Source organism: Gallinula chloropus, assembly GCF_964237585.1.
Source record: "Gallinula chloropus genome assembly, chromosome: 1".
Taxonomy (NCBI): Eukaryota; Metazoa; Chordata; class Aves; order Gruiformes; family Rallidae; genus Gallinula; species Gallinula chloropus.
Window position 1 is genome coordinate 62,357,467 of NC_140085.1, and position 72,089 is coordinate 62,429,555.

Genomic DNA, 72,089 nt, shown 5'->3' on the forward strand with positions numbered 1-72,089 from the left:
GCAAAAAAAAGAGCCAGAAGCCACCCTCATCCTCTCCGCCTCCGCGAGGGACCGCGGCGCGGGGAGCCGCTGCCTCCCCCGGGCGCAGGGCTGCGCGCTGCCCTCCCCAACCCGCCGGCCGCGGGCTGCTCTCCGCCGCCGCCGCCGCGCACCGGCAGCCGGCCCCGGCCCCAGCCCCGCGCCGCGCCGCCAGCGGTGCTGCCCCCCGCCGCACAGCTGGAATTTAAAGGGGCCGTGCTCGCCGGGCGCCGCTGCCCCCACCGCCGAGGGCCGGCTGGGTGTGCCTTTTTAACCAAAAGTTTCCCGCGGGGAGCAGGCGGGGATGCGCTGAAACAGGGACATCCGCAGGGGCCAGGGAGGGAAAGGGAGCAAAGCGCTCGCCGTGTGTAGCCCTGGGCGGTATGAATTATTATTATACACGCGTAACAGCAGGATCCAAAGGCCTCAACAGGGCTCAGTCGCAGTGAGCGCTGTACGCAGGCATGGGTAAGAAGAAGGGGCAGCCCCGGCCTCTGAGAGAAGTGAGGACAGACAAAAGGGAAGAAAGGGTATAAAATGCATGGGAGGAGATGAAAACTTCCCAATCTCTCCCCCTAACCTTCCCTCCCCCCCTAAAAAAATCCCAACAAACTAACCAACCACCCAAAGAAACCCAGCTTGGCATCTGTAATTTTTATCTGAAATTAAAAGGCTTGAAAAAGACAACAGTTCTGGACAGGTCACCCTCCCTGTGATCCTTCACTCCTGGTCTGAAGCACTTGTGAAGCCCACAGGTCCTGACAAGCGCAGTTGGCCTGTAGGACTCGCCAGCAGCCTGGAGCCTGGAAGCTGGACCGAGGACTGAGCTGTGCCCACAGCTGCAGCTCACAGGAACAAGTGGGCATTGAATGGGTGGAGGGAGCGTGGCGGCCGCATCCACCACTTCGCCCAGCCCTGCTTTGTCCCCACCTTCCCCCCTCACTGTAGGTCCCACTCATGTGCAAGCCACCTCCCACCACAAGTCACCTCCAGCAGTGTGAGGTCCATGGCTCATTCAGGGAACTTTTCACCCACAGAGAATATATTCTTCAAGTTTCTGCTGATGGGGGACTGGGCTTCAAAGTTATTCCAGCTCTGAAAAATGTCTGCCTGTAGAGCACGGGGAACCCCATCTTTGCTCTGTTGTTGCACATTAAACCTCTATGTGCTCCATCTCCCAGGGAGAGGAAATACAGTGGAAAAAGTCTTTCCATGATTTCCTTAAACAGCTGTGAAGAAAAGGACCCCTATGCTTTTGCAGGAGAAAGGAAGACGAGTGGGAGGGAGAGAAGAAAAAGACCAGTGAGCAACACCCAAGTCCAAAAGCTCCTGGATACTGACCCTGGAGTAAAAATGTGAATTTCTTCTCTCCCTTCTTCCTCTAAGAGCTAAAGAAGAAGCAACACTTTTGCAAGTGTTTGGTTTGGAGAAGATGGTTTGCAGTTTGTAGCCCCCCATGACACCTTTGGGTCACTGAAAAACCTTCCTCTTCCAGCCTATCAGCTGGTTAGGCCTCACACCTCTTTCTTTGCACAGATATTCAGCGCTTCTGGTCAGTGTCACTGCAGCTGAAACTGAACTTTCCAGCAGATCCTAAATTGTTTGTGGGGTTGGAGGTGAGGGCATTAGCTATCTGAGCCATGTTTGGATGCAGGAGGAAAAGAACAAACAAAGGAAACAAAACACCCTCCCCTGCTGAGCTGTGTGGTGCTTCTCCATTCCAAATAATTCCTGGCATTTCAGTTAGCCATTTCTATTTAAGAAAGCAAGAGGTGTAAAAGAATATGGCAGGTAGCAGCCTAGTGAGAGCTTGGCGTTAAGAAATAAGAAAGGCTGTTTAAAAGGGCTGAACAAAAGGCAGGAATTACAGCCATGTTGTCCAGGAGTCCGGTTTTCCAAATACCACCATAAGTCGCAATATTCCTGCTGGAATAAAACAGGATGGATTTTGACCATAGTTTACAAAGGACAATAAAGCACCTGAGGCTGCTTTTTCTTAAAGGTGTAGCACAAGAGGGAGCCTGAGTATCTTCACATTAGAAGAATGAAGTGATAGATCTGTGAGGGAAGGTCCCAGGTGACAGACGTCGTTCAGATGTGTTACCCAGAGTGAGTAACCTGGAAGAGGGTGTTTTTTTCAGTGCATGACAGGCACAGGGCGGTGAGTTATCAGGGAAGTCTCTGTGCTGCAAGACTTCTCACCCCAGAGGTTAATGGGGTTAGAAGTGTGATTTTTATCCAGCTGAGATGTGCCAGTAGAGGCCTCTAACCTCTGGGGTTCGTATTGGCAGAACCATTGGGTTTGTGAGCACAATGCTTTCCGTGTCCTTACGCCAGCACAAGGATCTGACCCAGCCATCCAGGTGCACCTGCTGAGCCACTCTGTCCCAGCAACGCCCTGAGCCCCCATTCCAAAACCAACGGCAGCAGGCACAAGGCTCCCGGCTCCTCTGTGCCAGGGGACTAATCTGTGCTTGCTGTTCTTCACGAAGAAAGGTTTGCAAATGGATAAGGTATTTTACTGTTTCTTTGTTGCCACTGCTCAGTCTTAATGCCCCAAGGAGTTCTAGCAGCCTGTGGCTGACAGTAACCGGCCCTGTAGTCCTCTAGGAAGCGATATTTCAGATCAGAGAAAGTACCTTGGAACAGTTTACTTATTAGCAAGCATTTTCTGCAATGACTTTCACGGTTTTGCAGTGCAAATATCTAATAAATTGCCAATTTTTTCCTGTTATTGCAAAACACGTGACTAACAAAGCATGGTGAATTATAAAAGGGTGATTTTTCAGACAGCTTTGGAATAAACCACGTAGTTTTACCTTTATTATGTAGAACTTCATGGTTTCTTATTTTAAAAAGTACACATGAAGCTTTATTTTAAGTATTCTCAAGGTGTCTGTGAATTAATTTGAAAAATATGGGGAAAAAAACCCACAACACATTAGTCAGATTGTAGTTCTTTTCCACCCAAGATATAAAGAAGTGTGTTGATGCCATTTACATGAGATTAACTGTAAATTCACTTCAGTGATATTTAGGGTAACTGCAGTGATGCAGTAATTTGAAATTGCAGTATCTTGGCTTGAGTATTTAAATGAGATCAATTATCTTAGCTAAGATGTGTTCATATCAATTATCTTAGCTAAGATGTGTTGGTGTAAGTGGAATGACCAGACAATGACAAGCTTACATTACAAGCTATTATACCGGTGGACTGTGGACTTGCAGTCCTTTCAAAATTACATCACTGTATGACATGTGACCTTGCCACAGAGACTAAAGGAGTCTCCTACCAACCATAAAGATTTATACAACGTTGCTAGTCAAATACATTAGCACCTTTTGTGTGCTAAATTCCCCTCTCAGACAGAAAGAAGCCTGTTTGTAAGACTCTAGAGTCAAGAGATGGTATCAAAAGAGGGTGCTTCTTCATTCCCAAAGTGTGCTGTATTAAAAGCAAAAGTTTATTGTGACAGAAATATTAAAATTTTTGAAATCTCCAAACACTGATGTTTCTCTGAAAATGTCAGCTCTGGAATGCTGAATATTCTCTGTTATTTCTGTTATAAAATAAAACGCAAAAACCTTTTTCTACTCGGCGTAGCGAGCACCGTAATCTGATGTCACACATCATGTCTTTGCATGTCCAAATGGAAAATTACAACTGAACCTATAATACCCAAAAAAAGAATTTAAATGAGAATAAGCTACTGGAGTTCAGGAATTTCACACCTAGCAGGTGAACCTTGAGGGGACCGCTCTGGCTTCACTCTGCAGAAACACCCAGGCACCTGGATGGGACAAGCAACCAACATTTACACAACTCCTTCCAGATCTACAAATGCCAGAAGTCCGTCAGCACCTTTGCACTTCAATTTTACATTCCCCCAGACGCCCGCTGTGGCTGTTCCTGAAACCCTTTCCTGCCTGCCCACCTTTCCTCAGGCACCACGACAGCCCAACCTCTCCTGACACTGCCAGCTGAAAGGTTCCCTCACATTTTCCAGGTTGCTGCCCTGCTGAGCCCAGTGTGAAGCCGTGCTTGAGGTATCCATGTCCTGCATTAGCAGGAGAAGGGCAGCACAGGGGGAAGCTGCAGGGTAGGTGTTACAGCAGGTCCTGGTGGTGCAGGTCACTGCAGAGCCAGCGGTCTGAGCTCCAGGCTGCATCCCCACGGGATGGGGTGTAGGGCAGAAGGAGGTAGCCTGGGTGAAACTACACATGCATTGCAAAACCATGGGCACAATGCACTTGAGAGAGGTACCACCCTGAACATTTTTCAGGGAGAAGGCCCAACTCTTAAAAAAAAGGATGTGTCTTTCTAAAGAATAGGAAAATCCTGTCTTCATCAGGAGAACAAAAGCGAGGGGTTGGTCTGATTTCCTGATAAGCTATTTTGGATTATTGGTTTTTTGTCTGGTTTGTCTTACCTGTCTGTGAAGTACAGCCACCTAGCAAGCCCACCTTTCCATACTTTGACAGCCTCCCACTTTCTACATCACTGGCTCTTTTAGGAGATGCTTCCGTACTTCTTTTCCATAAGTGAGCAAGTGGGGCTTGTTATAAAGTTCTCTGAAATCTACTGATACTGCAAATACCACTGATAAGTGGCTGTATTTCCCAAATGAAAGTATGACCCATTCTTCAGCGTGTTCCTGGTGTCACCATCATGTCACATCACATGCATGGCCATGTTACCTACAAGGACATGTATGAACCTGAGGCCAATGCACTCCTGCTCTTAGGTGGCAGGGATATCTCACAGGAGATGTATCAGGTCACATGACTTGACAAATGACTTCTACTCTTTGGTTGTGACACCAGGTATAGATAAATTCAGAAGTCCACTGGATGGGTGGTGCAGAAGGGAAGTAAGGAGAGAAATCGTGTCTCTTGTGGGAAAAGAAAAGAGTCTCCAGATTTCTTTTAGCCTATTGATACAGCTTCCGTATTCTGGGGATCTCCTGGACATACTGGAATGTCTTATCACTTTGTCTTCTCCAAGACACCTGTAAGACCCATAGCTCTCTCCTAAAGGCTCAAGGAATGATCCCTAAAAGGTTGTATTCCTCACTGGAAGCAATTCACATATATTGGTCCCCTATTTACTTGCACGTGCACCACACATACCCACACATATCTATGTTAAAAGAAGAATACAAAGCCAGACACTCCAGAATTAGGAAACAGCTCGATCTAAATTGCCTGCCAATCTTTATTTGTCCACTTATACCTGGGCATACTCTTAAATGAGCTCATAAGATCTGGTGTACTTGTTGGATGATGCTCACCTAACGAGCAGCTTCTCATTTATGTGTTTTATCCTAAATGCTCACTATATGGTCTTACACTGGGTATATCATGCTCTGTTAGCAAAAAAACCCCATCATTTCTCTGCCCTTTATTAGTGTAGGCAATAAAACAGCACCAGTGAGCAGCAGGTAGGGAGCTACTGAGGACACGGGAGAGGAGGACACACTCCTTAATTTCCAACACAGACACCACCTTGGAGCAGAATGACATCGACAGGCTGACCTTGTGCTTGGAGCCCAGCATAGCTGGGGTCACTGTGCCCTCTTCCCTGGTGGGCAAGGCACGACCCGGCTGCCAGGCTGCAGAGGTGCGAGGTGCTTAGGAGTGCACGGTGAAGACTCGGAAAGCAGAGCTGGTAAAGTGAGAGGCATCCCTGCAGCATCCATGCAAATGTGAGTTTTCAAGCTCTAATAGCTTGAGCAAATTTGGAAATGGGGTTTCTTGGGGGAGATGGAGTCTTCAGCCCTTACTCTTAGCTGTTAACAGAGAAGGAACTCCACCAAGCATCTGGGACTTACAAAATCACCCAAAGTGGAGATGTTCGTTTCTATAGAACAGTGAGGGATATATCTCTGATTACTTCACTACTAATTTTCAAATATCTGCTCTAAATCTGGAATTATTCAAAGGAAAGGGCACAGCAAACTGCTAAATTGGTAAAGCTGTGTTGTTTCTTTTCTCAGTCTCATTTTCACATATAGCTGAATTTTTCCATAATTTGCTTTTCCTCAGACCGTGGCTGCAAAACAACCTGAATGGTCAGAAATAGGCATTAGACATGTCTGAACCCCATCTTTTCATGGGAAAAAGAGGGCCAAACATCCAGTTCCTCTTACATCAGCAACTGTAATCTGATTCTGAAGAAGGGAATCCTACCCCCTGAGCCAAATTCACAGCTTCTTCAACAGAATGCTCAACTCTTTTTATAGTTTAAGCATTTCTAGAAAATTCACTTTCTTAATTTCTGCTGTTTCCATTAGCCCTGGCCCCTGTATGTTTTATTCCAGCTGCATTCAACTGAAGGGATACCCAACTGGGGATACAAATTAGCTGCTGAATGGCCCTCTCTGACTCCATGCTGTTACTTTCAACCTCAGATGGCAAAGAAAATGCTCTCTAGTTGACTTGCTTCCAAATGGCAAAAAAAAAAGAGCAAAAGCAGCCCAAAACCTTCTAAACATAAACCAGAAGGAAAACCAAATTATTTAAGTTTCAGTAACACTGTGTAACAGTTATATCACAAATGTAGCAATAAGAAAGCGTTATAAAAGATACACTTCCCCTTATGCAGAGCAGAAGTACCCAGAAGAATGATTTTGTAATGTTTACAGAAGAGCTGATATACACAGAACTTTCTTACTGAAAACAGAGTTTTTGTGGGCAAACAGAATTTTTTCCAATAACTAGATCTGCCTGGCAGACATAAATATGTTTCTGTCACATACACCAGGCTGCCAAGGATATCAGAAGACACCTTGGGGATACGTGGACATGGTTTGACTTCCTTTATTAATCCTTCAGTTCTCAGATGATTTGGGTCTCTTCTGATTCTCTGTATTTTTAACTCTAACATTCTGGCAGATGTTTCAGAGCATCTTGCAGGTCTGTTGCCCCAACCTGTTTGATGTGTAAGATCATCTTTTTAGATACTGTAACATCTTCTGGTATGTGACCGGAGGATTATGGAGTACCCTGTAACTCCAACAAGCATTCATCTTGTGGTGTTTCCGGCACTCACTCAAGCTGTAAGTGTTTTGCCCTATTCCAAGAGCCCACTTCTGTATGGAGGCAAAGCTACCTACAGTCAGTGGTGGTAATTAATAGCAAATAGACATGAATCATGTCTTGATGAAGCATGAATAAACAAGAAGATACAGGCTTTGTTCCAGATCTTTGGCTTTCAGCATGAGATTTCTGCCACCCAAACAATGAGATGGGAATTGAAGTAGTGGCAGCAGCAAGAGGCCCTCAGGAAACCTGTGTGACAGCTAACAAGGTTCTGGACACTGGTGAAGAACAAAATGCTTTCTGAGAGTGACTTCTAGCAGGCTATACCTGCAGGAAATCCCCTTTGATACAGATGGCTATATCTTCAATCATTAAGATAGCTTCTGCATTAAATTTGGAAAGTGGACAATTTGTTAACAGTGTGACCCTGCATTATTTTAATCCTTTGCTGTTTCAATTTTCCCTGCTTATCGAGGATCAAAGCCTTCTTCTCACTTCACCCACATCTTTCAGCTGTGCTTATTTGTAGTTATCATGAAAGAGGACTGCAATTTCTGTTTTAATTAGGGCAGAGCTCATTTCTTCCTGTAACTGAAGACAAATGGTAGACAACACCACCTTCATTTCTCCTGCAGCTATGTCTAGCTTCTCCCTTTAGACTAGCTGGCTAATATATATTCCCTTCTAAATGGTCAAATTCTGCTACATATAGAGGATTGTGGTTTTACTGCTTAATATGAGCAAACACTGAGAGGGATGTATTTTTTGTAAGGCATATATAATAATCTTTCAGCTGCACATGTTCCTGCTGCAGCCTCAGCTGTAACTGCGGGTCCAGATTTAGGCAGAGATTTAAAAAAACTATGTGCATCACGTAGAGTCACTTAGAGATACAGCAATGACCCAATGTCTAGGAATCACGAAAACCTGTAAGGGATACAGGAGCATACAGACCAGAAACCTGGTCTTACCCTTACATCAAAATGGCTCCTAGTTAAATTTCTGGGGATCTGTATACCAAATTAACAAAACTCTTGTCAAAGTAAAGACGATAGTCAGTGGCAGAATTCCTTACCTCAGTAAAACAGGTGAAATGTAAAGTGTGAACCAGCTATCAGAAAGGAAAGTAAGAAAGAAAGACGTAGAAAGATGCTAACAGAGGCTCCTGGCTTTGTCACAAATGCCTGCTGAATTTAAAAGGTTAGCTGAGGATGACCTGCCCGTTAGTGTTTCCTCATGATTTCATTTACAAGAAAGAAGGAAAGACTTCCATCCCAAACGGTTACCAGGTTAAGTTCTGCTCAAGCAGAACAACTAAACATTAATACAACCTCTGAAGAAGATCACACGAGAACGTGCCTCTCGGGGTACAATTGGAGTCGATCCATTTGTTTGTATAATTGCCACCAGGGTGGAAGTCTGTCCTTCTGTATTTGTGCCACTGCAGTTATTTTCCTAGGAGTGAAGCGCCTGAATGTTAATATCCCATCTATTCGGTGCAACACGGCATATTACAATATCTTGACCTTTTCAGTGTTCCGTAAATTGATTGTCTGGTCGTTCCAGTCCTCCCTTGTTTACAACCCTGGAAACCTTAGAAGAAGAGGTAACATGGGCATCTCTGAGTCATATCTTCTGTGTTTGTCGCCACTTTCTGAATCACACTGCTGGTCTCTTGAAGGCTTGACAGAAGCTACATACTGTGTGCCCGAGGTGCAGTAGCATATAAAATCATGCCAGAAAAGGCAGGGATAAGAGCTACAGGCTGGCTCATAAGGTCCACCACAGGTGGTCCTGTTGAAGGTCACATTGGTTGACCAGCATTGTTATCAAATTGTGATCTCTCCAGTGAGTTATTCTGACAGCCAGATAAACCTCCAGCTAAAGAAATAACATGCATAACCTTCAACCAACCAAATGTAACTGTTTAATTAATGTGCTTTTTCTAAGTAAATTAAAAAGCGGGGAAAAGGCTTCTGGTCTTTTAAGGATGAATAAAGCAGAAAATGTAATACCAGATCTAAACATGAAAGGGAGAGAATCCTCTTAAAGCTGAGGATGCCATGGTAATGCAAAGCAGGAAAATGGTTATTCATTTCCAGCCACTGCCTCAAACTCGTGGACCGGTAAAAAGAAGATACAAACGAGTAAACCGCAAATGTTGGAGGAAGAGGTTAACATCAGTCCAAAGAAAGAGGAATTGCCACTTTCTCCCTGCTTCTCCGACATCAAAGAAGGAAGATCTAGAGCAACAACAGTTTAGGACAAAATCTGGTTATAACAGAATATATTTGAGTTATGACCAAGAATGTTTTTTTCCCTTATTGCAAGGTAAGTAGGACCCTTCCCTCGTATGTCTTTGAAGGGCTAAAATATGGGTGCCTCTCTGTGTAGAGTGTAGTACAGACATGGCATTTGCTCTTTCCCTCCCTGCTGAGGAGGGAAAATGTCCGTTTGGTAGTGTTCATAACAAGTATTACTCTCCAGAGAACTCCACAGAACTCAGAAATGCTCTGAGATGGCTCAAGTTCTTCCTCTGAGACTAAATGTAGAAAGTTGTTCTGGGGAAGCTCTTCTACCTCCAGATGTGCCTTCAGGTCCCACGTGTTCCTTCAGGTAAACTCATCTACCTAAAGAGTGTGGAGCGGAAGAGGTCAGAACTGCTTTAGTAGCTTCCTACAGACATAGCTCCAAACCTGTCACCTGCCCCATCAAGCAGTGGCAACAGCAGCAGAAAGACCTGTTGCATATCAAAGCACTGGACAGAACAGAAGCATGCAGTTACCTGCACTAACCAAAGCTGGTGGAGCAGGCGGGTGTGAGGTGCAGCTCAGTTCCATTATACCAACCATTACCCCCAAATGGCTGCTGCCATATTGTTACCCCTTTTGTCTGTATCAGCTGTTCCTAAACTTCCCTAATTTCAGATGTGTAGCACCATTTGAAGTCTCACAACCAGCCTGAGGTGTGCAGGGTGCTGTGAGACTATGGACACACTGTGTGAAAGAGCCTGGAGCTCAGAGTGACCCTCACTGGAGAACAGTGCTGCCTTTCCAGCCCCCTGCTGAAAGCAATACCAGGATGAAAAATAATCTTGTTAGGGTGAATCCAGACAAAACAGAGCAGTCGCTTCTGGGAAGAGGAAAGTGTGTTTAAAAAATTTCCTCTTATTTCAAAAGCATAAATCTTAAGACTGTTAAAATAAGTCTCAGTCTCAAGTTTTTGGACAACGTGTTGGTTTTGGATGTCCATTTACCTATCATAGAAAAATTCATACATCTCTGTCTTCGATTAATGAGAATATTTTGGATGAGCCAAGTAGAACTAAACCTGATCGCTGCCATGCTGATGTTACTTCCTACAGGTCTGCTCCTGAAACTGGAGCTTCTTGAACGCTGAGCAGTTCAACGTGTACCAGTCTTTTACCCAGCCATAAAGGGCATCATCATATGTGGATGAGTAACATAGAGATCTCACTTTGTCCTTTTTCGCTATTCAATCATGGCCTCTGTTCAAGTAATCAAAGGTTATTTGCTGCTACTGGATTATATTATTTCAGGCATTACCTATGGATATGTTACCAGTTGCCAGCTACAATTTGTGCCTTAACGGAGATTGGGCATCATCCCATTATCTTCCCAACATAATGGAAGAAATATCAAGGTCAGGAGGCAAACAACTATTTATTATCTACATCATCCATGGAAGAAAAAAACAACCTGGGACATCTGTGGTGTTATAATTTGACTGACAACCAAGAAGCCTGCAGTAACATCAAGCTGTGACTGATTGTGAGAAAGGCATGAGAGCAGGGGCAGATGCCTTTCAGAACAGCAGACGTAAGCATGGTAGGCAAGAAAGCATGGAAACCTATACTAAGAAAGTAACCTCCTGTAATGGGGAAGGCAAATTGCTTATATAGATATGTATCTTCAAATTAATTTTTTATCACCAGGGAAAAATTAATATCTGCAGGACATGCTATGGGGTTATTTGGAGGATGAGTTGTTTGTTTACGTATGTCCATTAACCTCCAGCTAACCTGGGGTATCTGGAGTGGATGTGTTGTAAGTAGGAAACCCTGCCTTGCAAAGCTGGCTGTCCAAATGAGCTGCACAGGAGACAAGGAGAGGCACAAAGCGAAGGGACTTACCCATGCACAAATGACAGATGGGTGCCAGAGCCAGAAACCAGACAATAAATTCACAGTACTTGCATCTTATACTTGGCAGACAGGCTATGCAATTTATGGTTATATAATGAAATATTCCCCTTGCTGTCCAAATACTCTGACACATAAAAAACAGGTTAGTGTGATTGAGAAGGAAAAAAAAAAAAGCAATCCTTGTGTATCTAGAAGATTGTTCAGAGGCCCTTTCATAAACACAGAAGTTATTTTGGTTGTTGTTTTGAGGTGTGAGCCATAGTATACATCTACCTATAGCCTATCCAAAGTTGCATAAGCACTGCACCAGCTGATTTTAAGCTAGGCCAAAAAGATAGAGAGCCCAAGGAGAATTGTATTTCTTTCTTTGGGACCCACTATGTCTTATTTTACTTGCCTTGTCAAGGTTTTGCATGGATTTCTGAGAGAGATCTGGCCCAAAATAGTTTGAGAGGATGGTGCTTATGAATTTCTGCATATTTTATTGCTCAGGATACACTGCCAATACATGACACATTTCAAGATCTTTCAAATAGTCTGTGCTGAACACACAGTGAGAAGAGTTTTACTCATAAAACTTTATTAAAGGGAAGCGTAAAGTTTTCTTTCAGGAAAATAAGAATGAGTCATCTATGCACGCATTTTACTTCCAGATACAAGAGTTTGCAGTCTAGACTCATGGTTTTCATTTTTCTGAACACTTAATCAGTCTCTGTAGGCTGCTACTTCCTGATGTCAATAAGAGGTTTATAAGGATATGAACAACAGAGCAGGAGATACCAATTTTTTCTTCCAGGTGAGAACATGGAATAGTTTTCCAGGTGACTACCTTAATTAAAAAAAAAAAAAGAAGGCTAAAATCTTTGAGTGACTCCTTAGTTCCTTCAATGCCTGATCCACAGAGAAATGTCTTACTGTCTATATTAAAAGTCTGTATAAATTAATTTATGTCTCCTCAGGGTAAGCAGGCTTGTAAAACCCTAGTGTACTCTCAAGTAACAACTGCAGCTTGGCTCTGAGCTCTGCAAGACCACCAAAGGACTGGGGGATGATTTGCCTAAGAGAGAGGCTGCCCGTGTTGACAGGTGGAACGAGGATCTTAGGAAATGAGAAAGCAGTGATGATATACGGCGTAGTGTACACAGCCTTGGAGGAGTGGTTTCTCTTCCTTGACTCCACGTGTGCAAGATGGAAACCCGCAGCAGAGCCAAGTCTGTTTTTTTCTTATTTCAGGGGCAGGGATTAAAAAAGCCATCTGAAAGTACAGAGACAGACAGACAGACTGACAGAAAGCAGCTCCTGGGTTATCTTTATACTTCCCAGGCACTGCCCAGCACACCCATGAGTCAGTTACATTGGGAGCAAGTGCACAAAGTGCACATTGGTCTCAGCTCCCCTGGATGGGGACAGGGCAGAGGGGATCTTCCTGATTCCACCGGAGGCATTTCCCAAAAGACAAACAGGAAAGGAGTGTAGCTTGAAGGGCAGCTTCCCCAGCAGTTGGGCAGTTTAGCATTTTCCTGAAGATTTGCCCGTGTCTCCCACAGTAGGTGTGAGTGGCTGCAGCAGTGATGTGCAGGAGCAGGCTGCAGAGGGCATCCCCCACTGGTCCCTGTGTTGTCACCCTGAGTGTCCCAGGTCATCTTCTCCTCACAAGGTCAATCAGGGATCGGAAACTAGGCTTATAAATGAAAATGGTCTGTCATCCTCAAGCTACAAGTATGTATTTTTTAAGTCGATGGAGCAGTCCTTATGTGGCAGGGAAGGGGCTTGAGTTCCCGTGTTCCTCCAGCAAGAAGTGATTATAGCAGAAAAAAACCCCAGATCCTTCAGCTCAGGTCCTGATGGGTGCAGCTAATTAAAAGAAGAAACTTTAACTTCTGAGTAAAAACTACACCTGGGCACTGTGATAGTTGCAGGAGGGTGGCACTGCCCAGATGTGTCCTAACCCTCAAGACAGTAGTGGTCTATCAAATTTCAGTAAACCAGCAGTCTCTTCTAAAAGGCAGTCTGCTTTCCATCCATATCCAAGCTAAAGCTGTCAATACGTCTGCCATCAAAGCAGTCATTCACTTGCATGGCACTGGCAGGGCAAAATATGGCTTGATCTGCCCAGGTCTCCCATGTTTGTTCCTACAGTACTAAAGTCCTGAGAAGATATACATAACCTGTCTTCATTGAGTCAGTTGATCTTTAGCTTCAAGCAGTGTATTGATCCATAGCAAGGAGCGAAGACGCAGCAACAAAACAGGAAATAGCAAGTACTGGGGAGAAAAAAAGAAGAGGAAGGTGGCTCATGAAGCAGGCAGGAGCACTGTCCTACTGTCTTCTAGAGCCCATAAAGATCTGCTCCAGGAAAAGGCAGCAGGCAACCCAGCTCTGTGGTCTTGGATGCAGCGCTGCTGTGGAAAAAAAAAAGCCCCTCTTCCCTGTTTCAGGTGCTAAGGACTTCTTGCCTCTTCCTGCCCAGGCAAAAAAAAAGCTGTGATAATTACTTAAAAAACAAACCTGCCTGTCCCCAGATATGAATTAGTTACAGTTATAAATAAAAGGATTCATTTAACCCCCAGCTTGTTAGCCAGCATTACCTTTGGTGTGCCAAGCTTAACAGAGCAAGGTGTACTCAGCAGGACAGCACAGGCAACTTTCAGCAATGGCATGAGATTTGAATGTCAGCCATGGTCTGTCAATCTTCCCCTGGTCTTCTGGAAAACACGGCCAGCAGATTTAATTGCTCCGGTCACCCCTGGTAAGCCACACTCGCTTGCTTTCCCTTCTTGTCTCTCAAGGTTTCCCAAGCCAGAAGCAGAGCAGCAGCTCCCTGAAAGCTGGAGGTAAATAGCGGCGTGCTCCCAGGGACCCTGGCATTGATACGGCAAACACAAGGGATGAATCAGCGATGCAGATTGGACTTTTCCACATTTCCCTGATCAGAATATTAAAAAAAAAAAAAAACAAACTGGAAAGTGTGCCATTTCAAAGCAATACAGGGTTTAAGCCATTTTTCTCATGCATGTATACTGACACCGCTTCTCTTCTCATTTTGTGCAGTAAGTTTTGTCACTCTGACTTTGATTTCTGTTGTTAGTGCTTATTATGTCAGCATGGCAATATCACAAGGTATGTATCCAAGGGAGGCAAGAATTGTAGGCATGTATTTGTCAGAAAAACAGAAACACTTTAGAAAAAATGGACAAGCTCTCAGGTTCCATCTCTGCAGGTCTGGCAATATTTATTAAGATTACTGTATTAAAGACAGAGAATGGTATGAGTTTTTTGTCACCATATTTTTCTAAGACATTTAGAGTCATTACCATTCAACTCAAGCTCTTTCAAATGCTGGTTTACAAATTTTAATAATTTCTGGCAAAGAAAGTTAGTGCTCAGGATCTTTCTCTAAGGCTGCATCCTGGCCACAGCTCATTGGATCAGTTTCCAGGCTCCTTATGTTTTCCTGAGATACCCAAATTAAAAATTGCACCTGTTACAGAAATTATGTACAATCTGACATATAAATGACCCAAGGTACAGTTGATTAATAAAAATGAAATTATAAATGATTATAAGATACTAGAAGTATAGAAATGCTTCTGCTTCTGGCAGGACAAACTAGCACCACTAGCAGGTTTTTTGGCATTTTCATCATCACTCCTGCCCTTGCCACACTTCAGAAAAAAACCCTCTAGATTTTGATTTTGTAATTTTTACCTTTAAAAAATTCCAGAAATACCAGTTGCCTTTTTTTAAAAAAAAGTCATTTAAGTTATTATCATTCTGTGGATGCATCATGCTCTTGTCCTCAGCTCCCTAATTTGATGTGGTGGTTTGACCCTGGCTGGAGGCCAGACGGCCAACAAAGCAGCTCTATCACTGCCCTTTTCAGCTGGACAGGGGAGAAAATATATTGAGAGGCTTAGGAGTCGTGATAAGGACAGGGAGAGATCGTTTTGCAATTAGTGTCATGGGCAAAACAGACTCAACACAGAATAAAGAAAACTCTCTAATTTATTGCACTGCACTGCACACCCTGTGACATGAGAGTTGGGTAATGAGATCTTAAAGAGTTGGCCAGATCTTAAAGCACCTCCCCCACGCCTCCCTTCTTAGCAGACTTCACTTAGTCATGATTTCACTCCCTTCTTCGCCCCTCACTGTGGCACAGGGAGGGGCAGGGAATGGGGGAATGGGGTTTTTGGTCAGTTCCTCACAAACTGTTTTCCTTCTTAGCTGGGGGAGCTATTCCTCCACCCTGCTCCAGCACGGGGGTTTGCTCCAACGCAGGTAACAGAATGTCCTGTCTGTGTCCACCTGCTCCAGCGTGGGGCCTCTCCACAGGCTGCAGGTGGGGTCTCGGCCTTTTCCATGGGCTGCAGGGGGACACCCGCTCCCCCATGGGTTTCTCCACAGGCTTCAAGGGCATCTTTCTCTTTCTTCGTCCCTTCCCCCCTTCACTGGCCTGCAGAGTTCCTTACATCTTCTCACTCCCTTCTCTGGTGCTAAAAAGCATCTGCTTGCGGGTTATTTTTCCCTAAATGTGATTCCCAGAGGCACTGTGACTGTCACTGATGGGCTCAGCCTTGGTGAACAATGACTCCAGCCTTGAGCTGGCTGGTGTTTGCTCTTTGGGGCCTACAGAGAGCTTCTAGCTGCTTCTTGAAGAAGCCACCCCTGCAGCCCCCCTCCTTCTCCACCAGAACCCAGCCATGCTAAACCATAACACTCTGGTCCTGGATCTCTTTGTTTTGCCAGGGCCATGCTAAAGGTGTCAGTAGATGAGTATCTTGCGTTTTTAATATGAACTTAATGAGTTCCATCTTCCATGGTACATCTCAATCTTCCCTTTTGGTGAAAAGACCGATACACTGAGGGAATCCTTGGTCATAAAATCAGGAGATACAATGCAGAATAAGTGCTGGCCCATGCAGTAATGTCTGAGTTCCCAACTGAAGAGTAAATGACAGTTCAAAGCAAACTATTTATATTTAATTGTTAATTTTTTACAACTTGTAAATAACCAACAAATTAATTTCCCTCAGACAGTGATTGCTGTTGGTTAGATCTGTCTGTATCTTGGCAAAAAAAAACAAATTTTCAAGCAAACACTGACATGAATGAAAAATTTAGCTAGCCCTGCAAATATTTAAGCATGTTCAGTGCTCACAGGATGCTTTGACGAAAAAAAATAAAAATAAAGAGAACAATTTAAAAAGGTAAGAGACAGCTTCTTTTGTTAATGTCTTCTGCCTGTGAGCTTGCTGCTCTTACCAGCTGGCCCAGTGGAGGATGGAGGTGCCCTGGCAGCAGCTCACTCCATGCCCAGGCTGAAGGGCTCGTATGGCACAGTGCTCTTCCCTGTTCTACACCGGGGGGGGGGGGGGAAGCGGCAGAGGGGTGGGGGTGGGGGAGCAGGGAGCATGGCCAGGGCTGAAAAAAGCTCCATTCTATCTTTTTAGGACGAAAGAAAGGAGGCTTCAATATTTTTAGGAGTGGGTGGCAGCTGAAAGTGTGTCTTGTGAAGTTGCTCTTTGACGAATGTGTGGCATCCCTGGAGGAAAAATAGGAATTTGCCAAGTTCAGACATTTTCTGTTCTCATATAACTAAAGCAGCTTTGATCTAAATTTGACAAGTGATGTGTATATTATACTACTGCAACCACTTCAGTCTTTTTAGCTCAAAAAAACAAATAGCCCAGGGACCAAAATCTGCTCTCAGACATCCTCCTCACAGAACTCCCACTGCTTTCAAATTACTGAGTATGGAAGGTAGGTACGGCAGAGGAGCACACAGCTGTTCCTAGGTTTTTATGAGTGTACGGTTAGACCCTGGGATGCTTGCAGCTCGGCTTGGACACTCCAGATTCCTGTCCCAGCCTAGATCTGGGCTGGGATTCTCCAGGGGAATGGTAGTGGTGCTGATGGTTGCATGAGATACTAAACTAGCTGTGAAGGATTCCCATTACCTGCACCATCACCGACTAATTTTTTTAATTCATTATTTTTTAAATTTTAATTTATCATCTGTGTAAATTAATGACACATAATGTCAATCTTTTTTATTGATAGCCTATGACATCTAAAAGGGAAGATTTATAAACTCTTTGTCTACTTAATTGTATCTTTCTCAGTAAAGTCTGGTTGAAATATTAGTAACTTTGACTCATTTATATCCAAAATGACTTCAGCACTCTCTCCACCTGATGTATGTGTTGTAATGCCTGGTTTTAAATCAACAATGCGAGAAGGATTGTGAGTGAAAGCTACTGTGCATTGTGACACTGAAGTTTGTCCCCAGCACATAGCATCCTCTTTAAATATTTTCTAAACAAATACTTACTGTACTTACATGAGAGGTAGCCATTATAGATTCATAATCCACATTTTAAAATCCTTAAATACATATTTGCTTCCTACATTGTGTCATATCCTCTGACAGAGGCCCTCACACTTCTATTCATAATATTTTTACTTTACAGCTTCCACTAACTTTAATCTAAGTTGTAGCTTTAAGTTACTTCCTGGAAGACTGTTTTAAAATTAGTAATTTGATTTTTAGATTAAATCTCAGGATAAAAAATAGTTTTATTACAGAACTTTTTTATTGAAATATGATTAAAATAAATTTCCAGGTGTTAAGTTCTTTATTAAAAATACTGTATTTTATTGGGAAGTGTTACTAAAAAATGTGTTGTAAAGGGGTCATGACAATTATTTACAAAATGAAGAAAGCTGTGGAAAAAGTATTTCTGCTGTTTCCGCAGAGAAGTGGCTAAAGGAAACTTGCTTGTGTCACACATGCCACAAATACGAACTGAACTACATGAAGAACCCCAGCAGTGATCCTAGGGGCAGCTTGCCCTCGGGACTGAGAGGCAGGCTTGTGCTGTCCATGATAACAGACACACTGCTCCCTGATCGCCATTTTCACCTCCCTGAGATTGTCCTAATAGAAGGTGGCACCTAGTAAACGTGATCATGCTTAGCAAATCCAATTTTGCTGGTGAAGTTGTGTCTGACACTGGGCCATTGTTAAAATTGAATAAATTTACACAGATTCCAATGAAGTATCTGTTTAGACAGGTAACAGCCAGCTCGCATTTTACACAGGCCAACAGATTGGTGGAAAATGGTGTCAAAATACTAACATGCCTATTAAAAAAGGGTGAGGAGTCAAGTTCTCATGCACACCCGTCCCTGCCACCCTCTGGAGCTGTGCCAGCGATGCCAGGGTTGGCAGCTGCTGACACTTCAGGACCAAGGTGCCCAGCACTGCTGGGACCAGGCCTCAGGTCAACGCAATGCTGGACAACAGCAATGGCACTTCTGTCTGGGGGAAGGGGTGCTTGTTTCATCTCCATCCATGAGTTGGGGCACCTAGTGATAGCTGGTCTGTTACCACTGCTTTGACTGGACCTCCCTTCTTCAGAGTCTTTTATGCATCTCCAGTAAATATGTGAAATAGGAGCAGTAGCCTATACCCTCCTGCTGGGAAATTAAGAAAGACCACTAAAAATAATTTGGGTCCTTTCATAATGCTAACTCATGAGGGCTACTACCAGATTGAGGGTTAAAATGTTTTTTGTTCTACTTCAGTTTTATTGTAGAAAAGCCAAATCATTGATTTACTTGCCTCTCTCTCTTTTTATTGTCAGGATGATTTCCCAGGACCAGATTTTAAATTTACAACCAAACCAACCCCAGAGTGGAAGAGAGGAAGGAGAGAAGCTACAGCCCTATGAATATGAGAAGCTGCACTTTTTGTGGATTTCATTTGTGTTTAATAAGCAAGAAAGAAAAATATCATGTAGTTTAATATTTCAGGGAATTGTACAGTAAATGCCCCAAGAAATGTAGTGTGCTGGGGCCAGGGCACACTCCAGCACAGCTTCCCACATGGAGAGCTGCTTGCCAAGCCTGGCTGATGCACAGCTTTCATACAATATAATTATTTAATTTTGGGGGCATGACTTTTTACCAAATGATTTTTGCTATTCCAACACATGACGTGGATGTTTTTACATCAGAATAATTGTCCTTTTGTCTTCAAATTATGAGCGTATTTAGTGTAACAAAGAACCAGTAGGAATTGGAAATTGTTTAGGTCACCTACTCCGTTCCTCTCCGTATGATGACTTATTTCTTACATTGTGTTCATTAAAGTTGGGTTGGTTTTTTTTTTTCCAGTGTATAAAAACCACTGAAAAGTCATGTTATGTGACCAGGGGGAAATAGTATAGTACCAGTAAATAGGATTACAGGAACATCTGCTGGAAACATTTTTTTTTTCTCTTATGAAGTATGACATTTATACCTTGGCAATGAGCAATATTCACATTAACTGCAGATTATTTGTACAATCGAATTCTTATTCCTTTCAACAACACTACCCAGTCTGTTTCCATGGCAGTCCAAGAGAATTCACCCCACTGTGTTGGAGGAAAAATCCTGGAACAATTTGGCTTCTGGGGGTTTTACTAATTTCAGGGTTTAAGCAGGACACGTGGTATCTGTGAGGATCGTCTGGCTTCCTTGAAGTCATATGTGCATAATACTGTGTGTGTGTCTTTGAGACAGGTCTTTTCTGTAAGAATCTGAAAAAATCGTTGAACACATATTTAAAAGGCCAAAAGGAATGAAGGTAAAGAGCCCATGTCACTACCCTGATCTTACACACAGTGAATTCGGGGAACTTCTTTTAAAACAAATCATAGTTGGGAGGTTTATTGCTTTAAACGTGCTTTTTTCTTTGTATTTTCATACACAAAAAAGCAGTTCTGATGACAGTGCTGTAGAAAGGAGCGAGAACAGGTAAATACAAATTACCTTGGGGGATCCACAGGCCTAATGAAAGTGACCCTAAATGCATACAAAACAGCATTTTAAACAAATGTTGGACTTCTCTGGAACAGAGGGAGCCCTGGAGCCCTAGAAAATGCAAACACTGTCTCTGATTTTCAGTTGTCTTTTCATTCCTTCATCATGCACGTGCATGTGGGCCTGCTCCCTGCTGCGGGCTCCCATTGAGTAACCGTGGGGCAAGTCCACGGCCCACCTGGGATCAATCCAGTTTCCAGGTGACTGCATAAAACAGTGAAGTGCCTCATTCCCAATTTTTGCAAAGATGAGGAAAAGGTGACAAGCACTGGTGGGAACCTGAAAGACTTTCTGGGGCAGTGTGTGTGAGCGGAAGTGATGGAAGTGATGCCTGGGGCCAGGGCATCCAGCCAGAACCAGCACTGAATGTGAGGAGGTGACTGCTTCAACTGGCAGAGAGTTAAATACAGAGAAAAAACGAGTCTTTATTCATTCTAGTTTGCCCAGTTCCAGACTTTTTATATTACCAAAGCGGAATGCCTCCTTCTCCCTCCAGGTCCAGGACAGGGGAATCAGAGCGAGCACCCAGTCTCATCTTCAATGAACAGCAGCAACCCTGTCCTCAAATGAACATCTCTGGCTTAATTTCTCCAAGTGTCTTCAGCGACAGTAAGTGAAAGCTGTAGCCTACCCTGGGCAGACAGACGGACAGTCTAGGTCTCCTCCATGCATAGTTTTGTCTTGTCTCCCTTGCACAGAGATCGATCAGGGTTAATACAGGGAGGGCTCGGGTAGTCCTTGCACCCCTTTAATGGAATCTCTGGCACCAGCCTGGTGGGTGTATAAAGTTACGCCAGACAAGATGTTTTCCAAGACTTCAAATGAATAATGAAAAGAGTTTAAGAGGCAGTTCAACTGATCGCTCTCGCATCTTTTCGGGTATGGGATTATCTTTCTAAAGGGATAAATCTATTTGAGTTTTAAGTGGTTTCTTGAAATGTACATCCTTCAGTGAAAAAAAGGTATGGATACATATGGTTAGTTTTATTCCTGAGCATCTTGTTTGTATGGAGCCTATTTGGCCCAGTTTCATTCTATCATGTGGCTCATGTGGGCCGCCTTTAAAGAAGGACCTTTTGGAAGTAGGGCTGGGAAAATACGTTGCAGCTATAGCCTTGTCTTGGACAGCAATGTTCCTGACAGAGGACAGTGGCTGCCTGCACAGCTGAGGCTGAAGAGGGCACAATGATTTTTAGTTCATTCCATGCATGGAATTTGTTTAAAGGCATATTATAAATGCTACGTGTTAGCTAACTTCACAAAACCTTGCAGAAAGCTGAGGGCAGGCACATACCAGGGTTATGTGTCTGGGCAGCTTAGATTTCAGGCTGGGAATGATTCTTTTCTTTCAATCCATGGTCCCTGTTAGGAGAGTATCTTCTCATGTCAGCAGTGAATATCTAATGTGGTCTTCATACTGTGCCAGTAAGCCATTAGTGAAGCCTCCTGGTTATCATCCTACTGCTATCTTGCTGGCTTTGCACCTTACCCTTACAGGCATGGCATGAGCAGTGTCAAGATTTGCATATGTTTTCTCATAGTATATTAATAAATGTTAATATATTTTTAAGGTGAGACTTACATAGAAATGACAGTAGCTGGGAATAAGGAGAATCAGGTTGCCTGAATAGTTTAGACCATAACTTTTTCCTCATGTTTTCTTGCCATGATGATGACCTGCATACTAGGTAACATCTCAGCACTTCCATATTATCAATTAAAAAGAAACAAAAAAAAAAAAAAAGAAGGAAAGGTGATGTCTTTTGGTAAACTACCCTATACACTTGCTTAGTGGTAGTGAAGTGACTTGAACTTGCATAGTAACTTCAGATATTAACTACCTACACAAACTCTTTTGAATGACTTGGAAAAAAAGAGTTTACTATGAAACCAAAATGCATCATGGCTAACATGAAGTTTTCTGGTTGGTGGAGGAGTTGGGAAAGAATCATAGAGACAAAGTTGTAGATCCAAGGTTGTTATTATTCAGTCTTCTAAATAATTTTTGAAATACCAGTCTTTTGTTCAGCACACTTTATTCAAAGTTAATGAGCAAGACACATTTCTGTTTCATGATAACAGTTGCTTAATGGGTCACTTTATTTAACAGATGACTCATTCTTCCTGTCAGGTGGTGACAAGAGCAGCCTTTCACAGCAAAACAGAATCTGCATGCAGTGCTGTTCAGCAAACACTATTGGAACCGATTGGAAATGTTTAGTCTGTATTTGCAAATAATGACCCTTTCCATTTGTTCTGTTTCAGGCTCTACTCCGCGCTTCCATGTCAAAGATCTAGTTTCATGGATCGCTGCTAATGAAGCTTTCGGATATGGGCCACAAGTATAGGTACATTTTGTTCAACAGAAGCCAGGTTTTATTTGCTGTTTCCATTCCCTCACAGAGGAACGGGAGCTTGCTCCAGCCATGGGAGTTCTTCATCTCAGTGCACAAAAGAGAAATCGAGCAAAAGAGCAAACTTTCACCATGGGAAAATCAAGCATCAGAAGTTATGCTGGTAGCAATCAGAAGAGAAGGGCAGGATCTAAAGATGGTGGCAACTGCACTTTCACAATCCCTTGTGAGTACACTCAATGAGAATGTCACAGTTTTTAAGGTATGTATATGTACATGTGCACTAATTTAAGTAAGGACAGTGCCTACACAAGCAAACCATTTACAGCAAGGGCAGAGAAAGTCCATGCATTTGGTTTTTAAACTGCAATCAAAAACTTCAAAATATACACATTTTAATTGTAGTACCCCATTGTCAGTTATGCTACACATTCCTGATTCTTTTTCATGCCCTGGGAAACAAAATGAGCTCGAGTGAGGTGATTTACTGGGTGGAAACACAGAGCTCCTGTCTCCTCTTGGCCCATTACGTATCCCTCTGCTTGAAAATGTGTCCATTTTTCTTTCTTTTCTTTAGGCAACTAATCACTGACATCTCATCACTTCCCCTCACCGCCAAGTAACTGACAATAATAGAAAGCTTCATTTCTACTACTACTGCCACTACTTTATAACTTCAGATACTGAAGCCACTGCTGTTCTTGGGGACAGAAAGCTCGGAGAGGACAAGGTACACAACACATTCCTGAAGCTAAAGCTGCAGTAGATTTAAATAAAGGCCTTTTCAATGGAGCTTAATTAGTCTAAAAAGTTTAAGGAGGGGAAAAATAAACCGTGAAAGAGCAGTCTATTGGTGGCTACTAATCATGAACTCCTCATTATAGCCTGTAGTTCAGGGATTCTCCTGCTGGTTTGGAGGTATACAGAGATGGTTCCCCCTCCTTTAATTCGTAAGCCCTGTCGCCACATGCACAGGAGCAAACGCACTGTCCTTTGTTCTTACGTTCCTGTCACCGAATGGTGTGTATGGGAGAGAAAAAGCAGGACCAGATGAGCCCCTGTGCTGACATAATGTGGATGCTCTGTGTTATGTTAGGTGGTGACGTTAGAGCAGGGCAGGCCACTGCTCCTTGGGCTCACTGCAGCCAGCCCTGCAATCTGCGCATCTGCTGCAAAGCCCAGTGGACTCAGTGCAATATTCTTTCAGATCTTCTGAGAATGAAAGCCTGGCTAATACTCAGCACAGAACATCTGATTACTACCCGGGGCTGGTCAGGAATAGTAATAAAATTACCTAAAGGAAAACATTTAGGATGCATTATTTAAACTGCATTAGATATCTGTGTCGTCATTCCCAGGCAGAATGAATATTTCCTCAATTTAAATCGATATTATTCAACTTAATTTACACCTTTCATTACTTTGGATGGGGGTTGCTCTACAGCATGTCTTATGGAAACAGGGTCTGCAGAAAATGGTGCTATCTACTGTTGTTTCTACCAATATTTCTAGTATTAGAAAGCATCACAATAGTAGAGAGTTTTCTGTTGAATAAGGTATAAACCCAAAGTTCTCCTCTGGTCACAGTTATGTGGTAAATATAAATCGTGACGTGAACGTGGTCACAATTATATTCACAGAAGTCAGCAGTAGGCAGGAACGGCTTCCTTAATGCTCAATTTTGCAATCTTTCCCTTACTACATGGAAAACAAAGTTGGCCAGTGCAGTTCCTCCCTCCATGACATCTGTCCTGCTTCATCCTTGCAGGCTTTTGGATCCAATGCCCACTGTCTAAATTCCACCAAAACCACAGCCTAGGTACATTTGAGTCATCTAACTCTTAGAGAAGGTCTTTGTTCTCAACAACTGCTTCATCTCACAGGCCCTAAAATCAAGCCGTGCCTCTGGTTTTGAGCAATTTTCTAAGCAGAGACTTTGAGATTTTATAGCAAGAAAAGGAGGATTTTGAGAAGCAAAGGGAGTCTGACACTGTGCCCACCTCTTCTCCCCCCTCTCCAAACATTCCAATCACCGAGCTATTGTGCAAAAGCTGGAGTATTCCTTCCCCACCGCTCACCTTGTCAGGCTTCTCACCATCTGCAAACCAATCACAGCACCTTAAAAATATCTTTCACCCCATCAATTTAGCAATGATTTTTTTTTTTTCCGGAACAAGAAATCACAGTACTTTCTTACTGCTACTAAATGCAGGCTCTGAAGTCACAGAAAGGGTAAGGGGTGCGTAGTATCTGGATTTTATGTTTCAATAAGTTCTTGCTCATTTTCCTCTGAAATTACCAATAGAGTGGTTAATGTGATTACTCAGTGTTGGTATTTACGAAAAATGTGCTCCCCATAAATATTGAATTGTGTCATTATTACTATATATGCTGGGCTTTCATAAATATTGGCATTCAGTAATTAGAGAGCTAGCTGTAAACTTGAAGAGACAGTCATTAAAATGGCCATTAAGAAAGCTCTGAGCAGAAAAAAGAAGCTGCTTCTTAATGATTCATGACATTTGAGCTCACAAAAAAAAAAAAAGATAAGTTTTCATTTGAATAGGGCAAATATTCTACATTTGATGTAATCTCTCTTTGTCTGTGGTCTCCTCATATCCCTTCAGCCAAACAGTGTGTTTTCGGTCTTTATTTCCATATTCATCGATACCGAAGTGGGGCTGTGTTCCTACATGCCCATTCAAGATTGCTCCAGTGAGAAGGATACGTGCAAAAGAACTTGCAAGACCTTTGTATAGATTTGACAACCTGTGCTTGCAAATATCAGGCAGTATTGGAAAGCTGAAATGACTGATCTATAACACATTTTCACAGGCTAAATACCACTGGTTTTAACTGAACACTTTGCCTTTTATCTCAGGAAAATCACCCACACTTCACTGGGAATAGACAATGGACAATTTTCCAGCTCGGTCTTTCTTTTATGAAGACTGAAGTATGATGTTGTCAGGAAATCTGTCCTCTTGCATCTGGTGTAGAAATGCTGTTTCACTGTCTGAAGAACTGCCTGATAACACACTCTTCACTATTATTTTTTTTATTTTCAATTGCATAATGCAAGGTCAGACTTCATCTTTTGAGCAGTCAAAACCAGTGCTGTGTTTTGCATGGTCACAACTCTTCAGGGAAACAAAAGGACTTTTCAGAGCTGGGCCAGAGGGAACTGAACGTTTGTGCTTCCCAGTGTGCAGTCTGGGGCCACTGCTGCTCCGCCAACCTTTCAGAGGTGAAACAACTGGAAGAATTCTGCCCTTCAAACATCAAAATCCACAATTTCCAACACACGTTAGTGAGCAAACAGCATAATGAGTGGAAGTGTAAGTGGTAAAATGTCAGTCTGCTTTTGTGTTAGTTATAACGAAGGGGGTACCATGCTGCAGAAGACAAGTCCACAGGTATTTCTCTCTCCAGGAAATCCAGGAGGTGCTGACATTTTTCTTCATAAAAATTTACAGTTGTCATTAATTGGTACCGGCTGAGAGATGCCTCCCTAATGACTTAAAAGACACAAGCAGCTTTGAAATTCAAGGATTTTAGTCCCACAGCAGGCAGGTAGAAAACCCTCTGAGGCGCTGCCACCTAATAAGCAGGATCTCCCTTGTTGCCATTAAGCACAATTCTCCGCCCGTCCCTTTGATGAGAGCCAATACCAGTCAGCACTACAAGCGGATTATTGTTTTACACTCCGCATGGAAGACGTGTCTGATAAGAAGAAATAAGATTAATCTGCCTAAAATCAGTTTAAGGGACTGATTGCAAATTGAAATTATTCATAAAGGTAAGCCTAGGAATTTGTGGGATGCAGATATGCAGCTGGGGAGATGCTGGAATTTGGAGAGCTGCTGATGTGTATCTATCTCCTGAGTTTGTGCTATTTTAGATGCAATAATTTCTCTCTCACATTTTGTGTTGTAGCGTGCTGCACCATGGCAGACCTGTGCATGTGTGTGTGTGTGTGTGTGTACACCTACAGGGGGAAGAAAAACTGATGGATTTTTCTAATTCAAGGGAGAGTTATATATATATATATATTCACAGATGATCCTGTTTGGAAGGAAATATCATCTGTTGGCATTTGGTTTTATGAGTGAGCATGTGTATCTGCACAGCAACAGAATGGCATAACAGAAAGCCGGCCAATTTGTTCTTAGCACGGTGTCCGACAGTTCACCTCTTGATCCTGCCCTTTTCACAGCCTTTTCTGAAGGAGTGATTACAGCTAGGCAGCCTAAAAGCCCAGAAACATCTCATTTCCATGCACGAATCATCATTTTTCTTCCACTCGAGAAAGTTTCAGAGCTTTGCGGTGCGATGGAGGTGCCACAGCAGGACTTGTGTAGCTGTGCGATGGAGGTGCCACAGCAGGACTTGTGTAGCTGTGTGATGGAGGTGCCACAGCAGGACTTGGTGGAGGGCTCTGGCTCATACCCCACCATGGGGCTGGGTGAGCCCATGGTCTTGCATAAATCACCACTGTGGGGAAGGAATCTCAGCTTCAGGTCTCCAGCTATAAAACAGAGTTAATATCTCCCTACTGCCCTTTTTCTGTCTCTTCTGAAGCTCTCCAGGGCAAAGGCTTTCCCCTTGATATATTTGGAAGGTGATTCTTTGCCTTTAGTTGCTTTTCATCCTGTTGCAAAATCAGCAACCTCTAATGGGGAAACAGGAGCTGGATTGGGTTGTAAGAGCCTGAGAAGTGGAGGAGAAAGCCCTCAAGCTGACCCCACCACTACAAGGTTTGTCCTTGCTAGTCAGGGTTAGTGGAGGAGAAGTCTCCACAGAGGTACCTTGAAATCTGCAGGATCTCCTCAAGCTGTCCCCATGGGTTAAGTCTTACCCTTCCTTTCCTGCAGAGACACCAGTTTGGGATGTGCTACAGGTTGCAGAGACCTTCCCCACCAGCTCACATCAGGCAAGAATTTAATGCTGATCTGAGGGATGTTCTGTGCTTCTGATGCAGGAAGAGAGAGTGGCAAGAGGGGCTGAGGCTGGAGATGAGGAGATAGAGCCTTGCTCCAGCTGTAGCTATTACCTGCGCTGTCAGAAAAACAGCAGGTCTTAAATTTTGAACAGAAGGGACTAAATGCATCCCTGGAGTAACTCCAGCAATTTCTGCAGGTTATAGGAGAAAGATTTTGGCCCCGTCACTCAGTTTATGCACAGAATTAAATATTTTCTCTAACACTGAGTCAAAGGACTCAGATTGAGAAGTTTAGTGTTAAAGCCAGATGAAAAAGCATCCCTCACTGGTAGCAGAACAGGCCTCTCTATATCTCCAGTGCACATGGAGCGAACGAGCATCTTTCAGATAGATGGCTTTTGCTGACGGCCCTTTCGAAATTTCAATTTCAAGGGCACTAGAGGGTTTCTCTCTGAGTGAGAATTGCTTCTTACCTTCATTTCTCAAAGGGCTGCAGTGAGACCAAAGAACTGGCTTCCTTTAAGAATCCTGCAGCATTCTGAGCTAATTCAGTGGTGAAACATACCTGCTACCAGTCGCTGCCTTTGCTGCCTGAGCAACTGGCTGCCACGTGGGGAGCTGCCTGAGGAAGTTACCTCAGGCTTTGAACCCAAATGCTTCTAGCTGGTTCCATGCAGTAAGACTAAAACTATCCTAACATAATCCTATGTGTGACACATAGTTCAGGGACATGCTCAGCATTTCTTGTGGGGTGATAATTCTGGGTACGTGTGTTTCCAATGGACATCACGCAAGCTTCAGTTCCCAGGGGTGGGTGGCTTGATGTCACACACCTCAGCATGGCATGGGGACAACAGTGGCAGATTCCATGTGTGATGCTCCAGTCTGACTCCTGTCCCCCAGGGTAACGTCCCTGCAGTGACCACAGCTTCCAAGGGGAGGGTGGAGAGAGAGGCTGAGGAGGCTTATCTGAGCAGGAAGCTGCTGAGCTGTGTTTCCAGGGACACCACTTCTGTTCAGCTTCTTTAAGTCTCAGTTTACCCATCTGCTATGTAATGCTCATTTGCTCATTGTGCTGTCAGGAGGCTTTGCTGATGTAATATGAAGTTCTTTGACGCATGACAGACCTACATGAAAAATAAAATAGCCAAAGCTTGTTCCTGTCTGTTACTTGGGCATCACTTTTACTTGGACATCAGCAGCTAGTTGGTGTGCTGAATGCCTTTGGAAAAAAAGGATTAAATATCAGTGGCCCCATGCATGCTCCCACCCCAGTTCAGACCTGGTTTCCTGGTCTTGTTTTTTTGCCAACAGTATCTAAAAATCTGCACTTACTTGTTTTCCTCATGTAATGAGACCTCCCTTTCCCTCTTAAAACAATACAGAAAGCCCCCACTCCTCTCCCATAACTACCTTTCCCCAGAGTACAGTGATCTGTATTGTTTGCAAATTCCATTTGTAAAAAAAACCCAAACAGAGGAAAACCTACTATTTAAAAGTTTCCTTACCAGGGGTAGAGTGTCAAAAAGTTATAAAAAAGCTGAAAGTTGGTTGTTAACTGTGAGGGAAAAGCAGGTTTGCTCCAAGGGTGCAAAGAGTGCTCAGTTAGAGGCTTCTCCAAACCCCTCCCATCACTTCTGCATCACAGGGCAGACACAGGGTGGCTGCAGCTAACTGGCCAGAAAAGCTGAATCAACCTCCTCATCTGTCAGATGGACTCGGTGGACAGCCCGAGCGATATGGGTGCTGAATGTGATGCTGCTCTCTGCTCGGCGCTGCCATTGATGTGTCTTAATTAGATAGAGAAAAGGAGATGGGAAGGGCCTGAACCAGTGACAGGGCCATGCAACGGAGCCCCAAAGAGTCTGGATTTTTTCACTCACTTATCTGGTTGCTTCATCAGCAAGCAGCAAATCATTGCTACTTGCCTGGCTAGTGTGTATTACCAGGGCACATGATGGGGGGGGTTATTTCCAGCTGGAATTGAAACCTTTGACCAAGTCTGTCTATTACAGAACATTGCAGCCTCACATTCCTTGCATAAACTTGGCTTAAACGTTTGAGAGATAATTAATTGGTTTTTTTAAACTCCCAGTTAGCCCAGATTCCCCACTGGTCCCAAGCCCTTGTGGTTCTCCATGTGCAGAATGATATTAGCAACCACCACAGGCTTAGACATTGTTACGGAGATGCCACGTGGTGGTTTTGGCTTTTGGATGTCGCTGCTGGCCTGATCATGCATGGATGCTCCACAAATACATCTGTTCAGGAGATCCAGTGGCCAATCTCAACGTCTCCAGTTAAAGACCCCCTCCCATTTGACCCCCTCCCACCCACAGAATTGCCAGTAGGCTGCAGTGTCCTCATCATGGCTGTGAGGGGAATGTCTGGGGTGGGGGTGAGTCTGAGTAGGAGTTCTTTGTTTTCAACAGGCACATAATAAATGTAGTATGAGTATGTAGGCAGAGTATGAAAATGTATGTTATGTGGAAAATCAGACAGAATAGAAATGTACTGTGGAAGTTTTTTTTCCCCATTCACAGTGAGACTAAAAAATCTCTACCTCTATGGGTCTCAGACACCGTATATTTGTTTTGCCACAGCTTATATGAATTTGAATTTTCTGGTTTGGAATCCCTGAAAAATAAGTTCTTTTAGAATTTCTCATGTACCTCTGAAAACACTGCTGTTACCTCCGCTGCTGGTGAGTACAATTTCATAAAAGTGGAATAGAGCTGTGCTACATCACCGTGGCATGCTGATTCCTGCTCCTTTTCCTTAGCTGGGGAATGTATCTCCTCTTCTGTTCAGCCCTGTTTTCTGTAACAAGTTCCAAGCTCTCTGTAAATCACAGTGTTTAGGTTAGAGTGCACACACTTTAATCTCCTTCAGTAAAATTTATAAAGCGCTGTGAGATTTTCTAAAGATAGAGGAAATCATTAATAAAATCTCAATGGGAGTATGTTTAGATGGGGGACTTTGGGTGTAGAGTATTGCTCTTGTTTCATAAGCTTGCATGTGTATTTGGTCCAGTGTGGGTGACAGTGGACATCACTCACTCCCTTGAGTTTTGCATCTTCCATCCAGTGGGGAGGAATTCCTGCACGGAACCTCATAAAAGCCAGGGTAATGCAGGGATTCAACCCGTACAGAACTCATGACAGGAAGAAGCCACCACACTAGTGAGGTGTGATTCATCTCTTCTAAAGTTAGCTGCCTAAAAATGGCAAATTTCATCCCCGCTTGTCTGCTGTGCAATCAATGGGAAAGGAAGGCAACCTGCAGGATGACTGACTCACCAGCAGGGCTGTGAATTAGAAAGGACCCTAGGTGACTGAACCTTGGGCATCAAATTCAAGCTAGACAAGCACACTTAATGGAAGTCAATCCAGCCCCAAATGACTTTGGTCTTTGTGGGATTTACAAAAAGCTGCAGTGCAGACCTTGCTTCAGAAGTGGCAGCGACTGCCCCATTAAATTCAATGTCATAATCCCTGCATCAGCCTTCCCATGGGTTTCCACCCTCTGCAAAGCCTTGGTTTTTCTAGGAAGCAGGGGAAAAAATGGTTGGGTGCGAAGGGAAGGCACTTTGAATGCTGCTGTTGTTTTAACACTTTGCTGTGCTGCTTCTTTGGAGGTTTAAAAGCTTCTGGGTTATTTTAGAAGGGATGAGAGAGAACTGCAAAAAGAAATACATGAAAAAGTAATTTAAGAATAATACACAAAATGTGGTAAGGGGCTGTAATTAAATTTAGGCTCAGATGTTCACTGAAGTACATAAACTTCTGCACAGCCACAGCTAAGGACAAAGCATTTCAAAAGGTGACTAAGATAGGGGAGGGATTAAATCTGTTTCCTAGGAGAAAAATCTGTCAGAAGAAAGAAGGAGGAAGAAAATAAAAAAAGAGACATTTAACTACGTGAAGGGATGCAGAAAGAACATGGGGACAGACACTTCTTTGAGGTACCTAAAGAAAGGCAATGTACACAAGCTGCAACAAAGGAGATACCTATTTCCAAGGTACTGCCAAAAAAAAAAGTCATAGTGTACAAACATTACAACCACAACCCAAACAGTCTGGGAAAGCTTTCCTTTCCTGGGCATTCAAACCTCATCTGGACCTGTTACAAGACCCTACTCTGAGAGAGGAGGTTTGACCACATGACAGTCATATGAATGAATTTTTGAATATTTGTGAATGGGTACCTAGACAGCCAGGTCAATAGATCTACAGATAAATCAAATACAGGATGTTCTGAAGCTTTCTTTCCTAATCTTCCTGCAAGGTATCACAGTGTCACAATCTTCAGAGACCAGCAGTGCTCATATAGTTGTACATCCTTCTGTTTAGGACAAGGAGAAGTTGTACCTAGAAGACAAACTCCAGATAAAGGTATAAAACCATCCCTCTGCTAATGAAAGTGTATTTTCTTTATTTCACAAGACCTGGAAAATTTAAATGCAAAGATCTGACAAAAAGGGGTTTTGGCATGTGGCATCTGTGACATAGACTCACTGGATTCACATCTAGGATTTGATACTTCAGGCAAAACTCTTGCAATCAACAGGTATTTGATCTAAGAAGGACTGTGAGGTCTGTGTCATGACTTAGAAAAGGTCAGTGTCATCTGTTCAAGCAGGACCTCTTTAAAGATCAGTAGAATCACTGTTTTGGGGTTTGGCTCCCATGTACGAATGAAAAACAGAAATTGTGGGACCTGGTTTCCTTATAATCCTGAAAGAATTTCCACTGACTTGGTTAAGAGCAGGAGTATTGGTTAATACCATATCATTCCCTTCCCTAAAAGAAAGATGACTCTAGGAGAGCCCTTTAAACTCATTCTTCAAGCCACTTTCTCATCGGCTCAGCACCGCAGACAGGCAAAAGAGGTGGCACTGTTTGTTGGGATGACTGACATCTCCAGGAGCATAGATTGAAGGATTTTACAGTCAAGAACTGGCAGGCTGGGAGAGATTAAGTTGTTGGCAGATACACAAAGAAAAAACAGAGCACCTAGATACAAGGCTAATGTGTCAAAAGCTCAGGCCAAAACAGGGCTCAAAACAGGGTTCATTCCTACTGGATGTTCCAAGGGTGGTATTTTGCCTCGAGGGAGCAACAGTAGGAAGAAGTGTCTGCAAAAAAACTCCTAACAGTGATTACAAAACACCATCAATTTGACTGAGGTGCAAAAAACAAGCTCTGGCTTTACTCAGAACAGCAAGGATGGAGTGTGTACCCTGTGGTGAAATGCTTGATGCAGAAGCAGTGGTCATACCCATACAGAGGAACCACCAGGTGCCCTTTTCTCTAGGACATAATTCTCAGAGCTATGAAGGGAGACAGGCCTCATGTCCAAGAAACTGGAAAACCAATGGGAAGTGCCTCTTCAGACAGCATGATAAGGCTGGTCTGTAAGAAGAAGGAAAAATTCTGCAGTGCTACTGGTAAAAGCGTTTCCAAATTAAAGCAAACTGTTTCTAACAAGCATTTTTGTCGCTGTGGCTGGAAGCTAACATAAATTTAGTACCTGTGACAAGGCTGGACTTAAATCACTCCTCAAAAACCAGGACTTCAGCCTATGGTAGTCTGTGTCTGGCCAGCAGACAGGGCACAGACAGTTCACAGGCCAAGTAATGCCTGTAACTTCCATTAGATGATCTAGAGCTATTTTCCTTCTTGTTCTAAATGAATTACACTAAGCCAAAGTTTTGAAGCACCTTTTCTGGCTCCCAGATAGAAAAAAAATGCCTTATTTCATGCTTCCTAACTCCTCTTATGATAATTATCCTTACCTTAAAACTGCTTGAAAACACAAGAGCTAGTGATTAAATAGAAGGAAGGATGGAATTCAGGTTGGATTTTGTTGTTCTTTCGTGAAAATGAGAATACTTCTTTAAAAAAAAAAAAAAAGAAAAGAAAAACAAGAAAGTGCAGCCCAACAGCTTTCTACTTCATTAAGAACTCCAGGTGATGATAAAGCCAGGTTCAGGGTTGTCCATGGTCTGGAAGCCAGGTGATTACTCGGTGTTTAACTACCAGAGTGAAGCCAGAAGCACAAGCTGACCTTTCCTCTGGAAATCCCCTGGAGTCATCAGTACCCTGTAGCAGAACTCACGGCCTCATTTTGCTGGAACTTGCACTCGTGTAAGGAACAGGGCAAGAGAAAAGGGACTGGAGGCAGTGTGCTGCTCCACCCCAACAAGTCAGATCCCCTTGAAGCCTCTTTTAGCCATCAAGACACATGTAGGGAGAGTTCAAATAGTTTTTCAATCTTTTTTTTTTTTTTTTCTGAACAAAACCAGATACACAGAGGAATTAATCTGACCAGTGTCTCCAGTTAGCCCTTTGGAAGGCAAAAGTTGACCAACAAAGCATAGAGTTATTTCTCCACCAGATACTTTAAAATAGTCAGTTTGCTCTGTCCTGCAGCGGGACTCTCCAGCACACCCTTTGGCAGGGAAGCTTGCTGAGCACCCAGCCACAGGGTACCTGACAGTACACACCAGATGCCTCCACCTGAACGCCTTGGCAGCCTTTCCCTCACTAGATAGCCCAGAGATCTCACCACACAGCCGCCCATGACGATACCTACAGATAATATGAGACCAAAGTAAAGCCTAGGACCTTGAGTAGGCTGAAAAAGTGTCACCTATGGAAAAACTCTGTCTTTCCACGTGACGCTTCCCTGTGCTTGTCCAGCACTGTAAGCTGTGATTTTGGACTGCTCCAAACCCAGTAATATGTATGTAAGCCACTCACAGGCGTGCCATTTTTAATAAACCATTTATTAGCTAAACACGAGCCGATAACAAAGACATCTATACTGAGAAGGATCCCTCCTTTGAACTGGAATTTGCACAGTTCAAAATCCCATTTCTTCAATCGTCGGATTAATGTCTATGTTATCTGTGTGTGAAGACAGTTCTACTTTGTCCCCATTGTAACAAGGGCCTGTACGCCCAGGATGTTCATGTTTGTGTTTGTAGGAGGATTGTATTCAAGGCAAGCACAGCTTGACTTGGGGAGGGAAACGCTGCATAATATTTGTATTACCATTAAAAAGCCCCCATGCTGGGTATTAGGCATTATTTCTCTCATACTTGGCACGTTGTAATAGGTTCTGAATGCTGTAATGCCCCTTTGAAATATCGCTGGGAGTAAAGCCATGCAGAGAAATAGAGGGAGAAATCCATCTTGCACACTGACCTATTCTTGAGCTCAGACTGCTTCTTACGCTGCTCTTGAATTTAGGCATGGTGTTTGTATAAATTTGGAAATACGCCTATGTCTTATCTGGTTTGTAACTTAGCAACCTTTAATCTGGGTTTCTTGCTGCTCCTTATAAAGCAGCTGATAAATCTAGTCAAGTGCTTACAATACACTTGGTAGGGAGAGTATAGGGGGTTCATCAAATACATAAGTAACACCCAAAGCTCCATCCGTTTTGCTGACATTTACCTTTACGCATAAAGACAAGCACAAAACCGCCCACTGCTCAAAGTCACATTTAATCAGGCTGAGTGGCTTTACATTAGCAGACACCCATTGCTAGAGGGTAGGCTGGGATGTGCAGACTGAAGAAGTTTTCCTAGAGCGTGATTTGTCTGCAATACGCTGATCCTTGATTTAATCGCTTAACTTAGTTAATTTGCCATCTCTGTATTTGAAGAGGGAGGTAACCACAGCTAAAAATGAAAAGGAAGCGATAAAAATGGAGATTATCTTGATGAGGTACATGGTTGTTACAGTGATTTGACCCCACTGAAGGCCACGGAGCACTGCTAGGTTCAGTCCTATCCACAAAGCAAAGACAGAACAGAAATTCAGACCTGGGAGCTTTGAGTGACAAAGCTCTGAGCGATGCAGCTGTCACAAGTGGTTGGCATACTCATTCCAGTATTGCATCTTCCTGAAAGGTGTTTTGGCACCCTGCTAAAGGATCCCAGTCACATGCAGGATGCTGCCCAATAAGCTCCTCTCTGTTTCCTTCCCCCTGCATTAGTGCAGCTCCATACTCCTGGAATTGTGTGTCCTTGCTGTGTATCCCATGGATGGCAGACACAAGGCCAGAGGGCAGAGTCAGAGGCTGCCTCATGAGTTGGGTTTTTGAAGACATTTTGGTATGCTGCTGATTTGACTCATTTCTTTTGTTCTGAATAGCTTGAGTATTTCTCAATCTGTTTTGGCATTCTTTTCCATTTGAAAAGCAAGCCCTGAGGCAGGGTGGGATCCAGGACAGAAATGTCACTTCCAGCTTAAAGAACAATGGCAAACAGATCTCTGGTTTGCAGGTTTCACTTTTAGGGGTCTGCTTCCTGGGAAGTGAAAAAGGAATTTTATCAGTGCCATGAAACATGTCATAGAATCACAGGCTGGTTTGGGTTGGAAGGGACTTAGAGATCTTCAAGTTCCAACCCCCTCAGCCATGGGTAGGAACGCCCTCACTAGATCAGGCTGCTCAAGGCCCCATCTAACCTGGCCTTGTACACCTTGAGGGACAGGGCATCCACCACATTCCTGGGCAACCTGTGCCAGTGCCTCACCACCCTCATAGTGAAGAATTTTTTCCTAATAGTGAAATTCATAGAAAAAGTGAGCTGTCCAGTATCTGGAAACACCTGGCTATTAGCTAGTGCAAAACCTAAAAAACTGGTTTAAAGTAATTTCAAAGTTTGTATTTAATATCAGTTTCTTTGGGCCTACAGGCAGTTTACCAGAGGCTAATATCTCTTATCCTTCAGAGCTGTCTTGAGATAGAAAACATGGAGTTATGGTTTCTCTGGCGCTGCAGAAAGCAGTGAAGAGCCTTGGCTTTGGCAGCAAGGTGAGTACCAAGCCCATGTACCAGCAAAATATAACAGGCTGCTGGGTCCTAGTCTTGTGAAAGAGGTGCAAAACCAGCTTCTGGACTCCTGTTGGTGGTGCTAAGGAAACCTCAGCCCTCTGGCTAAATTCCCATCAACTGAACTGATGTGTATACTTAAATATTTTATAATGAAGTCTCTATCCATTCATGTCGATTAACCTTATTTAACAATTAAAATGTCAATTGTTCCAGGGGCTGCAAAATGCCACCTGGATTTATTACCTAGTGGTTCCCCTACCTACATGCTTCCCTTTTCTTTTGCTACACACATTTTGGGTAGCTATACAGTTCTGCTTTAGCTCTTTATTAAACATCATTGACAGGGAAGGCACCTGAAGGGTGAGCCTCTGAAAGCTTGAGTCACCACCTCAAAGGGAAAGGGAGTACCTACAGGACAGTATCATGGGGGAGGCTCTCATAATTTGTCTGGGAAGGGAACAGAATGGGGTGTCTTCCAGAAGCACCTGTACACTAATGTATCACAGAATCACTAGGTTGGGAAAGACATTTGAGATCATCAAGTCCAGCCGTTCCTGTTCTCTACTAAACCATATCCCTGAGCACCTCATCTACCCGTCTTTTAAATACATACAGAGTTGGTGACTCAATCACCTCCCTGGGCAGCCTGTTCCAGGCCCCAACAACTCTTTCAGTGAAGAACTTTTTCCAATGCCTAATCTGAACCTGCCTTGGTGCCGCTTGAGGCCATTCCCCCTCATCCTATCACCTGTCATTTGCAGCATCTCAGCTACCAGACACTTCCCTGTGTGGGAAATAGCAAAGGGCAATGCACGGTAAGGGGATTTTGTCAACATGACTAGAAGACATGAGTCACATTCACTCATGAATTTTACAGTCTTCTTAGTGGGGTTTATTTCAATGGTAGCACATGCCACTCAGGTCAGAGGATGGCACAAAAAGAGGTACTTCAATCCATCACATTGGAACAGGGAAATGGGAGAGGGTGACCCTTCTCCATCATTACTAAAAATTTATTCAAACTCTCATTTAAACCAAATGATCCACATCAATAGCAGACTGCAAGAACTTGTTTATCCCTGATGATTAATTATGCCCTACTTCAGCTTTCTACCCAGAGCTCAGGAAAGCCCAAAGCCAGGAGGGGTTTGCCAGTCTGCTTTTTATCATACTGTTTCCTGTGACCGCTGGAGAAAGATGACATTTTAGAACTGTCCCCCATGAACCTCAGGAGTATCCACTGCACTTGCTTGTGGACCTCATCACCCTACAGAGAAAAGAAGTGCCTTCCTCCTACTTGATTTTCCTTTTGTGCCTGGAGGAAGATTCCTTCTCATGATTCCCGCCAACAGGCACAGTGCAGTGCTCCCACATGCAAGATACAAAGCTTTGTGTGCACGAAACCCGCGTTTATTATTTGGAGCCAACAACGTCCATCAAATTAACTTCCTCTCCACAAGGGAGAAAGTGGTCTGCGGTGCACTGACATGATTGCCTCTGACAACACTGCCAGTTCATGTAGGAGTAACACCAAGGAAGCTTGCTGGAATTAGCAAACACGGGCAAGCAGCAGCTGAGAACCTCACGAGGGCATGGCTCAGTGATAGCTGCCAGTTGTGTGTGTTCGAGTTAGCAGATGTCCGTGGGCCTTCGGAGTTGTAACGTCTCCCTGGTTTGCTCTGGAGTATCATGTCTTTCTCTTGTCAGGGCTTAAGTATGTGTGCTCTTTCCTCCCTCCCGTGGGCTTTTATGCAGCGGTGCCCTTTCAAAATTTGCCTATTGTAAGTTAGGTAAATAGAGATCTCTTCCTCGCATTGGCAGGCGCCTCGTGCTTCCTGCCGCTACCAAATGAAATACGAAGTTTTGGACCTTACTCCTGCAATAATAATTACAAATAACAGCATCTACCTTTTCTCTTAGAAATAAAAAGTGCTTTATAAACAAAATTAGTATCATTACTGCCATTTTGTGGATGTACATGTGGTTACTGATCTCATCATCTGACCTCAGGCCTGGGCTTTGTATCTGGCTAAGGAAAACAAAGGTGAAATCCCCCCGAACTCAGCTCAGAGCTCAGTTTAGTTAATGTCTAAAAGGAGATGGTGTGAATGCTTTGCTCCCACTGGAAGAAAAAGTGGAAGGCTGGAGTCAGACAACAGAAGAGAGGCTGAGCTGGGCTGAGGTCCCAGCCTGGTCCCCACATACCAAGACACTGCTGCTCTGCCTGGGCACTGGGACTAAGTACCACGGGGGCACCACGGAAGGACAAAGGACAACATCACCACAGACATCTATTTGGATGTGAGTTAAAGCAATAGGTGAGTTTTTAACATCAACACTAAAATTTCACTGTTTGCATGCTTCCTAAGTAATTTAATTTGATTTATTCCTTCTTTATTCCACACATCTTTTACATGTCATTTATAAATGTATATAAAAATGTATATCTAGGAAAGAGATACCTTAGCTAGATGTCCTTACAGTCACATACATGCATATGTATCTTAACTCGGCATGTTCTTTTACTGAACACTACCAAAATGCCAGTTGAGAGAAATTGGGTGTAAGTTTTCTGCCTCAGTGTCTGAAGGGCCTTTCTCAAGACCCTGCAGAGGATGGTGCTGACTAAGCACGTCATCACAAAATTTAAAATACCAGTTTACCTTTTTGAAATATTAAAGGCAAATCCCATGATTTTAAACTCTTGAAGATCTAGAGCATTTTAATTATTAAAAGCCAATTTCACTTTTCACTTCTGGAGTTTTAGAAAGCCCTTTTTTCCAATTTCACAAGGAGTGGGTACTGAAAAAAAGAACCTTCTGAAAACTCAGAAATGTTTGTAAGTATTTTTTCTTCTCTCCATTTCCAGCTAGTAGTAAACATGCCGAATAAAAATGGATTTACCCATTATTTTTCCCTCACAAAATGTCAGGAAAATTATTATGGTATCTTCAAACAATTTTTTTCCCTATCAGGCCATCCTAGTAGCTTGAAGAACAACAAAACAGTTATTTCTGCCTGTCTCTGGCTTTCATAGTTGCCACTGTGAAGTATCCCCTTCTCTGAGGTGTGATGGCAGTGCCAGCAATACCAATATTCTGCTTCAGCAACATGGATGCCTAATGTTGCCCCCAAACAAAAAAAAGAGGTGATGTTCTCCATCAGCACCATTGCCTTGGATGCTCTTGGGCAGTTCAGATGTACACTGAAATGTTTGAATTGTTCTTCATGTGCATTTTTTATCCAGAAGGAGCTGGAATTAACATTGCTAGTTTTCTTCTAAAAATCCAGTTCCTGCTGTCACTTACCTTAACATGGTATTTGCCAGGAGTGTAATTAGGGCTGGAATTTGTAAGTTACTTGCTAGGCAGCTGCTTTGCACCCAGACACCAAGGGGCCACGGGAGCAATGCTGAGCCGGCACCATGTCTGTCCAAGCTCCCAAAAGCATCCCGTTCCTACTGGGGACTCTTTCAACCTCCAAGTCCCAGAGCCCACAAGTATTTGAGATCAGTGGGACTGCTGGGCACGCCTGTGCTATAAAGCTTGGGCTTCAGTCAGCTCCAGTTTGTCAGTGCTGCAGGGCCCTGGCTGCGTTTCTCCGGGCACAGCCGTTGCTGCAGCTCACGCCAGGGCTGAGCTGATGGTGCTGCAGCCAGAGCCAAGTGTAGCTTGAACGTGAGCAGGACCACCACCCGCACTCAGCAGCTGGCTCACCGACCCTTGCCTGGCCCCATCTGCTCCTGCTGCAACCCAGCACTCACGTCTCCTTCCTCCAGTATTGAGGAGGCAACTCACTGGGCTCTTTCACCCCCAGCTTGGTGTGACTCCACAGCACTCTCCCTGTTGCAGATGGTCCCCTGAGACCCACTGGGGAGTATACCTCAAAATACTGTCTATTTTGGGGGAATATACCCCAAAAAGATTGTCTTTTTTCTCTCCTCTCTTTTGCTTTCCATGTCCAAGCAGATGCAGTGGCTCGGAGTTACCTAGGTGGAGACAGGGATGAGAGGATGGGATGAGTAAGGATCCTATGAGATCCTCAGGGATGCTGATTAAAACTGTGGGACTAGGGAAAGAGAAGGGGAAAAGACACACCACTGATACATATTCTGTGGGAAGCTAGATCTTTCCCATGCTGCCTAAAGTTCTCAGCAACTCTTGTAGGGTCAGTTTTGCTGTCTTCACATTTCACTCTGCCTCTGGACCAATAAGCTGTAAAGCAAAGCCCCACAGAATGTGCCACTTTGAGAAGAGGTGATCTTCAGCAGCTTCTGTATTTTGAAGAGTCCCCTGGGCTCAGGGCACATAGGGCCCAGGTCCCGAGCACTTGGGGCTGTGACAGAGCAGCAGAGCAAAGGAGCTTGGGCCCAGGCCTCAGGCTGGTTTTAGGCCATTCCACTGGCCCTCAGTTTGTTCATGCCTGTGTGCCTTCACTGTACTCATAGGATTGGCATTGGCTTAGAGATGAGGATCTGAGCTCTGGTGGGGACAGAAGTCTACCTCAGCTGCTCATGAGCATTAGGACTGAATTAGTCAACCCAGCTCATAGACTCTTTCTGAGCTCCAGTGGGGGGTAAATGAAGAGCTTTGTTACATTTAGGAGATATTTCACCCTCTGAACAGCTCGCTTTGTCATCGTGCTAGCGTGTGGCTACCTTGGCAGGGAGAGGATGCATTGTACCAATGGGTCTTCACAAATTCCCAGTATTCTGTAGGCTTGGGAACTGTCAGTGCTCAAAATGTGTGGCGCTCCAGCCCTTGTAAGTAATATCTAGAGACAGATGGAGGGAGAGAGAGCGAGAGCAGGAGCGTGAGGAAGATATATAAGGAAAACATGGTGGCATAGCACAAACCTTGTTTATCAAAGCATTAGCACAGTGATGGTGTGCATCGACCACCACCCTGAATGAGGGGGTAATAAAACCTCTGCCCTGCTATCCAGGATTCCTGTATCCTCCTCTGAAAGCCCAAGAGCAGGTGAGCTAGAGAAGTAGTGCCAAATGCTGGCAGGACTAGGTTCTTTATTTGCCTTACAAACACACTACATCTCTCCATGCAGCTCCTCCAGCAAGCTGTTGAGACAAGATGCTCTGAGTAGCTTCCTGGAAATGCCTACTGATGGGATTTGAGGGCTATGCCTATTCTAGCAAATAAGCAGGGTGACATATTTAATTGGCCTGTGATCATCATCCTATTAAACTGAGTAGATGGAGTAACACGTTGCCCAGCATGGGTTTGACCCATGCCAAGTGGCACTTTTCCTGGACAAAGTCCAAGCACAGTTTCAGTGATACATGGAACAGGACCATTTCCAGAAGGCAGAATGGATGAAATCACCATGCCCAGGAGGAAGAGGGGAAGGGGGTTTTGCTGCAGGAACGCAGCCCAGGGTTTGCCATTTCCCTTCAGGTCTGAAGAACAGACTCTGTCCTCCTTATTATTGGCACCACTGTACCTGGGAAGACCTCGAGTCAGACAGATCGTAGGATCCTTTCTTTTTGTTACTGTAAGGTGAATGGCACAATTATGTCAAAAAAGAAAAAAAGAAGAAAAATAAAAGAAAAAAAATGAGAGAAAGCTTAGAATAAAGACATGAAATAACTCTTCAAACGTTCTAAAATACTTTTCCTGTACTTAAGAGGGGCCCTCTTTTAAATCCCAAGGCTAAGAGCCAAAAGAGATTCTCCAGAGAAGCTGGACACTCCCAGTGTGAGGCCATCGGAAGACAGATTTCTGAGTCACCACATTTCTAGGAAGATAGGACTGTGCTTAGCTAGCCCTGAGCCAAGGACAGGCGGGGAGGGTTACATGCTCAGGAGAAGGAGAGCAGCCAGAAGAGGAAGGTTTCTTTCACAGGAAGAAGGACAAAAAAAAAAAGCCACTGGAAAGGAAATGTTTGCAGATGCTTGAGAGGTGTCTCAGGAAGTACATTAGTATGTTGATTGAGATGTCAAGTATCTGATAAGCTGCACGGAAATTTGCAACTCTGTGCATGCATTTTATGTTCACTTATGCTTCAGATGACCTGTGGGGAGATTTAAGCAAGGTCTAAAGTTGCTAACAAATCCCTTTCAGTCTGGATTTTGTTTGCTCTGCTTTGTTGTAAATGCAACTGACTGATCTTTGCATCAAAGTGTGTGTCAGTCTCTCAGATGACACTCATTGGCAATAGAGCTGCCTTCTTTAAGTTGTGGTATTTTAAAGCAGATTTCTTTGAATTACCTCAGTGTCTATGTATAATTTTAGTACCTCTTTAGTGGCTCCTGATGCATCTGAGGAGAGAGCAGAACTGAAACATTACACATCAGTTTAAGGTCTTGTGACTGAGCAAGTTTCTGCCAGCCCTGGCTCCTGTGTGCTACCTTGGGCTCGTGTGTGCTAACTTGAGCTCATGGCTTACCAGTGAACTCAGAACAGTTCAGTTGGAATTTCCTAAGCAACACTCCAGGTTACAAACATTCACGGGTTTTCCTAAGTTGATCCCAGTGGTAACTGAGAACTCACTTAAGAGGAAAGTTTCTCCTAGGCTTTTATCTTGTGTAAGAGCTGCACTGCCCCGTGCCCAATGTGAAGGGCTTGCCATTTCTTTGCCCATTTTCCATATACCAGCAGTGGTGGTAGGGATGCCCGACAGCACAACCTGACCTTTCTTATACGGCATTTACCATCCACCTCACCCAACTGTGAACATGGTGGGGCTCTATCTCCCTGGGGCCCCAGGGTACATTTGCCACCAACACTCAGGGTCCTGCTAAGAATCTGGAAAATTTTGACTTCACTAAGATCGGTGTCACTAAGACAAACTGCAGTATCTTTTCACTTTTTTTTTTTGAAACTAATATTTATGAACATTTGCTTATAATATCCAAAGGGTGTATTAAAAGATAACTGAACTCTGCCTGGTGCAGTTAAATGTTTTAAATTGCACACTGTGTAACACAAGCTGTCTTTGTGTGAGACCTTCGCTGCCAGTCTAACAGCCATTATTTATTTTGCAAGTATCGTTTCAAATGTCACTGTGACTTTTCAGATACAAACATCATCATACACTGCAGTACATTCAAAAGTATCAGTAACATCTAGTGTCTCCACAGTACCAAAATCTACTCCTTCTCTTTGCCTATTGGGCACATGCCCCCTTTCTAGACAGCTAATTCAGTAATCTTATGGATTTCTCTATCAAAATGTACTACCACACCTGGGAGTAAATCCTCATTAGGTACGAACACAGATGCATCAGACGATGTAGATGCATTTGCTCACAATCATTTATTTGCTATAGGCTAATGGTCTTCACCAGCAGTACATATGCCTGCTTCTTCAAAGACTTCACTTGCCCAAAGCTGAAAAAAGAAGAAGCAAAAGCAAGTAGGAGAGAGCATTTCAACATCAAGTTCAGGATAGAACTTCAGTTTTGGTTCTGTGAATGTACCTGTGATAGCTCTAAAGTAAAACTGGGCTCATTCCCTGGCATTTGCCCTTCTTGGATGAGTTTTCATGCCAGGCAGGGATTCAAGTCAGTGTGGCTATGCAACCCTAATCCATGGTAGCCAGCTATCCCAGTGGGAGCATGGGGCTTTACCTGTTGTATCCCAGGGCAGTGTGCTGCCATGGATGGAAGGGCTGTCGTGTCCTGTGGTGCTACCTTCAAGGGGAAATGGCTCCAAACCCATGGATACTGGATGCTTTTGGGGTTGGGTGCTGAGGAGCCTTTCAGAGGAGTAGCCATTAAGCCATTACTAACTTGGATCCTCTCCTTGCTTTTCCTGTGGGCCTGGAAGAGGGACCCAGATCCCCCAGGGAATCATAGAACATAGAATAGAATCATGGAATTGTCTTGGTTGTAAGGCATTTATCAGATCATAAAGTGCAGCCATGAAACCTTAACCTGCCAAATCACCACTAAGCCATGTTCCTAAACACTGCATCTACCCATCTTTTAAATACCTCCAGGGATGATGACTCCACCATCTCCCTGGGCAGCCTGTTCCAATGTCTAGCAACCCTCTCTGTGAAGAGTTTTTTCCTAAAGTCCAATCTAAACCTGCCCTGGTGCAACTTGAGGGCATTTCCTCTTGTCCCATTGCTTGTCACTAGGCCAGTCCCCACCTCACTACAACCTCCTTTCAGGTGGTTGTAGAGAGTGATTAGGTCTTCCCTCAGCCTCCTCTTCTCCAGACTAAACAGCCCCAGTTCCTTCAGATGCTCCTCATAACATTTGTCTTCCAGTCCCCTCATCAGCCTCATTGCCCTTCTCTGGACACACTCCAGCCCTTCAATGTCTCTTATAATGAGGGACCCAAAACTGAACACGGCACTTGAGGTGCAGCCTCACCAGAGCTGGGTACAGGTTGATGATCACTTCCCTGACCTGCTGGCCACACTATTTCTGATACAAGCTAGGATGTTGTTTGCCTTCTTGGCTACCTGGGCACACTGCTGTCTCATATTCAGCCATCTGTCAATCAACACCCCCAGTTCCCTTCCCATGGGCAGCTTTCCTGCCACTCTTCTCCAAGCCTGTAGCATTGCATGGGGTTGGTGTGATCCAAAAATCATCCCAGAACCCATTGCACTTCCACCCCTCCTCCAGCAGCAGCAGGTCTGTGCCATGTCCACTCTGTCCATCCTGCTGAGAAGCCTTGAGGAAATTCAATGCTGAGACAAACTATGGGGACAGAGCTGACTGCACAGCCGATGAACCCAAAAGACACCATCTTAGAAAGGCCCAGTTCTGTGCTCTGGTGGATTTTTCCTTGATTTCAGGTCAAGGGAAAGTCAATCCTGTGGAAAGCAGAGCAGTAACTCCTAATCATCCATATCTGCACGGAGACTCCTCTGTTCCCTGGAGGAGAAATGCCTCCCTTCTTTACACGATGAAACAGAGGCAGAAGTACTATTAAAACCAAAATGATGCTGGTAGAAATGGGCAGAAATAAGGAATTGGAAAACAGAAGTAATTGCTGAGGGGGAGAAGAGGCACACACGGCCAGCCAGGGTAAGGAGGAGTTATTTGCATACATCAGGAGCAAATGAAATGACATCCCATTAACAACACGGGGCTGCTGTTAGGCAGGGCTGGCAGCATCATCCATCACAAAGTGTAAAAGGCTGGAGTGCTTGAGAAGCTCTTCCCCGGGGTGATGAGGTGCTGCCCTGATGTCAGCACCCCTCCCCCGGGGACGGAGGGGCGCAGCAGGGAGGACACACCTTACCACCCATCCCATTCAGAGCAGACAGCCCTGACTCTGCACGGCTGGATCATCTGCACCTGTAAGAATTACCAGCTGTGGACAGGGAGCTCTTTGAATTATTAATGCTAAGAAGTCCTAGAACGATAAATTAATAATAATAACAAAAAAAAAAATCCAACTAGCAAGGTTACAAACGAGCTCAGATTGACAATGGTGTCCGATAAAATCCAGGACAGACTGTCAGGGAAAACAATCAGTAAGGAGTCAAAGGACCAAGTGATTCAATCAATATTGTCCTTTTGAAATTATTTTTATAACCTACCCCGAAAAGTTTTGTGACATCACAAATTTGATTCAGTTACCCAACTTCTATAAGGCATGAGAGAAAGTCCTTCATAACGTTCTTATAAATATTAGCTGTGCACAAAAATCAATGCAGACTCATTTAAAAAAGATTAGGAATTGCTCAGTTGGTAGCTCTCAGAAAGGCATTTGCAGTCACTAAGGGTTTTTCCGGCAGAAGGCTCCTGGGAGCTGCTCTCATCCCATTCAATATCTTTATCAACGATCTTGAAGAAAATATTAAATCATCACTGATAGAATTTGTAGCAAATAAAAATAAAACAATGAAGAGAGAAAAGATGATGGGCATAGGTCGAGGTCAGTTGGAAAGGGGGGGGGTGTCTATTTGAATGCATGTTTCAACACAACCAAATGTAAGGTCATTCTTCAGGGGAGAATAAATCCTATTTTTAAGAGGCGGGGTCATATCTGAGGAAGCCGTGGCTTTTATGAAGATTTAGTAGCTGTAACAGAGAAGCAAAACAAGGAGATAGCTGGGGGAGCAGGTCGTGTCCGTCACTGTATACACAAACGCCAAGGAGGGACAAGGAAGCACTGTGGTTTTGCTGTATGTGATGTTTACTGCTTCAAAATACAAAATTGGCTATGAGCTATGATGGAGCTGCCAGCTTTCTTTCACAGGTGGCTGGCCTACATTTCCAGCTTGCTTTGTCCCCTCCTGGTGGCAGGGCCGGGCCGGGGCTGAGGAAGAGTGCTCAGTTTTGGGAAGTGTCTTCTGGTGAGAAAATGTGGAGGTTTGATCTATTTTGATTACGTGAGGAGAGGCTAAGAGGTGATTTTGTCACCGTGTAACAGACCCTGAAGGCAGAAGCGATTTCACAGCTGGCAATGCTTCCATCTAATAGGAAAAGACATACGGTCTGATGGTTGGAAGTCGTAGCCAGTCAAACTTAGCCTAGAAAATCTTCCATTTCAACAAGGAAGGTAAATAATAATCAAGCCCTGACTTCCAGCTTTTGAAACAAGAGAGAGAATCTCACAAAATGATATGCTATGGTTCAAACACAAGTTTGGGCTAGAAGGAGAGATCAAGAAAAAGTCATTGCATAAGCTTGGTAGGTCACATAAGGCTCTCCTACACCTCCTTTATTGTTTTGGTATCTTTCCCAGGTCTTGGAACTCATCTGGAAGTCTGCTACTGTCCTCCTTGGTTATTGTTCTCCCTTTCCACGACCATGGCATGACATGGAAAAAATGCAAATATAAATTATATCCACTTTGTGGTCAGGCAGGTTTTCAGTCACAGATTTGCAGACCTATTTTGACTACTTGGAGAACTGGTACTGATTGTGGGGTTTTTTTCCCAAACACGTGGAATTGGCTATTTGTACGAGTATTTCGTACTCTAGCCATGAAGTAAATGTAACTATAAAGACTTCCACATTTTTTAACTACATGATCCATCTTTAACGTTGCAAAACTTTGGGTTAAGGCTTCATCATGCGGAATATTTCAATTTAGTCTTGAATTGTAGTGCAATTACATTACAATTAGACTTGGGCTGTACTTCCATGAGCACACCAATTCTAAAAGCTGGCAGTTGTCTCTATGACTGAGTTACTTTGTGCTGCTCACCTACTGTATTTTTAGACCCCGGGTCTACCAGCTCTCCTGACTCTATGTGGTAATAACACTGTCATGTAGTAACCAGCCTGTATCGATTAGTAGTTGCAGGTAACATGGAGCTCTGGTAATTTTACTGTAATTGCTGTGCAATTATTATGTAATTCATGGCTGATCTGCAAATTAAAACGTATGCTACTTCACCATTAATGTTTTAGCTATATTTACTTATATCTAATAGATTTAGCTGTAAAGTAGTGGCTGAAGGAGAACTAATTCTCTCCAGGGAGTAATCTCGATTCCAGCTCTGCAACACGCCTTTTGCTCCACAATTTGAGGAGGCAGTTAGCTCATTTTCTGTGGCTCAGGAGAAAAGTTTCCTGGTCAGGACGGACTACCCAGAGCACGTGTATGATTGGCCTCAGTGTGGGCAGGACTCACCCCAGGCAGGAGGAGTCCTAAGTCCCGAATCAGATAAAATTCCCTTTGGTTCAAAAAAGGGCTGCGGGAATACAAAAATCCCTCTGGAGGTTTGGGGTTTTTTTGTAAGAGAAAGAAGATGGAGGAAAATCACAGAGCTAAATGCAATGTTTTTCATGATAAGTCTCCAACACTTTCCCTGTGATTGCTGAGCTGACATCTCCCCAGTGCTGGCTGGCTGAGTCCACTGCTAGGCTAGGGGCTGTTCTGATACTGTGTCCATCCAGAAGGTCTTGCAATTAGGGTAAACGTAAAACTAAAGTAAAGATGATTGATAGAGAGTATTTCTTTGCAGCATACACCAGGGAGGACTGCTGGTGCATCAGCAACAGGTTGCCTGCCCTTGTCTTACAAAAACATCTACGTCCATAAATTGACATTCATTATCAGTGACCATCTTCCTAAACTTTAAATTCTTCTGTAATTAAAGAAGTTAAAAGTCTCTTAGAAAATGAATTTCTGAGTCAATGTTGTGTCTTTCCCACCTCACACCACTATCACAATTCATTCCCTTTCACTTTTTGCATACTTAACATCTTATCTTGCTTGTCATAAATATAATTTATATATAAATCACTACACTGCAGGCAGAAGCAGTGGTAGAGAATAATCTCTGTAGACCCTAAACTACAGACACATGCTGACATTACTCACCTCCCTTGAGACTTACATGTTTTCTTTCCTGGCTAAATTTACGTAAGAACAGTTCAGACTCAAAGTCCACTTAGAGATTAGGTTTTGTAAATACCCTTTTCTTTCTTTCTCTCTTTTTTTTTTTTTTTAATGATTTATTTTTCCATTTACTTCAGTCTGGCTTCCCTCCAGGAGTAATTTCAGAGTAAAACACAAGCCCTTCTATTTCCTTTGGATGCAATCTTCAAACAAGGATTTGGAAACCTTCAAAACACCCGTTAACTTGGTGCATGCCATGGCATGGAAAGGTGCTCTTCCCTTCATCCTTCTGGGCCAACGAGAAGACACCTGAAAGAAGTGTCCCTGACTGAGTGGCGGTAGCCAGGCAGAGTGCTGCGTGGCAGCTGGCACCAGGCAGAGAGACACAGCCCCACAAGTACAGAGGGAATGGAAGGCACTAATTTTGTGACAGTAGAAAGTACGGATTTTACTCCACAGCTTCCAGATGGAAATAGCTCCTGAGAAAAATTTTGGGAATGGAATTCTGTTCCAGTTATGCCACCTAAGATGATGTGGCATTCAAGGAACTGTCATAGATTCCATGACAGCCCACAGAGGTCTCATCAGCTCTGCCACTGGAGACCAGAGGGTTATCTTAGCTGGCCACTCTTTACATCACTCAGATCTCCGCTGATGGTGACAGGAGCCTGGACTCACAGATACTTAAATCTTACCCTTCCTATTAAGGATCCGACACCAGTCCTAATGCATGCATCTTCCCAGTTTGTCCTCAGGACCTCTACACAAAGATCACAGTAGGGCACTCTAGTAAATTCCTAACTCTGGTTCAAAGCTGTCATCAAAAAAGCCATCAAAAAAGCTGTTCCATAACAGCAGCTATCTTCTTGCCAGATTATTCAACAGTAAGCGGTAGGTATAGTAAAGATCCCAGTTTATTTGTGACATTTATTCAAAATGTCGGAACAAATTACTTCCATCCAACACAAACTCTGCTTTACGATTCCACCCATTTTTGTTAGGTTTTTAGCACTGGTCCTAATTTGCATCTTTATGCTAAAACATGAAAACAGAGCGCCTTTCCTTCAAAGCTCCCGTTTTTCCTTAACTTCAATAGAAATGTCTCATCTAAGAGGAATGAATGTTAGATCAGAAAGTGGTGGCTACGGTAAGGGCAAGCTAAATAATGGCATGCTGGAGAGGACAGTGTCCTCCAGTGCTTTATAAGGAATATCCCTTTTAATTCAGGCAATACTATGCCTATTGCTTGGCGAACAGTGTGAGCTTCACTTTAGACTCCCCCAGCTCCAGTTTTTTGTGAGTCCGGTACTAATTCCAAGAAATGTTTCACAATCCCTGGATGATAAAACAAGGGGCTGAGAAGGATTCCCTCATTCCCTGCCAGCCCTCAGACAAACTGGATGGCAGAGGCTGGTGTGAAAAGAGCACGTCTTTTAGGGCAGGCAGTTACAGCAATTACCTTTAAGAGCAAATCTGTGCATCTCTGTTTTGATTAACATGCCAGCACAAAGGGAGTTTGGTTTCACGTGTATAGATGACACTAACAGTGATCTCTAAAGACCGACACAGCATACATCAACATTACTTCTCCTCAGAAGAGACGGTTCTAGCTATAAGCTTTAAAACATTTGCGGGGTATACACACAGAACGAGATTTCTTCTTCCACAGATGATAGTCACAATCTTTTCCTTTTGCCTCATCCACATTTGCCTCCCGCCACCGTAGGTGCAAATTGCACAGATCTTCCCTAGAACATTGAGAAATACTTCAATGACATTGAATGTGACCTGGTTTCAGTAACACTAAATAGATGAAAGTAACAAAACAACCCCCCAAACAACTGAAAAACAGATCACAGTATAATTAGTGCTGTAAACCAGAGGTATTTCTGTCAGTCCCAGCACAACATCACACTAGTTACTTCTGGCTCCTTTTGTTAAAAAACAGTTATGTTCCTTAGCTATAAATTTGCATTTTATTCCTGATTACATTATGTATTCTCACTGAGGAAGTGCAGAGGACACGAATATTTAAGTATGCGAATCAAGCAAGACTGCAACGTTGCCAATTTCCTCCCATCTATTTTTTTTCATCCCTTCACCAGAGCATCACACGTTGCCCCCTTGCCATTGACAGGAGTTATTTGCCACACGCATCACAGAAACTCCTTGTGGAAAACTGGAAGGCATTTCGTTGGTTGTTTCTGTTTACAGTGACAGAACAGGCTGCTGCACCCATGGATGTGTTGCTGCTGATGCAAGCAGGAGTGACAGCGGACGTCTCTTCTTCTTCGCTAGACAGGGTGGCAAATCCATTTCAAACATTGCCACTCAGGCAATGGGATGCTAATTAGCCAAGCACCTGATATTGCTTTTAATAAATATTTTAGTACTCTTTGTATATATTGCCATGAAGATGCTTTACATGTGGGCGTAAAGGAGTAAAAGCAAGTAAGTCGGAAATTCCATGTGTAGAACACTATAGGTCCACAACTGGGACCCACATCTTGCACTCCCAACTCCCAGTTATTTCTGTGTTAGTGAATAATGCAAAGCCACAAAGATGGACCCAAAGCAGAGCATGTAAGAACAGCAAGTGGCTTTTTAGATGACAAATAGCCTGAAAAATGCCCAGTGCAAATGGAAATAAAGAAATCTCTGGTGTGAAAATACTCAGGACATTGAGTCCACATAGAAACATTGGGATCTGGCTCAGAAACAGCCCAGCTCTCCATCTCTCACCATTAGCTTCAGCAACTTAGAGATAAATACCTCTAGGTATTAGTGCCCAAATACCCCAGTCCCTGGTCAAGCAGCAGCAAAGGGGTGTGCTGTCACAGTGGGGTGAGCCCATGGAGACCTGTATTTTGATGTTCACAAGAAGAAAATATTGAACATCAAGTGTCCTTGACTGTCCATCCTGAATTGTCATTACTTGCAGCATTTACAGTGTTTCTATCTATACCCAGGTGTGAACATCTGAAGGAGCACTGAAGTCTTCAACATAAATAGCATATTAATGTGTTTTTCAAAATCTGTACTAGGGAAACAGAAATATTTTTATTCAAGTGTATAATCAACTGGTATTTCTTTACAGCCCACATTCCTTTTAAATAACCATAAAACCTTTAAAAGAGGCCATGCTCCAATAAGGCTGCAGATTTACACTTTGATTTAAAAAGAAGCAAACAAGAATCTATACTGAATGAGGAAAATACTGTATTACTGCTCTAGCTCTCCTTTTGCTGCACTACCTAAAGCAGCATTAACCATACATTGATTAATCTGGGAGGGAAAACAAGTAAATCTTACAGACTGATCTCCAGAAAGCACGGCGAAATACTGCAGCATGGGAGGAGGATGCATCCCCATGGGTCTCCACAGGGCATCACGGGCCCAACCTGTAAGCACGTGTGCTGCGAGGAGCGACCCTCCGTAAGGCAGAGCGTGACCCCGTTACAACGAAGGTTGCATCTCCGGCTGGGCTGTTTGGAGAAACACAATACGGTGGGATTAGGCTGGTTTATGAGTGTGCACGGATGTTAGCAGGGATCCTGGTGCCTGTGAGCTCTGGTGCATAGAGTCTCAGCCCAGAGCAGCCAATGGGGAGGTGTTTCTTCAAGGCTCTTCTAGGTACCGCTGCTGGTTTTGCAATGCTGTGCTGCCCTGGGGCGTGCTTGCAAAGCAGAGCCTGGAGGGAGGGTTCTGGGGAAGGGATGTATTTTCCACTGGCGTGTTCATTTGGCTTCTGTTTAAACCAATAAACATAACAAATATGTCATCATAAAGCTTAAATGACTAATGATATTAAACCAAGTGTAGTTAGTAATGGTAAGCTAATCAGAAGCTTATGCTTGGAGGTCAAATGGTCCTCCTCCCAGCTTATCTGTTCTCAGTGTTTAATTCAAACAAGCTCCCACATAAGGCACAGGTGATGGATAATTTAACCTCGAGGGAAACGTACTAAAAAAACTACGTGGTATTGAACAGCTTCATGAATGAAGAAAAAAAGATCTTAAAAATGGAAAAAACAGTCAAAAATAACATCTTGGATCAGTTGGGGAAAGGAAATAATTCAGGGTTGAACAAGTCTAAAGCTGTGTAAGGCTGATGTGCATGAGAAGGAACAAATTTGGGTCGGTGGCATTGATTTGGTGCAGGGCACCTGGCTCAGCCGTTCCACATCTGGCTTGTGGCAAGCAACTGGCTGCACCCCCATAGGAGATGTACAGCACCAGACTCTGGCAGAAATCCTGAGGAAGAAATAAAGTCCTTTGGAAACTCTGAAAAGCGGAGTTCAGAGGGGTTCCCAGTGGATCAGAGAAAGGACGGTGATATTTCACCTCTTGCAAGAGGCTGAGTTGCAGTGCCTGGGATCCCCTCCACGGGTACCCCTCTGAGGCTTCTGGCAAGTATCACAGGGTGGGGTTTAATTACAGTGTTTAGTCATTTAAAAAAAGAAAAAAAGGAGAAAAAAAAGATTTAATCCTGTTTTTCTGTTTCTCTAGCCAATGATCAGAATCATTATTTTTGGGAGAAAATCCTCCGCCTGACAGCTGTATTATAAGATGGGACAAAGTGCCTGGTGGGGTTTCCCTCTTGTTCTCTTCTCTCACTTCTCAGATCGTCGAGGGAGCTGAGGTGAACAGCTTGTGTGAGAGACCTTATTTTGAGATGAAAAAGTTATTTGAAATGAATCCTGCTTTCAGCCTTTTTCTTTCATTTCTGGAAACTACCAATATGTCAGATGAAGATTGACGGCTTCCCCTCCTGGAACAGCAGAGTGAAGGACTGCCTTTACTGAATCACACTTGATTTGATGTTTCTTGTGTTTCTATGTTTGAAATAATTTCCTACATGTAATTATACACTTAAGCAATATTTATGTGCACAAAACAGCTCCACAGTTTTCCTGTTTTCCAGAAGACATTGGCTTGCCCAAGGAACATTTTGCCTTACTACTGTGTTTTTTGGACTGGATACTGCTATTTAGGATACAAGTAAGGGAAAGAGACTAATTGTGCTTTTGAATGAACCGCACAGAAAAGGTCCCACATGGGGTGACACATTTATGCTTGATGAAAAAATGCCTACACACAGCACAGAAGTGTAATTATATTGGACACACACATGTGTAATGAAAAAAGCCAAAACATTGGGAGTTGGCACTGCTTTAATGATGTGCCAAATATTAAATGATGCCCTTTTTTTAAAAAAAAAATTCAGAATCACTGTAAATCTTCTGCACTTTGAGCAATCCGTGTATTACTGAGGCACCGGCGTCTCATTCATCTGCTTCCCAACACAAATCTGCCTCCGTCAGATTCCCAGTGAATGTAACATTTAAAAAAAAAAAAAAAAGGTCCAACAGCAGCCAAATCCTGTGGTGCTCATGGAGCTAAACCCTGACTGCAAATTGCAAGTGGTTAGAGGCTGCACGATAATGGTCTCCAGCCTTTGTTAAACCCTGCATCTTGGGCTTTAACAGCACAATCCTGGAGGCTGCAGGGAATGGACCTGCTTTAGTACGACTCATCTGATTATTCTCTGTGTGTCTGTGTGTCTGTGTGTCTGTGTGTGTGTGGTGTTTCCCACTTAACACTCAGTATGATAGAGCGTACAACCCCATGACCTGCAACAAAATGACAAGGACGTAGAGGCGAATGGGACTTAGGCTGTAATATTTGTTGTGCAAAAACCTTTGTGAATGAGCCTGCAGACAGCCACAGAGTGATACAAGCTGAGCAGCTTTTAAAGCCTACTTTACAGTGTTATTTTAGTTGGTTTATCAGGGCAAGTATGTTTTTACTCATTGCGATTCCTCAGCCGTAGTGCAGCTGATGGAGGCTCACAGCACCTCCAGGCTGGACTGCCATAATCCCTTTGAAGACAGGTGGCAGGTCTTAAAAAGATGCCACTTCATCAAAGCAGCAAAACATCCCAGAGCCCTAATTTCTGGGCACTCTGAATTGTGGCACCTGGAGGGGTGTGCAGCAGGAGGATGACCTTTATGTGCACCCAGAAACAGCCTTTTCCTCCTGGGGTGAGATGGTGACTGAGCATCAGGATTTGCTCAGCTGGCACAAGGCTCGTACAAGATGCAGTGTCCTCAAACCCAGCAGGCCCAGAACTCACATGGGAGGGGGTACAAACTGTTTTGAGGACCCAGAAATATGACTGGCCCCACCTTCTCTGAAGGAACATTACGTGCAGATGCTGGGACTCAGCCCAGGGACCTTCATCTGAGCTAGCAGGTTTCAACGTGCTTCCAGCCCCCAAAGCCAAGAAAGATGTTTTCATCCCAGCCCCATGGGGAAGGGTGTGTGCATTCTGCACAGTTAACAAACATCAAGAGGTTGTTTGCAGGAGGAGGCTGCTTTAGAGAGATGTGAGGCCAACCGTGTGTAGTTATGAGGGGGAAACAGCTGCTTTTTCTGTAAATTGGAAGGAAATTTCTCTCCTCTTTGACAGTCCAGGGATAAGAATTTCTCTGTACCAGAATGGCGGTCCTGAGGGCACATTATTCTGGTGGTCTGGAGGCAGAGCCTGCCAGCACATGGCCCACCAAGGCAAGACCCACGCTCTCTCTGCAAGTGCTTGGCATTTGGCCCTTGTGCATGCAGGAGCTGAGAAGCATCGTGACCCCCTGTGCTGATGTGTGGTGGCCTACAAAGGAGCCATCTGCAAAAATTATTATATGGTTGTGGTCAAGGTAAGCAAAACTAGAAGTGCTAATTTAATCATACTTCAGCATTTCTGATTAAAGAACCCCAGAGTCATAAGAAAATCCCTTTTATGGCACAACTTAATACACTTGATGTCAAAATAAACAAATTATCCATTTTTTACTTAAAACACCTTAATTCCAGACTATGCAAAGAAGATTTACAGGGACTGAGCATTTGTCTGTGAGCCTGCAAGGTCCTTAATCGCAGAGCCAACTCAGTGGCCTTTGTGAAAAGAAACTGAGGAGTGATGCCATCCAGAACAACTAGCCCCAGGTACCAGTGCTTTGGTTTGGGGGGTGACCTAGCCAGAGACATTTATAAGCCCTGTTTTACTGGCTTGGTTCTTCCCTCCCCCCCAATTTTATTCAGTGATTAGTGGATAAAAGTGCATTAAAACTGCTCCTGGGTGCAGTCCACCTCCTTGGGGTACGAGTCAGGCTCTTGCTTGAAATCTTGCTCTCTAGACCATTAATTTTACCTTTTGCAACTGCATGATTTCAACTGGTAGAGCTAAAGGGACCTACACCCATCTTCCCTGTAAACCTTTCTTACCCTTTCTCCAGCTTTTTTCCCCCATTCATCTTGCCAATTAGGTTTTTTTCTAAAATGTCACACTGAAACGGGCATCAAACATGCAGCTCCCAGTGCTGGATGAAGAGCTTCAGGCTACCATGATGAGCTGCAGGTGACCCTACCAGTTTGGAAGAAGAAAAGCCGCAGCAACTACAGTGTTTTGTGGTGTCAGTTCTCACGCTGCCAGTTGGCATTGGCATTATAAATTGTCCTGTTTATTGAGACTGAAGGGCAATTTACATATGTCTAATACAAAGGGAGATGGATCCTAATCAGGCTGAGATACAGATTTTTCCTTAGTGGATCAAGCCACCAAGTTTGAAAAAGCAGGAACTTCAAAAGGTGCATGAAATTCCACAAGACAGAGTTATAGTACAGCTTTTCCAGACCTCTACTTATTCATCCTGCAAGCATGAGGCTTTTCTTTACCCACACTGATGTTTTCAGGAGTTTACAGTTCTGAATGTATTTATTCTGCTTATGGGTATAAATACCTGCTACCTGTAACCTGAATGTTTGCATCCTCCATGGCTTCCTATGCCACTGACTCCACAGATCATTAGGTAGAACGACATTTCCTTTGTGCTCTGACTCTTTCACCCATTTAGCAATGTCAATAATAAATGTTTTCATCTCACGTATAATATTTGTATATGTTGCCTGGTGTAGACAAAGCTTCACACTGGGGGTGGGAAGCATGGAAAAATCCAATATTGAATACACTTTGAAAGTCGAGCTTGTTTGATAGATTTCTCATCACAAATACTATTTTGCCAACAACTGTACCTTTGCCAGCTTTAATTTGTCTCAGTCTACTGATTGTCCCTTTGTGGGATGTTCCTGCATCGCTCCTCTACGGTTACAGAAAGAGGAAGGAACCCTTCTACCTATGGCTGCAACCCACACAACCTTGCTTAAATTAATGACATGACCTGCCATCTGAAGTCATTAATGTGCCATTAAGGCTATAAAGTCTGGGCCAGCTCTGGCTTGCAGGCAGGTGTACTTGCCAAAGGATTCAATTAACATCAGCAACACGGGACTGGTACGAGCCACCTTGGCAGAAGCACTCTTCTTCCCCCACAGCTGGCCTCACACGTACACCTGTGCTCGCTTAGACAGTCAGGAGGACTTTGGTCCCCAGATGTACTCCAGGCACAGTAGGCAGAGCTATAGTTGCTTAGCTCTCTTATCAGTTTTCTCACTGTTTTATGAGACTAATTAGCTGGGATGAGTGTCCCCCTCCCCAACCCAGGCGTCTGCTTCTGGCTGATGGCACGCAGGGCTACCCAGTTCCCTCAGTAGGAGGGGAGTCGCACAAGCCTGCTCAAACCCTGCTGGCTTTGCTTTGCATCTCGGGGAAGGTGATCAATACTGGGAGCTAGAGGAAGAGTTACGGTGCGGAGTGTGTCCAGGGGCAGGTGTTAAGAGCTCTCTGCACTTCTGAGCTTTCCTGAAGAAGGCTTCATGCACTCACCTTGTTAAGCCAGTATCTGCTTCGCACTTCTCAGGCTGGACTGCTGAGGTGAGGCTGAGTAACTTCTGGCAGAGCTGAGGGGTCAAGTTCAGGCATATATTGCATCAGATATGAGACCTGCACAAGCTTCAGCCATGCCTCTGGAATGGAGTAACTCCTTTTGTCACGGGGGAGCTCGAAGGGTCACTTTGCTGATACTTGTGAAGCTCTCTGATTTCCCAGCCACTTGCGCTTCTCACGAGCAGGTGAGGAAGAAGTGATTGCCTCTGTTTCACACAGCACAGTGCTTAGTCAGAGCATGGGAGAGCTGGAAGAAGTTGTTTGCTCAACAGCTGCCCATCACAGAGCATCCTATGTACCAACTGCAGCAGGAGTTAAATGGGGAAAACACCGTATGTGTTCATGTAATTAGCAAAGCCTAGGCATATGGGAGCTAAATTAAGCTATGGATGCATAGTCTAGCTTGCACACAGGATCTTCGTAAAGACTGCACCCCTTCTATTGTTATCAGTGGGTGCTCCAGGCAATAAACGATCCTGAAGTTAGATATCCTTGCTTGTGCACATGGCTGCTAAATTCAGCATTCATTAGTGCTGTCTGAGAGGGAGACTGGTGTTATCGATGAGAGTCTGTACAAGGAACAGTTGCAATATCTCAACCACTTCTCTCTGAAAAGGGCTGGAAAAACTTTAACAAGAGTTGCTGTGTGGGGGTAAGAATTCATAATACTCCACATGGCACCTAAATAATTAGAAGACAGGATAGCTTTGGACAGAGTAACTCTATAGGGTGAATGCAAGCTGCTTCCCCATATTTACCTGCCACGAAGCTCAGTTTAGGTAGCTGTAATTGCCTGTTTGGTAATGGCATTATGAAGCTGAATTAATGGTGTGTACGATATAGCTTAATGCTCAATAACAGCCCTCCAATATTCCAGGCTCGGGGAGAATATCGAGCGCGAAAGATATATGTGAAAAGGGAAAGACAGATGCTCCCATTTTTCATTTTCATTATGGATGGACCTGATAAGAGTCACCCTGTTTCACAGTCTGCCTCGGGAGAGCTGATTTACATTTCTGCTTTGCAGGACGTGCCTTCCCTGGGTGAATGCCATAAAGGGCATATCGTCCGGCTCACTGGTCCTCGAAGACCAGCAGCCCCGCTCCGAGCTGTGACAGGTCTATGGTCCACCAAGATAAAGCTTATTAATGTGGCAAGTTAGCGTGATGATAAGAGGCGTCGGGAGCAGGAGGAGGATCCCCCATATACTGAAGGAGGCTGCAACGCTGCAGCACAATCAGAGCTGGTTTACATTTGCATCCCTCACAGAGGCTTTAAAAACGTACACAGGCTCAAGTGATGAAATAAATCCACAGCCTGCACCTGTACCTGCACAGAGCACTCATTCTTACCAGCTGTGGTGGGACAGTCCTCGGCAGAAGGGTGGCCTGGGAGCCCCATCTAGGTTGCACTGTTCCCAGCCAGGTGCTGGGCTCGTCATCCCTCCCACCAGACCTTCTCTTGTTAACTACACAGCACCGGCTTGGAGCAGCAGCGTTTTACACTGCATCCTCAGAGAGGAGGCTGCAAGGAGCGCAGGTGGGTCCCATTTTGCCATCTGTAAGCCAAGGAGGTAATTTGTTGCTTCCCGCTGGTGCTGGGAGGCTCTGTTCCTTGCCATTTTGTGCTGTGCACACAGAAGGCACTACACAAGTGCATGTTCGATACAGATATTTGCCAGAGGCTTACAAAGCTTCCCATATGGCATCTCCACGCAGTGCTCATGAGCTCGGATTTTTTTTCTCTGCACGGGACTGAGGTGATAAAATAGTCTCTCTGTCAAACTGGAAGACTCCAGGAAGCAGCAGTAATCCCTCAAAATATTTTTAAATATTTCCTTTTGGGTTCCCCCCCCCCCCGCTTTTGTGTTTCTTTTCTAAAGCATCTGGAAGTTTTTTGGCCTTCCAAATTTTTGTTCTAATTTTCATGCTAACTGCCCCCCCCCATCCCTTTAGCTACTTATTCTACTAGAAAAATGGGAAACAGCTTTAGGGGGTTCAAGTGGAACAGTTGTGCTTTAAAATGTCACACTTTTTGAAATAACACTCCTGTTTAGAGTTGGAATTGGTACTGTATGATCAAAGTAACGTGTTCTTCTGCTTTGTGTCTCAACCTTAAAGACACTAACACAAGCTTTTGCCATAAATGTTGATGAGGAATGTTTTTGTCCTCTTCCTAGATTTAGTAATTCCCTCTGTGAAGAGAACAACAATATGCAGGGGAAATGGGCAGTGCCTAAGAAGGAGAGAACTTATCTCCTGCCACCCTGCCCCATCCCTTCCATTGCCCTAACAACAAAAATCCCTTACTGGTGTTCAAGAGCCATGCTAAGTTTGAGCTAAATCATGTTTATTTATGACTGAGAGGGGTAATTTCCAGTCAATCCTAATGAAATAATACACAGTACATAATACATAAGGTCCTTTTCTCACTGAGGGGGATACAAGCCCTCCTCATCACACTTTCATAGCTCAATAATTACTTTTAGGACATCTCCAGAAGGCAAAAGCGTGGTGCTTCAGAAGGATGTAGCATATGGGGATGTAACATAATCGGTCACAGTGAGATGGGTGGCTCGACTAAAGCCAAGCTTGATACCCTTTTCTGACCCTATGGCTAGCTGATACTTCAGCTCACCTCCTGCACTCATCAAAAACTGTGAACAGAGTAAAAGAGAAAGTGAGCATTGTCTGAGAGAGCTGCACTGAAAATGGGACTTGTCTGAGACAAAACGTTTTACCCCTGGTGAAAGTAGAACAAACCAAAATATTTCAATAAAGAGGTTTAACTCAAAGCAACTTTCACTTAGTGAAAACCACTAGAACAACTCCATAATATTTTTCATTAAAAGTCACCTGGCAGGTTTGACTAAATCCACAAAATATCTCAGTCATCCCCTCACTGCTGTTCAATCTGTGCCTTCGTAACTGCCAGACCTCGGTGCCCCAAAGCTTGAAGAATATTTTCCCTCCACACTTACCAACTTGGTGAAATGGAGGCAGTAGCTGTCCCCTTGACAGAAGAAATATCAAGACAGTGGGTTGTTTAAGCGGGTGAAGGCAGCTTAAATTTGGGAGAATAACAAGAAGCTGTGTTTAAAAAAGGGCAACTAGGTCCAGCTATTCCCCTTCCTCCTCCCATGCATGCCATACTCAAGACTAGCCCCACATACACTGCCATGGTGTGTAGCAGAAGGTCTTTCATTGCAGGGCATCTCCAGCCCGAGGCCTGAGCCCGGTGTCCCCGTGCCCAGGGGTGTCACAGTGTGGCTGTGCCTACCAGCAGCCCCAATCACTGCCCCTTTGGGCCCCATCTCTTCTGAAATGCCAGCTAGGATTTAGTTGTTTATCCAAGGCCACAGGAGAGCTCTGTAGGTGACCTGGGAGTTGTACCTAAGTCTTGCAGTGCCCAGCAAGGCATCCTCCACTTCTTTGCACAGCTCCAGTTTGAGTAAGGTTAAATGGATGTATAACCATATGGTTAAATGGATGCATAAAATGGTAGAGGTTTATGGATTTAGAATCTTATCCAGGCTGTTACAGTGATTTAAAGCTGGGTCAGAACCAAAACCTTTGATCACACGCACAGATTTGGGTAGTATTTAAAGTCTGGATCCACTTCTGAAGTCTGCATCTGACTCATCTCTAGCTACAGACATGGTATTTTACAGTTTTATTTCTATTCCAGGGGGACATTTTCATGCATGCCTTGTAGCAGACAGAGGAGGTGGGGATCTCTATATGATTTATATTCAAGGTAATGCATACATAACTACATCTCTATTTCTCTTGCACATAGCGAGATATAAATTTAACTTTATTCATTTGCTGCACTAGGAAACAATGCAGCTCCCTTGGCAACACACCAGCCACAGACAGGACTTGGGCAGAAGGGTGATTCAAAGCCAGTCTCCTAATTGACTTTTTGAAGTCATAAGCCATTTGTAGCTGTAGCAGTAACGGCAGTAATTGGATCGGTTTAGGGACAGTAGAGGGGAAAATAAAACAACCCCAACCAACCCCACAACAGAACAATTCAGCACAAATCTGTATCTAAGAGAGTGCTGGAGCATTTCACATGTTTTCTGACAGTGTCCAAGAAGAAGCATTTCTTGTTTTGCTTTGGTAGACTGCTCTGCTAGAGAGTCTGTTGAAAGTGAATCCCCAAACTTTTGATATTTTAAAAGGTTAAGACTTCTGGGGTTTGGGGTTTTTTTAGCCCCAGTAATTTAATCTCCGTGTAACAGAAGATTGTATTAGGCTGGAAGACAAGTCATGTATTTAGCTGGGAATAGATGACATCCTTGAATATGATTCACTTATCTGTGGTTTTAGGTGAACAGCTTTTTTTAAAAAAAAATTGATCAGGAGCACAAGCTGTTCAGCTGGCTCTGGCAAAAAAGAAAAAGTTATTTTGGGGGGGGGGGAATGAGGAAAGAGGCAATGGCTGCTTCTTTTTGTGGAAATTGTGAAGTCTAACAGGTGTAAGGCAGAACAAAATGAATGTGAAAGCAAGAACACATTTCCATATGCTATTTTGAGAGCACTGGGAGGGACTGAATCAGTTTCCACATGGAAAGGCAGCGGTACACACACACACAGTGGGATATTTCTGTTCTCCAACCGAGACACGTATCTTCCTAATGGGCTACAGCGATGCTGAACTGCACCTTGGATTCCTGGGGCAAAACACCAGGATGCATCAGGAGCTTGAAGCCCAATTCTTGCAGACAGCAATGCCAGCATGTGCGGTGACAGAGCTTTCTCTTTGCTGCTCCCTCATCTTCACAACTCCGGGTAGGTCCTGCCAACCAGATTTGGTCCTCCTCTAGTCGCTGCTTTACCTATCTGCTGAAGTATCCATGAGCAAGGTCAGATTTAGGGTCCTTTTGGGTTGCATTTATGTGTTTCTCAGCTGCGCCACAGGATCCTGTCTACTAGCTACTAACTCTGAGACACCTGAATAAGCAGTGGATGCAAATTTACAGAAGGAAAATATATCATATTTATCATATGTCATATATCCTGAGCTGAATTAGGCAGAAGCGTGTGCGGGAGCCAAAATTTGAGGAGCCCAGCTAGGGAGAGCCTGACACCCAGGAGGACAATGCTGAGAAGTCACCACCATGTTGAGCAGGAAGCTGTCATTATCTAGCCAGAAGAAAACAAGAGGAGAAAAGCTGGGCTGCAGAGTTGACTAACTTCTCACACCGCTCTGACGGTGCTTCTCAGCTGTACACCTCCTCAGCCAGGACGGTCACAGAGCAGTCACAGCTGTCCAAAAGGACACATCATCTCATGTATTTGAGATGGCAAATCCAAGAAGGGGCTGGGAAAAAAACCCAAACCCAAACCCAAACCAACCACTGGAAAACTGCAGCTTTATGGAGGTACAGGCTACCCTAAAGCATTTAGAATAGCATTTATTATAGACAACTGAAGCTGAGCCCTGTGCACTCCAGCAAACCAACCAACAGCTCCTTCATGGGTTCTTCAGAAAATTGCTTGAGAGCTGCAGAGCCATGTCCTCGCAAGCCCAGCATGTCTTTCAGGACTGGGACATGCATTTTGAGCTGGTGTTAGAAGTACCTTACAATAGTTAGGTTTAAGCTGATTCTTCAGTGGCAAACACTGAATTGAAGCAAGCTTGGAATGAACTGCAGCGATTTCCACTGTGTTGACTGCTGTCAACCAGCGCTGTCAGCTGGACTCGTGTGAACCTTGTGTCAAAACGAGCAGCAAGCTATTCTGTCCACATGGATGGCCAAATTCTGCTTGTTCCACATGATGAGACAAATGTCACCAATGTGAGTCTGGAATCAGAGGGCAAAATCTCTCTTCTCCATATCCACCAACACCCCACACCCCAGAAGTCTCTGCTATGTGAGCTGTTGAATTTACAAACATCAGCATGTTCTTTCAGGCCCTGAGGGTGCCATTAACCACACAGCTAAGCAAAGACAGGAGCTAGCTATTGCTAAAAGGCATGATCCCACTTTCCCCTTCTTCCTTACACCTTCTGCCTGCCAGTAGCTCTTGACTCACCAGACTGTCTCCGGGCAGGTAGGCGAGCATCAGTGCCAGGGAAGTAGTGTGAGTGCACACTGAGTGCAGGAAGAGCCACGGTGATGTCGCTTTCAGGGACACCAGGAATGGCATCAGGCCTCTCCTGGCACAACTTCCCGTTAGCCAGAAGGCCTGTTGAAATCTCTCATCCCCTTTCTATCCCACCTGCCAGGAGGAGGGTACCACAGGCCTTGCAGGTCTCGGGTGTGATGTAGCTGAAGAGTGCTTGTTTGTGAACGAGGATTTGGCTGGCATTGTTCCTACAGACATTCCTCGCTCTGCACATGTTTTTAGTGTCCTCGATTTACTTGTGAAGGGACCCCAGAACAATCAGCAGAGGATGCACAGCTGATAGCTTATCACTCAGGGACCATAAAGACACCCCTCCTTCCCATCCTGATATATATCAGGATAGTGGAAAGAAGTGATTTAGTCTTCTGGAGTGTGAATGCTGGTGCTCTAACAGCTCGCAGAAGTCAGCGCGTATGAAAGACTTCCAAAGGCTGGTGAGTAATTCAGTGCCGACTTTTTCAGCTCTGTGGAAAACTACAAACACAGCAGCTCTGCCATATTTGTGAAATGTAAATGAAAAAAAGAAAAAAATATATTGATGGCTGGTATCTGCAGCTGGGTTTGTTCTGCTATTTAGGTCCTGTTTCAAACAGGGAAAAAAATAGAATAGTCTTTTAATGCTTACATAGACAGTATTCACATGTCAGAGCTTGGGCTATCAGCATACAGAGCAATTCTGCCTCAATTACTGTGCTTCTGAAAATGTCCTACAGGAAAAGAGAGATGGCAAGGCAGCATATTCATGTCCAATAGCATCTAAAAACCGGAATTCATCTTGGTTTTATCCATCTAGAAAAAGTAACATGAAAGCAAAAATATCTTTCTCATATTAATGCCTCCCTGGAGTTCCTAAAAAACACTAACCAGGTTTCTAGGCCTTTATACTTTCATCTAACACATGTTGTCTGTGATCATTCTTTTCTCATGCTCTCTCTTTAGTTTATACAGTTTCTTAGTGGATAAACTCAAACCATGATCAAATATTCAGAGTGAGACCAAGTCTGAAAAATCCTCTAGGCCCACAGCAGCCCTGAAACATTAACAAGCTGCTGCAATCCTTTCCCCAAAGCTTGTGATGCGGCTGATGTCAAAATTAGAATGCCTTATCCTGTGAAGGCAGAGATGTGATAGAGGGCCAAGTACCTTCATACCCTCAAAAGGAATACAGTCCTCCCTGAAGAGGGTATCCCACTGATTTCAGTTGTTTTTCTTCACCCAGTGCTTCCTGACTTGCATCACTATGTGCTCATACTAAGAACATCACCTCAAGGTCTTTTTTGAAAGGTTGAGATCAGCCATTTGGGAAACAGCTCACCTTAATTTTAATTGAATTTTATGTTTACTATGTTTACATCATTTCACATGACAGCTTGGCTTTAAATCTTGTTTTAGGCTGGATTGCAAAAGTCTGGGAAGCAAAGCATTACATTACACTGCAGACTGAAATTTGCAGTTTTCACAGTAAATGAGTATGATGAATTGATGCCTGTGACTGTGGAGCCAGCTCACAGAGACACCGTGTCTTCTTGATAAAGGGTTTGCTAATACTATTTTCAAGGCAGAAGCTTGGTCATTAACCATAAGCTTGGTATCTTACATAGCCTTTTAGTCTCACATCAGGATAAAAACACCAGAGGGGGTCAATCCCATCCACTGGATGGAACATTAAAACTTACATTATAGTGATGCTCTCTTCCATCACTCTGGTCATTACAAGTAATACTCAACGCAACCACTCTGAAGTGCAATGCAACTCTTCAATAGGAAGAACTAAAGAAAGCCATGCCCTCAAACTGGGGACATAGTGCCTCGCAGCACAACCCCAACACATCCCATAGGCAAAGGAGTTTTTTACCAGCTCTGGCTTGGACCCACAGTAAAATTCCAGCTCCTGCATTTCCTAGTCATTGAGCTGTATCTGCTCTACGCTATGTCATTAGGAATGTTGGACATACCAAGTTCTCCTCATCCTTTTTTCTTTGTTTGTTTGGGGTTTTTTTACAGTGAGTAGGGAATGGATTTGGCCAAACACTTGGTCTGGGTTTATATTCTCCCAGGTGGGGTTTGAGCTCCGGGTTTAAAACAACCTGTGGCTATTGCTCATGGCTCAACACAGACTGACAAAGTTTAACCATCAGCCTCTGTATAAAACTCACAATTGAAATGTTCAGAATGAAAGGGACTGTGTAAGCCCATGAAGCACACCTGCCTGCTTTTAAGGTATGCTTTTTTCCCTCTCTCTATCTTCTTAAACACACTGAATCTACTTGTCTTTTTCTCTTACCAGGAAAGCATAACCCCTTGTCAGACTGTTGCAAAAGTACCCGACCCAAGAAGGAATGAAAGAAGTGGGATTTGTGAACCCTCAAAACTTCTGAGGAACCAGCAGAATGTAGAGCAAAATCCATTTGGTTCCAAATATTTAATCTTCTTACAATGCCATTGTGTTAGAGGCAAATGCTTACTTATCGCTTCCATGACACTACAATAACAACACGCACCCTACCTGAGACCCGACACATTTTGCTTTTCAAGGGGACAGCATCCTAAACAGGGTCTGCAGGCAAATTTAAGCGTGAGGGAAGCTCATCACCTGCTGCTGCAGCTGCTGCTGTCGCTGCTTGGAAGACTGCTCGTGGAGGAGGAGGACTGCCTGCTGCCATCTATTGATGCACTGGAGGAAGGCACTGGACCAGCAAGTCTCCACTCAGGTGCTTCAGTGGACATTTTCCTTGCTTGGTTTAGAAATCACGTGGAACTGAGATATGGTAGTCTGAGAGAAGTCCCTGCTTGGTGAGTTAACAGCAGAAGAATTAATTAACATAGTTTAAACCAAGAGTTCACTGCAGCCAGACCTTAGCTACCTCGCTCAGCACAGCAGGGTTGAGTGATGAACGTGACTAAAAGCAGTTTACCCTCGTAGGATGGGCTAAACTCCAGAGCTTTAAAGACCATTAATATTCTTATTGCATCCCATTTCCCTTCCAGTGGAATGGGAAGCATTAAGATCTTGATTTTTAAGAGATGCACCTTATGGAGAGGTCATGGTATCTGTCCACTGCAGCTGCAACAAGGAATTGGATGATAAGAGGGCTGGAGCAACTCAGAAGTCAGCATGGGTTCTTGAAAAGCAGGTCCTGCATGACCAACCTGATTTCCTTCTATAACAAGTTAACCTGCTTAGTGAATGGGCAAGGGCTGTGACTGTTGTCTACCTAGACCTTAGTAAAGCCTTTGACACTGTTCCCCACAGCATTCTTCTGGAGAAACTGGCTGCTCATGGCTTGGATGGATGTATTCTTCACTGGGTAAAAAACTGAAAAACAAAGAGTTGTGATGAATGGAGTTAGATCCAGTTGGTGGATGATAACAAGTGGTGTTCCCCAGGGCTCAGTTTTGAGCTAGGTCTCTTAAATATCTTTATCAAACATCTGGACAAGGGGATTGAGTGCACCCTTAAAAAGTCTGCAGATGACATCAAGTTGGGTGGGAGTACTGATCTATTTGAGAGCAAGAAGAGATTCCTACAAAGGGATCTGGACAGACTGGTTCTATGGGCCAAGGCCAACGGTATGAGGTTCCACAGGGCTCCGTGCACTTGGATCACACCAACCCCATGCAATGCTACAGGCTTGGGGAGGAGTGGCAGGAAAGCTGCCTGCAGAGTGAGAACTGAGGGTGCTGGTTGACAGTCAGCTGAATATGAGCCAGAAATGTGCCCAGGTGGCCAAGAAGGCAAACAGCATCCTGGCTTGTATCAGAAATAGTGTGGCCACCATGTCCAGGGAAGTGATTGTGCCCCTGTACTCAGCTCTGGTGAGGCTGCACCTCAAGTAGCAGGTTCAGTTTTGGGCCCCTCACCACAGAAAAGACACTGAGGTGCTGGAGCATGTCCATAGAAGGGCAATGAGGCTGATGAGGAAGACAAATGTTATGAGGAGCATCTGAGGGAGCTGGGACTTTTTAGTCTGGAGAAGAGGAGGCAGAGGGGACACCTGATCACTCTCTACAACTACCAGAAAGGAGGTTGTAGCCTCAAAGATGAGGCAGCATTGCATGGAAGCAGCAAACTCCCTGACTGCTGCTCCATGTGACACTGCTGGAGCTGCAGCCACTGCCAGGGGAAGCTTTGCTATGAGAAGAAAGTCAAGTGGTAACGAAGCAACCCTTCCTAAAAGGCAGCTGCCTTTGCCCCTATGGTTTGGGAACAGTTTTCTTCAAGGCAGAGGGAGAATTCAGGATCTGCTGGGCCTGATACTGGATGCCTGAGTCCCAAACAGCTCAGCACCCTTGAGGTGATATGCCCAGAGGCAATGCCCAGACTGTTTCAGCTGTGATCCAAGCCAATCCCCTGCTGTACGCTCATGGTGTATACTGGGAGAGCACAAAAAGGTCACACTCACCAACTATCTGCCTCAAAAACCGTAAGGCTCAAAGGAGAAAAGAAACAAAAGCTGCCTTGGGAATGGAGCTTTAAGTATGGCTGGCACCAGGAAGGCCAGAAACCCTTGGGGTGACTGTGAATGGTAGGGACTTACTGGAGGTAAATGAGCACATCTTTGCAAGCATGGAGCACACCAAGGAGATTTATCTGAGGCCCTCCAGTGCTAGGCAGCAAAGGGATGGGGAGGTTTCAGTCTGTGAACAGAGGCTAGAAAAACGATTGCAGAGCATTGTAATGAAAGAAGAGAGTTTTAAAAGGGAATCTTTATTCATGATCTGATCCGAGTTAACCCTGGTAAGAATGATAGGAACGACTATGAGGTAGCCCCTGTAAATAACCATAACTTAGAGAGGACGAAGACAGGCAAACAAACAGCTGTGATCACATTGCAATGGATATTTTACTTACTATTGGCATCCTGCTGATTCACTGCTGCCATGATTTTCTTAACAGAAAAGAGCTCTCCTTCTTCTTTTCCCCCTTATTCAGTTTGATACTGCTTTTTAATGCAGATTTGGAACCTGAAAGCAGAGAAGTACTGACCCCTGAGGTCTCCCGTGGTATAACAAGACTTGGACGGGAGTGGAGGGAGAATGTGGACTTAGGCCTGTTTCATTTTGTCATATTTTAATAACCCAAAGGTTACAAAAATCTAGTGCTCGCTCTGGCAATTGCCAGGAGACAGTTTTCATGAATGTTCTTGTGTAGTTCACACAGAATATTGGGGCATCAGCTAAAGACTCCTGTCTGTCATTGTGTTTCATGCTATTTTATGAAATAATCGCAAGGGAATTTTCATCCTTCTGAAACCTGGCCTTTGTCTTTTGAGGCACATATATTATATGAAAGGGGCAGGTCAAGGACATGCAGCAATATTCACAACTCTGGATTCATGAGCCTAGGGATAATGACAACACACCTGTGAGAAAAGGGCAGCTGAAACTATCAAATAACAATTAAAAACCTGCACTCTTATTTGACAGGCATTCCTACACTTCATGTACACACTATTTTATATTTCATGCTTCACCTGTTTCTATTAGATTGCCTTTGATATGTGAACACACAAAAAATAGGCTGGCAATCTGTCTGAGAAGACAAATAAACTTGACAGGTTACTTAAGGAGAGCCCTGTATGTTCTAAGTGTCTGCAAGCTGAAGCTCAGTAAAAAGATTTGGTTTAGAGATTGCTTTCTTGAAGGATGAATTTTGAGTTATGAAACTAACCAAGGCTTTATTCTTGTGATTTAGGACTCACTATTCAAAGACCCCATCCCATTACTGCAGCTTGCTGCACCAAGCATTTGTTTAGCATTTCAGTTTGGCTTCTTGTGTTGTGTTGGTGCAAGCTTGGTATGCCCCCTGCCTCCATGCAGAGAGGTACTGCACTGGGGGCTCCTTGGATCAGCACTGAATCACAGAATCACAGAATCACAAGGTTGGAAGAGACCTTTGAAGATCATCAAGTCCAACCATTCTCATCCTAAGCTAAACCATATCCCTAAGTACCTCATCTACCCTTTTTTTGAACACATCCACACTGCACACGGTTTGAAGAACTGCAGAGGAAAAACTGACTCAGAGTCAATCCACAGCAGGTGCCACTTACTGGCACTTTCAGATGCATGACGGTGAGAAATACTGCTTTTACTTCTCCTGTTTTGTTGATTTAGGTGGTGCTGGTTTGTTGTTTGAACAGTGTAGGGGAAAGTCCACTGTGAATAATTTGGTAACCATTTCTCATCAAAGGAAAAAAGAACAGTCATGTAACTCCTAAGTTGTATGGGTACATTTGAAAACATTACAGGTATTTAGAAAAGTTAGAAGTTACATTTCTATTTCATGTTTCTTGTTTATATGCTTTTGTGAATATTTATGAACTCCAGTTTCATAATACAGTATTTTTCTAGAGACTTGGTGTGAAATTTTAATGGTTCATACACCGCTAAGGCTCTGAAATTGACTATTAGGACTCACAGCAGAAACAATTGTGGGTCTCTCAACTCATATTTTGTCTGAACTGTCAATCTCTCCTTGGCAAGTGCTTTCTCTCACAACATTCAGAGGCAGCAATAGGTCTTTTTGGTTTTTGGAGACCTGCAAGAGAGGCAGAGGTGTAGAATAGTAAAGAAAACACCATACAGGTATTCCAGACTCCTGGCAATCTGACCATGTTCTCTAGTACCCTATTCCCTTGTGAGTGTGGTGGTTTAACCTCAGCCAGGAACTAAGGACCATACAGCTTCTTGCTCAATGACTGCCAGCCTGCCCACCACCGCCCACACAGCCCCAGCCCACCCCCCTCAGTGGGATGGGGACGACAATGGAAAATAAAACCTTGTAGGCTGAGATAAAGACAATTTAATAAGATAACAAATAATAATAATAATAATAATAATAATAATAATAATAATAACAACAACAACAACAACAACAACAACAACAAGAATAAGTGATGCACAAGTGCAACTGCTTAGCACCTGCATGGTTACCACCCCGATGCCCAGTCTGTTTCAGAACAGCAATACCATCTCCCCAGATATGTGCTGAGCATGAGGTCATAGGGTATGAGGTGTCCCTCTGGTCAATTGGGGTCAGCTGTCCCAACTGTGTCTCCTGCCTGCTTCTTCTGCACCCCCAGCCATCATGCTGGTGGGGTGGTGTGAGGAGCAGATAAGTCCTTGGCTCTCTGTAAGCCCTGCTTATCAGTAACAATGACACCCCTGTGTTCAGCACAGATCCAAAATGAAGCCCCAAACCAGCTACTGTGAAGAAAATTAACTCAGTCCCAGCCAAAACCAGCACATGAGGTTATGGTACATTGCTTCTGCAGGTGGATCAGCAAGGACACAATGTAGAACATCCTTCAGCAGGGGACTGGATGTCTGAAATGTTCTCTACAGTTTCCTGCAATGACAATATACATGCATCTATATTGCAGAATATTCATTTGATGCAAAAAGCCAAAGGGTAGAAAAAAGCTTATGCTAGCAGATTTTATAAATACACCTTGCGAAGGAAATTTGAGTGTAAACAGAATAAGAGAGTGACCTAATTCCCAGGATCCAACCCAGAGACCTCACTACTGTGGCTAAGAGACTTGAGCGTGGTTATGTCCTGTTCAAACCCAGAAAAATTAAGCTGTAGGTAAAGTATTGCCTGGGAAAAGGAAACCAGGAAAGAAGGTCCTAAAGTTTCACTAATCATAATGAACTGGAATCTTCCACTAACAAATCCTTATACCTTAGGTATATCAAAGATCCTGGGAGCTGCCTGTGCACATCCACTCCCACCCAGTACAATACCAGAGCAATGCCATTATGAGACAGAAAGTAGCTAAAGCCATTTAAAAGCAATGGCTAAGATTAAAGTGATTCTTCTTGTTTCCACAAGTGTACTGCTTGTGCAGCACTAAATTTAACTGTGTTCTGCAAATGTTTCAGCATCTGAGTCCAGCGTGTACAGCAAGCTGTGGTGTCATTTAGATTCAGCACCTTGGGTGCATCTCAATTTCCACCTAAATAGTAATGAGAGTTTCTGATAACCATCAGCCAAATTTAGACTTCCTCAGAACTATGTTCCTGCATCTTCTTTACCTGCACCTTGGAGACAATATAAGGTGCTAGACTGAACTACCCAGCAGCTCAAGCATATCAGTCATAACACAGCACCAGGCATTGTTTTGATTTGATATGCAAACAATGGCCTTGGCATTTGCACTCGAGGGTCCATCCACAGCACAAGAGGTAGGTTCTTGTGCATTGAAATTCCTGGACTGTCACTGTCATTTCTGCTGGAAGATGCCTGCAGAACAGTGAACTTCAACTGACTTCCATATAGATCAAAACTGGTGTGGGTGCTAATTACTTTGGTAACTATTAATTGAAGGTGACATATCAGGAACTTGGAGGCTTACTCATTCTTCAGCAATTCTCTGAACTGTGCTGTCCCTTCTCCTACAAACAGTTTGGCAACGCAGAAGGCAGCGCGGAGTGAAAATACATTAGACACAGCTGCAATGAGGGAACTTCGCCATCCTCTGGCCTGGTTGTAGTATGAAGCATAGATGTACACATCAACCTTCATGGTCTGATCAGACAAAAGGCAGAGATCCTTTGTAAGAAAGACAAAAGGCACTGTGCCAGATCTAAAAAG